Source organism: Adiantum capillus-veneris, chromosome 12 (assembly GCF_014529385.1).
Source record: "Adiantum capillus-veneris isolate H3 chromosome 12, ASM1452938v2, whole genome shotgun sequence".
NCBI classification, from domain to species: Eukaryota; Viridiplantae; Streptophyta; class Polypodiopsida; order Polypodiales; family Pteridaceae; genus Adiantum; species Adiantum capillus-veneris.
The window spans coordinates 73,883,242-73,955,330 of NC_140942.1; the positions used below are offsets into that span (position 1 = coordinate 73,883,242).

The 72,089-nt window shown below is 40.6% G+C and overlaps 1 protein-coding gene, 1 long non-coding RNA gene and 1 pseudogene across 2 annotated transcripts; 1 reads left to right on the forward strand and 2 right to left on the reverse strand.

The window, feature by feature from the left end:
• Positions 1-12,899: 12,899 nt before the first annotated feature.
• On the reverse strand, positions 12,900-14,111 carry LOC147445953 (uncharacterized). Its single transcript, XR_015189924.1, has 2 exons — positions 13,288-14,111; positions 12,900-13,180 (listed from the first exon to the last, which is right to left on the reverse strand). It is a non-coding gene; the product is annotated as an uncharacterized LOC147445953 (long non-coding RNA).
• A 3,263-nt stretch (positions 14,112-17,374) lies between these two features.
• Positions 17,375-18,313, forward strand: LOC147445954 (uncharacterized). The gene is made up of 2 exons (XM_086525282.1): positions 17,375-17,886; positions 17,977-18,313. The coding sequence occupies exons 1-2, from the start codon at positions 17,463-17,465 to the stop codon at positions 18,009-18,011; spliced, it is 459 nt and encodes a 152-aa protein (XP_086381408.1). The 5' UTR covers positions 17,375-17,462; the 3' UTR covers positions 18,012-18,313.
• A 3,667-nt stretch (positions 18,314-21,980) lies between these two features.
• LOC147445955 (cold shock protein 2 pseudogene) lies at positions 21,981-23,368 on the reverse strand (annotated as a pseudogene).
• Between the last annotated feature and the right edge of the window lie 48,721 nt (positions 23,369-72,089).

Below are 72,089 nucleotides of genomic sequence, written 5' to 3' on the forward strand. Positions count from 1 at the left end.
TTCTTCTTCGCGGAGAGGAATCCTCCATGGCAGGAGCATAGAGCGGTGAGTGACACACCATTGCCCTCTTTTGAGCTTACTAGTTAAGCTAGTTGTGTGCTTGGAGCCGTCTATGGCTCGCACACAGTGTTAGGCAAGGCCCTTGCTTCGACAGTACGGCAAGGAGCGCACACCAATGAATGGCAGGCTATTGTAATAATAGCTTGATTTTTTCTTTATTTTTATGTCAAAAAATTTTCATTTTCAAAAACAATTTGTAGTTGTTTCAAAAATTTAATAATAATATACGTTGTGATTTGCTCGAATCTCTCTTTTGTTAGCATTGAATACATGACAATTGTGGCATAACTCACACTCAATGTAGTTTTTCACACTTTTTTGATATAAGAGATTTCATTTTATTTCTGCTCGTTCCCATCCACTTGCATTCAACTTACTATTCTACTCACATTTCATTGCCTGCTCTTTGTGCTCAGTCACTCTACTAAACACTCTCCCTCTTTCTTCAATGATGTGCATCTTAACACCATCAAAGAAGTACTAATGGAGAACAGAAGAACTTGACAACCACCACAAGTATTAATTTTGTGGAAATATTCAACAACTTTGATTTGGGCAATGGTCGTTGGCTCTCCACCACCATTATCATTGGAAGTTGGGTCCTCTTGTAGACAAGAAAGAGAAAGCATACGGGAAATGAGTTTGTGAACGGTTAGAAATGCAAGGTGAAAGACTTTTGCTTGTCACAAACGGGGGAAATGGTCAAAGAGGTCATTGAAACGCATATATACACTCAGAGTTGTGTCTAAGAGAAGCGCCGATAAGGTTTCTAGCTCACCGACCAAATCGTGCATTTTCTGAACTCCACTAAATATTTCTATGTTCACTGTTTAAATTGTGTTTAACTTGTTTGTTGCAAATATCCATCACTCGGAGAAAGAAGACTCTCAACCGGTGCATTGAATTCTAGATATTTATGATGCATTCCATGCATTGATGGGCGAGCTACTCTATAACACTAATGGGCGCTAGAAGAGCGCTAGCTAAACAGGGAATTTTTTTAATTCACTCTTTCTATGCTTGGCTTTGGCACTCTACAATATCTCTTGCTTTCTCCAAACGAGAGTCTAGAGTGGCTAGTCTCTACCCCTCAGAGCTTTGAGTGTTTCATACTAAAGCTTCATCAAGAAATACAAAAGTGCTTAAGACCAAATATAGCAATTAGGGTGGTACATGTTTCAATCTCCATGCCCATGCATGTGTTCATCGACTTCTTCGTTGAGCTTAGGAAACTGCAACTATGCTAATCTACAAATCAAAAAAATGCCTCAACTTTTTGGATGAGTCTTGGGATGTCCATGATTCTAAAATCTATTAGGTATAAATGCATGATAGCTTCTCATAACTTCATAGATTCCTTCCACTGCATAAGATGGCATTGAGTGAATGGTAATCTAGTAGTTGTTGTTTAGGATTTGCATGATGATATGAATAATCCTTTGAGGAGCGGCTTGAGGTGTGGTGTGGACCTGACCTGTTGACCACTCTTAGTAGTTAAGGCAATGTGACACTTCAACATGTGCACGAGGACTTGGCGAATGAGGTTGACCTCAACCTGCCTCATAGCCATCTAGGCTAGAGGGGAGGCAACGGAATACTATGATGGGTTCATACCATTTTTTAATGTCATTCTTGATGACCATTGGGACACAACGAAGGAGGCAAAAAGTAGTCAGTCTTCAACCATTGGTGACAAGTTGGTGCAACCACCAACTTGTCAAAGGGAGATTTGCCAACAAATTGCTCCTCATCATCCCCATCCGTGATCATCACTATGTAATGCTTAATGACATCATGGAATTTTTTTACTTGAAAGAGGATTATTGCCTTGCTATAGTTGCTCAAAATCTACAAGAGGGTTGCAGTATAACTGACCTTGTCAATGACAAGTACTCTATCATGGATGCTCATGTAATAGCAGGTGAGTTTGTTGACCTAGTAGAGGCACTAGCAATGGTTTACAAGGATGTAGTCGCATGTGCCACGATGCTCCCAATGGAGTCAAAGTTCAAGGAAATACAAAAAATACTTGGAATCACTGGGTTAAGGAGAAATACTCCGTAGATGACGTTTGCACCATCGTCATCCTTAGCAACCAAGAGCACACTTGACTTATGGAATGTTGCATTAGTCAAAGAAGATGAAAATATGAAGGTATACTTCTATGTAAATAGTTTTTTCCTTCATGTTTTTAGTGCATAGATGAAGAGTTTCATGTGTATGTACCAACACTTGAATTTAATTTGTCATAGCTCATAGTCTATGATGAGAAGTTCATTCCTTATCCCTGGGGATGAGACAAGGGAGATTTGGGAAACAATTCTCCCTTGGATAGTACTTAGAGAATTTGAGTGTCCCAAATTTCCTTTGCTTTCAAGCTTCTCCAAGGACAAGGCTGAATTTACTCTTTTTCTATTGAAGACACTCTCAAGATATATAGGAGGTGCGACTATCAGATGGAACGCAGCCAAGTTCATGCTCCTAGAGAAGCAATTAGTTGTTTCAATGTTTGGTGGTGGTCTTAGCATCTATGGCCTGTGCAAGTACACTTTTTAACACATGATGTGTATGGTCAACCTTGTGGAATCACATACCCATGCCATTTGGCACAATATAGAAAACATGTTTTGCTCAAACAAAAGCATCCAGTCCTTCAACTTATAAAAGAGGCCCCAGAGTCTAAGGTAAATGAGGAGAGCAAATTGCCTGACCTCAACGTGCTCACGACAAATATTGATGGCAAAACACGTTGTTGAAAAAGACCAAAGTACAAGGAGGAGGGCCCTTTGGATAAGGACAAGAGGCCATACTAGTATTTTTTATTGTTTCTCGATGACTAAAAACAGTCAAAATATATTTGTTTATGCATCAAATTCAAATTGATTTTGTACCAAAATCTTGCAAAGTATTTCTATTTTGTTGCAACCATCATTCACATTATGGAAGGTTGAAATTATATAAAGTCTTCTAGATACATTAAGGTTTGTGTATGGAGTTATGGCACAACTTGCAACGGTGTTTTCCAAACCCTTCCCTTGTGTTGTTTCTGTACGCACCAATCTGCGTGTCATCTTGCCATAGAGGATAACTCCCATATTTCCCTCCATCGGTTTTTAGCTAATCGCAATGCATGGCCAATTTGATTGTCTTTGACTTGTTCCTTGCAATGTGACCCGTGCATAAGTTTTTGATATGTCCATTGATGTAGCTCCTCTAAGCTATTGGATTTGTCTACACCACCTCCATTCCGAGTGTGGTTGAAGTAACTAGTACAAACTTGGTATGCCCTGTGTAGCCAAAAGATACCCAAGCTTCCATATTCCCTTGCAAATCAAGGCATGTGATTATAGATAATGTGTTGTGCACAAAACAAGCACAAACATTATAAGGATACATACTTGCAATTCAAAAGATTATCATATCACCAAGGAAGTTATATCCTTGAAAGGTGGAGTGTAGTTTATGACGGGATGCTTGGGATACATTATGCCATCCAACCAAAGGTCCACATTTTTCATGCGATATGATTTGAAGTTCTCCTTCAAAGCTTCTGAAATGGTGTTTTGTTTGTTTTTCTTGCAAAGGGGCTCCTACTCTCGTGAGAGCTCTATGTGCATATGATATACATGTCTCTGATTCCTCATAGAAGTTCTTAATGGAGAAGCTATAAGAGTGGATTGAGACATGACTAATTGAAACTGTCTGCAGAAGAAGGTGAGAAAAATGGAGGAAAGATATTTTAATATTCACGTGTGAGAGCGTGCAAGGGGGAATGGGGGGGAGAATGAGTTGAGAAAGTAGAGTTCAGTTTTCAAAAATGCAAAAGATTGAGACATTTGGCATTGAATTCTTAACGGCCGTAGACAGTTAGCATAACTAGATTAGGAGTTTTTCAATAAACGTACCTTGTAATGAAAAACTTATTTGAATTTTTAAAAACATGTATGAAAAAAAAATGAATTTCCCATTATCTCTCTCTACGCTGACAGGGCATTTCTTACAATGCCCAAATTTGAGTCCAAAATTCTAATGTCCACAGGAAAGGCACCATTTGAGATTATCAACGGTGTCAAGAAGGTTCCACCTATTCTAAGTACCAAAGATAAGATTTTTGAAACAGATCATTATACACAGGATCTAGACACTGTTTTTGCCAAATAGGTCAAAAAATACTTTGGGAAAGCTCATAGTGCTCAGCTTGCTCAGAATTTTGATTCAGCCTTATTTTGCCATGTGTTTCCATTACAAATATACTGCGCGGGCAATTTCATCCTTTTGTGCAAAATTTTTGTCAGTGCTACTTTCTACAAAGCAGGTTCCTTGCAATCTTCTACAGGCTGTGCTATATAGCACATGTTGGTCTCGCTTCATTTCTCCTCTTTTTGGGCAGTTTTCAGATCAAGTGCAGGCACTCGCCATGGCTGACAACAACATAGATGTGTTCAAGATGTTTAATATTGTGGATATCCTGGATGGGAAGATTACCCAATGTGGGCTTAGATGATGCAACATGTTCTTGTGTCAAAGGACATTTGGAATGTTGTGCAGGACATTGATGTACATCTTGATTCTGTGGATACATGCAATGTTGAGGATGTTGCAGGTTTTGGTGGCAACATTGCTGTTGCGAGAGATGTTTTTCCTATAGTTGAGCAAGCTCGTTGGGAGATTATAATATTGATTGCATTATCTGTGAAGCACACTATTACTCCTCACATTCGATCGGCTAAATGTGCAAAACAAGCTTGAGATCTTCTTGTTATTCTTTATGCAAGTCGCAAACAATGAGGCTAAAATTGCATTGCTGCATAAAGAGCTAGAATCAAAGATTATGCATGAGGAAGATGACATGGACACTTTCCTTTCTGGTATCAAGTATATTAATGAGCAACTCGTTTTTGCAAGCGAAGTTATTTTAGACAATTCCCTTGTGCAGACTATTCTTGATGCTTTTTCGAATTCTTACCAGACTTTTGCTAGTACTTGGAGACTTATGACCCAAGGAAATTTTGATGTTGTCAAGTTTGATGCATTATGCACATTGCTATTGCAAGAGTCTCTTTCCAGAAAAAACAGGGCTAAACAACGTGCAGTTGAACAAGCTTTTATTGTTACTCAAAGAGGTGGTAACTACAATGTAGCTACTACTCATGGTTCTTCAACAAGTGGAAAATCATATGTTGCTAATGCTTCTGCTAGCAACACCTTGTCTGGGAATTTTGGTAAAAAGGGGAAAAAAAGATGCATTGTCATTCTATTGCAAAGCTAATGATCACTTGATCAAGCAGCGTCCTAGATTGAAGGCAAAAGAGGCCAAGAAGAAAGAGGCAGATTCTACTTCAAGTGCAGCTATTGTAGAATCTTCTATGAAAGGAGATTGTGATGTTGATGTAGATGCAAAGTACACATTTAGTGAAGACTGCACTTATGATCCTTTTCTCCATAATGCATGTATGTCACTTGTTGCAGATTCACATGTGTGGTACTTTGATAGTGGTGCTACAAAGCACATTACCTCGCATTGTGACTTATTTACCTCTCTCAAAGTTTTCCCTCATGGGAATAGAGTGACTTGTGCCAACAATGCCTATTATATGGTCAAGGCAGTTGGAAAAACTGTACTGGCTGCTGCAAATGGTAGTTCTTTCACACTTGTTAATGCAATTTACACTAGTCTTGTAATTGGACACTTAGGTGTCCTGAGATACTAAGTGTCCAACCAAGTTTTGGCAATTTATTTTTCAATCTAGAAAGAAGTTTTTTAACACCTTGCTTCTACTATAGGATGGTTATGAGAAAAAGAAAACACTAGATTTTCTCCACGTCAGAATACAATCCCTATGGAGAGAATTATGGTAAGTTCTAGGTCAGAATACAATCCCTATGGAGAGAATTATGGTAAGTTCTAGGTCATAAATTTCAGTAGAATTTCAAGCAAGTTTTGCCAAAAAAAATCATAAAATTATTATACCTTTTTATAGAAATTGCATTTTTTGTGTTTATAAAAGCCAAGTGTTAGTACTTAGTGTTACAAAACAATGGAATTCCCTTCAAAGGCTAGTTTTCAAGTCACCCGCAAGTTATAGGCATAATTTCATACTTGATCACGTGCTAAGTAAGAGCATAATTTTGGTATTCCAAAGGTCCCCTCATCAAATTGGGGCTATTCTAGTGTAGTTTCACAACTACAAATGACTTTATATATTGAAACCAAGAATCGACGTATTTTTCCAGCTCCCTAACTCATTTAAATCTCGTTGCTTCATTTTTTCTTGACCTTATAAAGTTGATTTCTTCAAAGCGTCGCAGTCTTACGAGGGTCAACTTGAGGAGTATAGTTCTTGATCATGGTAGATTCTAAAATGCAAGGTTATATTTTTTCAAGGGGTTTTCTTAGATACATTGTCTAATGCAAGTAGCATTTAATTTAAATTTGTAAAAAAAGGACACTTAAGTTTCCTGTTTTGGTACCAAATTAGTGATAATGTACCTGGGATCAAAAAGAACCTTTTGTCTATATCTGCACTTGCTAGACTTGGTCTTGCTGTGAAATTTGTGGATGACAGGTGTACAGTTCATGATCTTAATTTTGGTGATAAAATTATTGCATCTGGCATTTTATATAGTGGGTTGTATAAGGTCACTTTGTATGCCAAGTGTGGGCAAAATTTTTCTAATACAGTTGAAGATTCAAAGGTTGTTTCAAATGCAAAACTTTGGCATGCACGTTTTGGGAATCTGAAGCCAGTTTACCACGTTTGTAGAATTTGATATGGTTGCTTCTTTGCCGCCTCTTGAAGCACCTATGAAGCATGTTTGTGAATGGTGTATTTTGGGTAAGATGCAGTGTTCAAAGTTTCCAAAGGATGGTTTAGTTAGGGCTACATACAGGTTACAGCCTTGTACATAGTGATATTTGTGGGCCTATGCAAACTCCATCCTTAGGCAATTATCTGTACTTTGTGACTTTCATTGATGATTACTCCATGCATGCATGGGTGTAACCGCTTAAACCTAAGTCCGAAGTGTTTATGTGCTTCAAACAATTTTTGGCTATCGCTGAAAATGTCTCTAAGCGTACTATGGGCACCCTCTCTTTACATCAAGGGGGGGGGGGGGGGGGGGGGGGGGGGGGGGGTATATTTCTCATGAGTTTAATGCATTTCTCGCTAGTCGTGGGATAAAACACCTATGTATATTGCCATGTACACCTTAGCAAAATGGTGTTGCTGAAAGCAAAAAAAGGTCGCTTACAGAGATGGCACGATGTATGGTCAACAGTCAAGCTTTTCCACATTTTCTTTGGTTTGAGGCCATCATGTGTGCCACTTATGCACTTAACAGGTGTCCTACAAAAGCTTTGTAGTACATGACTCCATATGAAGCATGGCAAGATAGAAAGCCATCTATTGATCACATGCATATTTTTGGTTGTTTGGTTTATGCTTTGGTGCCACAAACATGACACAAAAAATTGGATGATAAAGCTGTCAAATACATTTTTGTTGGTTATAGTACTGAAATCAAAGGTTATAGGTTATACATCCACAAACAAAGCATATCTTGGTTTCACATGATGTTGTGTTTGTCGAAGATTATGTATAGCCTTTTCTATCAGGTACTAGAGACAGTAATGTAAGCCCATAGGACATTTATGACAGTTTGTTGCCTCTTTTCAATGGTGGAAATTCAAATGTATATTCAAATGAGGCAAATGTATAGCCTATGGGGGTTTTTTAAAATGCTACGGATCAGCCTATTTAGGATGCAGATATACATGATGTACTTGATGTGGAAAGGGATGAGAATGAGAAAGCTAAAGGTATGCCAAAATGGATGGTGTATACTTTGCGTGAAATAAATTGGATGCACCTTTGTCTAGTCATACTCGTTCAGGTTCTCTCCATGCATCTTATGCATCAAATTGTTATGATTTGGTTGTTTTAACTTATGTGATATAGAGAAACCTCTATCTTTTGATGAAGCATAGAATTCAAAAAATTGGATGGCTGCCATGCAATCAGAATATGATGCACTTATAGAAAATGACACATGGACTTTATGTGATTTTCCTCCTGGCAAAAAGGTCATTGGTACAAAATGGGTTTACGAAACGCAAGCCAGATGGTGGGATTGATCACTATAAGGCTAAAGTTGTTGCAAAAGGCTATGCATAGCAGAAAGGCATAGATTATGAAGAGATTTTTGCTCCCAACTTCCCACTTGTCGCGTGACTGATGTGCGTGTTCTATGTGTATTGGTAGTATATCAATCAGATATTGTTACTGCTTTCTTGAATGGTGATATATTTGAGGAAGTTTATGTAACGCAGCCTTGCGGTTCTTTCATTAAAGGGCAGAAAGATAAAGTATGCAAATGTAAGAAAGCTTTATATGGGTTGAAGCAATCTCCTCGTGCTTGTTATGAGAAAGCTGACACTCATTTGGTTAAATGAGGCTTTTGCCAAATGAGACACATATTTCTAAATTTAAGGTTGATTTGAATGCTACTTTCAAGATGAAAGATTTGGGGTTCTTGCATCATTAGTTGGGCATACAATTTAAGCAGTGTGATGGTGGTATTGCCTTCTTGTGTCAAACAAGTTATACATAGACATTCCTATGTAAGTTTGGACTTGAGGACTACAAACCTATTGCTACTCCTATGGAAAGGGGTTTGAAATTGAGTCTTCATGATGCTAGTAATCGTGTTGATGTCAATCTTTACCAACTGTTGTTGGAAGCCTTATTTATGTATGCAATACAAGGCCAGATATTTAGTTTGCACTCTCACAGGTCAACAAATTTATGCATAGCCCAGGTTCTAAGAATTGGCAGGCTATCAAGAGGATTCTTTGCTACTTGACTGGTACTTTGCATCTTAGCTTGTTTTGTCCCAAGGGGTATCATTGCTGCTAGATTTACATGCTTTTTGAACTCAAATTGAGTTGGTTGTTATGACACGTGAGTGTCCACAAGTGGTTTTTGTTTCAGGATCGGGAATTCAAGCATATCATGGTTGAGCAAGAAGCAACCTATTGTGGCCACTTCCAGTTGTGAGGCTAAGTACATGGCAGTCTTCACAGCTACAATTGAGTGTGTGTGGCTCAAATACCTTATGTTTGATTTGGGTGTTGAACAGGACATTGCCAACATCATCTACACTGACAAGCAGAGCACATTGACAATTGCGAGGAACCCACATTTTCATGCTCGCACTAAGAACATTGAGGTGCATTATCACTATGTCAGGGAGAGACTCTCATCAGGAAAGATCAGCTTGGCTTATGTGCCAACACAGGACAACCTTGCAGATCTTTTCACAAAGGCATTGTCTCGTGAGAATTTTGAAGTTTTCCACAAATCTTTGAGATTACTCCCCTTTGTGGATTGGTCATGTCCTCATGACATGGCACTTCCCTATACTCTATGTGCCAGCTCTCATTCACTTCATCACTCCCAAGGGAGGATTTTTTATCAATACATATGTGGTAGTGATGTGTGTGAACACACTTAGAACCACCGAGGCATTTTTCCATCACTAGGAGGTTTTTTTCCCCCGTGCATTGTGTATATACGCCCAGCATTCTAGAGCTAACATATCTTTTCGTTGTACACTAAGAAATACTACTCTCTATCGTGTGCCTTGCGCTTCTTTGCTGTCTCCAAGCTGTGTGTGTTTCCCTGCAACCCTATTTCCAACAAAGCCTACAGAAACGGAAGGGTAACAAAAATGGAGAGCTTACCTCTACTAAATAGTTGAGGAGATCTGCCAAGTAGGGATTTCCATTGGCTCCCTTTTTTTTTCTATCTCTTCAAATGCTTTAGGATGACTGGTCAAGGATTGTAAGCACAAGAAGTCAATTAAGGGAATAGGCATATCAAATTTTGATTTTGATTTATGTCTTCAATAGTTTGAATATGATGCTAATGTTTTCATTTCCCACGATGATGGGGAGTTTTTATCATTTTTGGCAATATCTCACTTTACTTTGTTTGGCAAGTGGCTCACAAATTATCTACCATAGCAAAATTGGCTTCAAAAGAACTACTTATAGGATACCCAACTATTGTTGCTAATATAGGTTTTCAAGAGATTGAAGATTGGAAAATTTGTTGGGGGTACTAATGGGCTTCAGTGTGTCTATGGCTCAATGGTGAAATTGGGTTCTAGACAAATTCAGGGAAAGGTCTTTCATTGGCAAACTCTATAGCCTCCCCTATAAGCTTGGGTCGTTGTCCTTAATCATTACACTATGTCTTCATTGGTTTATTTTCTTGCATGTTGAAGACCTTCTAAGTATCACATTCATTAAATTTACTCTCTAGCCAAGAGGTTTCTATGAGTGGAGATGAAGGTTTGAATAAGATATCTAAAGTTGCATACAAATATTGTACTCTAACTAAAGAGCAAGGAGATCTTGGGCTATTGAATGTGGAATTGCTAGCTAATAAATTATCAGCCAAGTTAATTGTCAAAATCATGGGTACTAATGATCATCAAGAAAAATGTTAACACTAGGTTGGTAACCTAACAGGACATAAAACTGTCCTTTGCAAGGTCTAAGAAAAACTTAACAACTCCTAGAAGAGGTGTTTATTCACAAAACCCTTCATTGAGAGTATTCACAAGACCCATGTGCTTTAGGAAAAATTATAAGAATGTTGAAATGTGTAATCCAATGGAAGAACTAAGCCCTCAAAGTAAGTGCTTTTTTACAAACAGCAAAAAACGGGAAGTCCATTAGTGCGTAGCTTAGTGCTCCTAAAAAAAAATTGTTCTAGTCATTCCAACAATTTTACAGGAATCTATAATAGTATAGATTTCAATTGGAAGAGTACCTATGACCTCAAAAAATCTATTAGAAGTCTCACATTTTACTTGAAATTAGCATGTTTTTAGACAGTTTGAGGTGTAAGTGCATTTACGGTTACACATGGCTAATTGATCATTCAATTTAGTATACGAAGCACTTTATGAGCACTATGACTCTTGCTAGGTATCACTGACACAAAAAAGTCACTTCTTTTCATCCTCCATTGATAATGACAAGGAGATTATGAATGAGAAATTCTTCCCAGCTATAGAACACTGTAATACTAGTAAGTTATATTGTAGAGGAACAAATTTGCAAGCTTGAATCAAGGTCCTCCATGATAATTTTCCATGTGCACCATGAATAGGTATGACCAAAAAACATTATGCACATTAGAAATTAGAAACCATTTTATAACAATGTATTTTTTTCTAAAAATATAAAGCTTATTAGAGCCATTCTAGAAGGACAAAAGATAACATGTCAAAGCACTAACTTTACAACAAGAACAAATTCTTTCAACCTAATATGCATACCACATTGGTCATCATCACCACATTTGAAAAGACTTGCATATACTATTGTTCAATGAATATAAGTTACAATGACCATAGCCTCCCACAATGATAGATAGACCTAATGAGAAAAACCATACAACCATGTGAAAGAGATCCATATGTACATTGGCCAAAAGGATAGCCATAAATATAAGCATTTGGACGTCTTTAAAATCACAAGTGCTATTCTAGCATAGTTATAACCATAACAAGGCAATAATGCCATCATAATCATATCATGGCACATGTTGCTATTCCATGTTTCAAGAGAAACATATTCTAAAACCCATTAGTGATACCATAAGATTCATGAGACAGGAGCTACCACATGTTCACAAGACCATAAGCCATCCACAACATCATGTCAAAAATACTTGGCAAGATGTAAAATGCTTGGCGCGATTAAAAACACCAAGAAGACCGAGAAGGATCACAAAATTTTGGTAAGATAGAGAAGACTAAGCAAACAGACTTGGTACCTAATAAAACCACTTTAGTGCGCACATAAATCATAAGACCACAAACCCTAGAAAGCATTTGGCAAAGGGCTCATGCACACCCTTCCGTACATAAACCACATCAAGTCCCTCCAGTGGAGTATTATCAACAAGCAGCACAAACCCTAACAAAGTTGGGCATGAACATTAACTTCATCAACTCGCTCCACCTAACCATCATACACAAGATCACAAACCTTGGAGTACATAAACCACAAATACTTGCTCCAAATGAACATTACACACTCATGAACTTTGCGACGATGAGAGGAGGACAAGAAAAGAAAGAGCAAGCCATCTACAATGGGAGAGCAAGCATCTATTGTCGCCATATGTTTCCTTACCAAAACATAATCTTCCAAAAAATTTTCCTACAGTTGTTACCATAAACAAGTGTAAAAACACTCCGAGTGAACCCTGGCAAGAGAGAACTGGACAACAAACCAACAAGATAAATCATGAGACCCTGGCGAGATAAATCATAAAACCTTGGCAAGAACTCATAAAACCCCTGGCGAGAAAGGAAAATCATAATTTCAAGAGGGAAACACTGGATCAGATGTAGGCTATTTTAGAACCGCTATTATAAGTGACAAAACGCAGACACAACCCATAACCTGGAGACAAAAACCCTGGCGAGATTGAACCCTGGCGAGATTTCAAACCCTGGCCTGGCGAGACAACAAACCTTGGCCAGCCAAAACCCTGGCAAGATTGCAAATTGTAACAAGACAAAACCCTGGCGAGACACTACCATGAAGTATAAAACCATAACCATCAAAAAACAAGAATGGACCTCACAACTTGTGCAATTGCCATAATCATAATTGGGCCCTTGCCATAACCATAAGCAACAAATAAAACCATAAACATAACCTAGCAAAAACCATAAACATAACTTGGCACAAGAACATCTCTATCCATAATTGCCACAAACACATATGCCATAAAAAGACCAAGATATAAAGATTTCCATATCCATAATTGAGCACTTGCCATAACCATAAAGTGGCCCATGACCAAAACAACCACTTAAACTTGTCCTTGCCACAAGGCACATCACCAAAACCATAACAAAAGGCACATTGTCTTCACCCAATCCCCAATCCCTGGAAACAACACAATCGACTAGGTGGCAACCATATAGAAGTTCTTGACATAACCAAAGGCATCTGTCATAACCGAAACCATAGACAACCATAATGCCGCAACAAAAGATCGTGCCAAAATATCACATGAAACCATATTACCTGCCATAAGACCACAACCAAAGAAACAGACCATAAGCTCAAAATAAGGGCAGCCCATGTCAGACCAACAGCAAAGGGAAAAACCAACAGCAAATGTAAAAACCTACCATCATCAAAGGGAAAAACCAGTAGCCAGAAGGACCAGCAAAAGGGACCGACCATCAGCAAAGAAAAACCAGAAAAACCAGCAGCCATCTGTCACCAACAAAAAACCAGTAAACCAGCAAAAAGAACCAGCCATCGGGTAGACTCCATCAGCCAAACCCTGCATGTCCTGCAAAAACAGAAGTTAGAGAGTATGAGAAACTAGGCCTAAGCCATGCAAGTATGACAACAGTCACTAGACCATGAAGAATGCTAAAAGACTTACATAAGATGGATTCTCGTCGTCTAGTGACTCTCGAGCGACCATCAAAGAGAAAATCAACAACTACCCTTGCATGGTAGTCCTTGAAGCAAGGATCAGCACACATTACCTTCTTACACTTACCACATCCCCAAATAGTGCGGGACGGTTTCGAGCCCTGCACTTCTTTGTGCTCAGACAAAAGCTTCTTCCGTTTTGCTGAGCATACCACACAATACCTACTTGTTGTATCATGCAAACGAATGGGAAAATGGCCATTGTATGCATCCTCTATCACCGGTCGCTTACACACATACGGCCTAAAAGCATTATTTACCAGCTACTCATGCATATGTAGCATAAACTCAAACCTGAATACATCCCTCTTGCCATAGAGGTCTTTCCAAATGATCCAACAATTTGTGAAGACGGAATCCATGAGACCCCAAAAACCTGCATGCCACCACTTAAAACCATGCATTGTACTTTGCAAGCTATAACCACTCCCAAGAACCATACTATCAAATGTGTCACAGCCAGCCTTACATGCATTGTATTGCACCGCAACATCAGGACATACAACCTCCCTCCTCTTTCCATCACTCATCAAGCGCTTTACCTCACCTTTATGCATTCCATAACAATTAGAAGCAAACAAAATTTCTTTCTTGTCCATCCATGTGCAAGCAAGGACTCACTAAGCTAGAGATGGCCTTCCACGCGAGAGATGGTGTTGTCTCTGTGATCATGCAGCCAGGTAGAGAGCGAGAGAGCAGGCGAGTCTCTTTTGCTTGTGGGTTGCAGGATGCTTTGCATGGAGTGCAGAGTAGTGAGCTCGTTGTGCACACAGTTGGGGCATGACTTGAGCAGTCACACAGAGAGGTGACAGAGTCAGACATGCATGCTTTGCTACTGACTGAGCAAAGCAGAGAGTCAGTTGTGCGAGATACTTCTATGCAGGATAGACAGGTAGAGCGGTCTTGCTCTAGTGAGTCACGACAGGAGGACGTTGTGCAAGAGTCTATGCATACGGAGTTAGAGCATGAGAGCTCTAGCGAGTCACAACAGATTGAGTGGTCATGTTTGCAGTGGATGATTGCAGAGGAGGCTGAGACGTCAGCGATTATACAATCATTCCTTTCTATGCTCGACAGTGAGCATGGGGATATAGTTGTGCAGGATATGTCTTCCAGCAGACACCTAGAGCAGCTGGTTTGCTCTGAGGTTTCACGACAGGTTGATGCGTCTTTTGTGGACAGTCAGGAGATGCATGTGGCTGACACGCCTTGTCAGTCAGAGATGCCTATTGCGAGGGATATATATGTTGATGCATGCTTCGTAGAGCTAGCAGGGCCCGCTATCATTGCATCGGCATTCGGTGGTCTCATGTATGAGATGTTGATCCTGAGACCGGATATCGCAGCTGCAGTGGGAGCATTTGCAGTTGGGGTTGTCAGTCGTTTGTTGACTGATGATGGCATAGTGCACGAGGGAGATATGCAGGTATTGTGTACATACTTGCAGTACGTGTGCAGTACGTCTGGTGGTGTATGGACTTACACGGGAGCAGGACAACCGGATGCACACGATCACAGCCAGCCAGTGGGCATCGGTTGAGAGCGGTTTTCTCTCACCTTTTGTAGTCTTTAGACTAGGTTCCCTTGCTTAAAGGCACAGTCACCTTTAAGTGGGAGGTTGTTGGAGTATAGGCGTCTGTGCCTTGCCCGGCCGCCCAGAGTCTGGGCGCCCACTGACTTGTATACCTTATACATAGCATAAGTGTATAGGGGGCTGCTCACTCTTTGGAGTCTCCCCACCCACATCGTGTGTGTGTCTCCTTCTCTCTCTCTCTCTCACTCTCCTTATGTGGTGCTCCCCGATCGCCTTCAGCTTCGCTTGATGTTAAGGATCTCTTTGGACATCCATCTATACCAGGTTTTTGCACACCTTCCTCAGAGATTCCATTTGTTTTGGATGAGAGGAAATAAGATCATGCTCTCTACATCAGAGGACATAAGACTTTCAAAGCTGGCATTGGACACCAGAGGATGTATTTAGGGATGGGTTTTCCCAACTCCACAAGAAATTTCTAATACTTATATTATCTCCCCACCTTGTGTTGATCTTGTTGTGAGCAAGATAGAGTTGTTTAAGGAGAAGGCGAGAGGTATCCATACTAGAGGATTACAAGATCAACTATTGGAGATGGCTAGTGTGTTCTGTGGAATGTTTTAAGATCTCACGTTTTGTGGTAGGTCTAGATCCAGAGAAAAAAATCATTGTTTGAGGGTTCCCTTTGCAACTCAGTTGAACCCCTCAAACATAAGGCTAAAAGGATAGCACTTACCGTTAACTCCAAGTTTGGTACTCTAGTTGATGAAGCCTTGACCACTTTCAAGGATATTATGTCCTCATTGTTGTTGGCGGGTTTAAAGGGAGACATTCTCCACCATCTAATCCCCCAAGAGATTGAGGATGATTGAATGTCTCTCTTTGCAGTAATTGTATGATGTCTCACTGAAGGTCTTGCATTATAAAGGCTCTGCATCCCCGTAGCAGTCTCTCAGCAGTTTTGCATTCAAAACATTGTCTGAAGCTCTTTTGTTACTCTTTGTGTAGTATTTGGCAACTTCCCCTGGCTAGAAAAAGACCACCACTAGTCTTACCATACATTAGTTTTTGGTCTCTGGGCAGCAACTTCATGATACTCTTCGGCAGCTTTTATGGTGAATTGGCACTACACTTGGCTGCCACCCACGTTGAGGAAGGGCAAAATCTTCCGCATTATTGCAGTCCAAGAACGATTCTCAATCAACCAAAGCTCAGTTCTGCAACTTGGAAAGAAAATGCATCCCATATTCATATGGGGTTTGAAGCTCTATTGGCCACATGCTCTTCACAATTTGTCTATAGTATCATGTTTGAGTTTACTACATTTCTTAGCCCTTCCCAATAAGGTTGTATCTTGTCTTTGACATACCTTGTTTGCCTATGGTTAGGCACTCCCTTGTATGGAGATTTTGGCCCTACTCGTCCCAAAGGGTTGCCATCTTTTGTAACTGTCCTTCTTCTTTTTTGTAAGAGAGAGAGAGAGACCTACAACTTGAAATTACAACTCACACATCCAACTCCATGAGGTGGAGCATCCCAACTAGATAAGGTAGGCCAACCCATCATATAGGCTTGGGGAACATCACCACCAAGGGCTACATATCACACGAGCTGTTAAGGGGGTTTGAACCCAAGACCTTGGACACAAGAGCGAGGCTCTTGCGCTATCAACTAAGCTAGCCCTCGTTGTTGACACTATACTTCTTTTCAAGTAATTCTACTTTATGAAAAAATAAAAGTACTAAAAACTATAAAGTAATCAAATGTATGTCTGTCTGTTCGGATCGTGCACGAAATAGAATCTCTGTAGATTTTACCGATTACCCATTTCTTTTTAGAATCGAGCAAACATATTCCCTTACTTACTCACATTAACACTTGTTTAAGAAAACAAAAAAAAATCCATTCACCAATTAGGTCTCCCCAATCTCAGAAAAATAAAAATTCTTTCAAAACATATGCATAGAAAACTTTGCACGCCATTCTTTAATAGCAAAGAGGTCGTGCATTGTTAATATTTGCTCAGCAATTTTGTATGTCTACAGACACTCACATACACTCGCGCGGGGTCTCGTCTGGGAATGTAGTCCTAGAGTATCCCCTCCAAGCACAATAGAAATGATGTACTCGATGTGCAAGAAGGTGAGAAATGCAGAAGAGCTGATATTTCACACAGACCCAATGAAAAAAGCGTGCATAGGGAGGAGGCGCTTATATATAAGAGAGGAGAACTGCAGAATTTGCAGAGAGAGAGAGAGAGAGAGAGAGAGAGAGAGAGAGAGAGAGAGAGCCCGTGTGTGTGTGTGTGGTAATATTGAGGAGGGAATGATGATGAAGCTGCAGACAATGCGTGTGATGTGGGTGGTGCTTGTAGTGGCAGCTATTCCCGCGGGGATGAGAGCACAAGGGCAAGAAAATGCAGACCCACCTGAGGCTACAATTGACTGCAGCAGTGCAATGGAGGAGCTGAGCGTGTGCAATGCATCTATCGGCGCATCATCACCAGCACCCGAGTGCTGCGACACCTTGCGAGGCTTGGGACCGCAATGCATGTGCTCTGTGTTCCTAGGCCCTCCCATTCCTGGCCTTTCTCGTGACCAAGCTTTCCTTCTTCCTCGCACTTGTAATCTTCCTCGGATTCGATGCACAGCCCCTCCCTCTCCGTCCTCGCAGCGTCCGCTGGTAAAATCTCGCATTGTCTTTCTTGGTGGTGATGAAGAGAGTGTCGATGGGGATGAGGTGCTTAATGGTAATCTCTCTCTCTCTCTCTCTCTCTCTCTCTCTCTCTCTCCACACAGATCAGAAGCAACAATTTGACTCAGCTAACTCTATTTTGCAGGAGAGTGGCCAGAGGAGAAGGAAGGGGGCTACTGACCAAGCAAACAAAGCCCAATTCTCCATTAGCAAAGCTACAGACCTAGAATTACTATGAATAACATGGATTGGAGCTGCCTCACAGTTTTAACACTGTCAAAATCATATTAGGTAGATGGTAACTCAAATACAGCCTCTCATCCCATATTTTGTTAGTCAATAACCTGAAGCCCACCCACAATACAAGTTTTCTTCCTTAACAAAGTACCCCAAGTCAACCTATGTATACTTGGTTCTTTTTCAACAGCTTAAGGAGTAGGCCAAGTCTCTTTTTGACAAAAATTATGCGTCACCATGCGGTCCGTACTGTGTCACCTCTCTCTCTCTCTCTCTCTCTCTCTCCTTTGGCACCCATCTGCCCTTCTTATAAAGGCATTTTTTTCCATCATATGAAGTCCAAAATATCAAGAGTCTGTCTTAGAAGGGCTGATCACAAAATTTCCCTTTTGCAGGGAAAGACAATAAAATATGGTACCTGCTAGGGTAGAGGTGCCAATAACGGACTGGGGTCCAAAACAAGGCCATCTTTAAATTAAATGGAAAATATTACCTAAATAGATGGGAATTATGACTAGGATGGCATTGGGAATGACAAGCACTTGATATGATCTATCTTTCCATATCAATTTCATTGAAAACTGTCAATCCTATCATTTAATCCATATCTTTCAAATTAAACGTCCCTCTATTGGCCCCCATGTTTTAAGTGGCCTTATATTGGCCCCTTTACCCAAACGAAAGGGGTGTTTGTGAAGATGCCCATTCGACTTAGCATGCTATAGCATTGTTCATGGGAAAGTAGTATGCGAAATAGGAGTCTCTTCTAGTCTTCATGTATTTCCAAAACGCTAGTGGGGACAATGAATGTTTTGACTTACACTGATGCTTGTCAATAGAAAATCCACTTGTATTGTTCACCAAACATGTTGCCTTCTTATATTCTTCACCAAACATGTCACTAAGTTACAACAAGGTGAAGGTTCATATTGGCATTTTAAGACATAAATTTGAAAGGGAAGTCATGAAACCCTTCAATGAAGAGATCCTTTTGCCAACTGAAAATGCTGATTCAAAATAGAAAGTTGAACAAAAAGTCATGAGGCTCTTAAAAGAAGAAATCTATTTGCAAATTGAAAATGTTATTTTGAAATAAAAAATTGAAAACGAGTCATTTAAAAAAAAAAAATTGGGGACACATTTTAGTACTAGCAATTGATATTCAGAACATATGTACACCTTTCTCCCTTCTCCTCTATCATCTATGGCATGTTTTAACATACCGTCAAGGTCCGGGGTCGAGGGGCAGTGCCTCCTGGCCGTCCATCGCCTGGTGGACTTTCTTTTGCAGAATGCAACGCTCCAACCGTGGAATTTTGCCAAGTCAGCATGCAGAAAAGCTGCAGGTGACAATCACTCAGCATGCACCAACTCAACAGTCGAAATCGTGCCTGCTCCTGACACCTCAACATCCAAATCAAGTCCATGCAACTGTCACAGCAGCCAATCGTTGTCAGACATCCTCTCAACAACAGGAATATTGCCTCCTGTTGACACCTCAACATGCATAATGGGTAATGATTGTCCATGCAACCCATCATTGGCTCTGTAATCTAACTTCTATGCAGTAATCTGAACAGTGACTAAGTGCACCTGCAAGCTTCAAGCTATGTCAACGCTGGTCACTAATGTGCTGCCTACTCCCTCAAAAAATGTTGCCCCCCCTCCCTCGGACCCTTGATGGTCGGAAATGGACACTTAGTGTCCATTCACTCATAATACCTGCTCCCCCATGGCTCCCAGCCTCCACCGGTCGCCAAGTGATCGCAGGTATTATGAGGAATGAACACTAAGTCTCCATTCCCTACCCCGTCAAGGTCGTTGGTCAAGGGGAGGTGATATGAGCCGTCAATCACCTGTCATTTATTGTGAGGAATCCCACCCCACAACCTCTCGATGCTTGCCCAATTAGTAGACAGAGAATCACATCTGGCTGCCAATCATTGTTGCCCAAATCAGCAGGCGAAAATTGATCAAGCATCTACCAACTCAACACACAAAACGCCAGATTTTGTGCTAATCATTGTTGTCCATGTCAACATGCAAAACTTGCTCCAGCAACCGATAACTAACCGACAACTCAACGCTTGGAATATTTGGCAGACTGTGCAATCTCTACAGTAACAAAACCATTGTATTGTGGAGCCTCTGTACCTAGCCCCCCTCCCAACGGCCTTGACGATCAAGAATGGAATGGTCGTGCAAAGACCAATCCTTGTAATATGTGTGACCACATGGCGGCCGGCGGAGGCCGGCTCACTATATGACCATTCCCTACCACAAAAAAATTATAGTGATAGTTTGTCATTAAAAGGGCAAATTGCCCTTCCATAGGTACTTCCCTGCGATTGTCTTTTGAAATAATGGAGTGCCCTGCAAATCCTCTCTCTCTCTCTCTCTTTTTGCAAAGAGACATGTCTGATATATCTGCGGTCTCTTGGAATTGTTCCTACGATGTTAAAATCTCTAGTCTCTTCTCTTCCTTCTTCTTTTCTCATGCACATTGAATTTTTATGAAGGATTAGTCAATGTGCTTCAAGACTAATATTCAATCATTGGAGGCTCACTCGCACTCACGACCGTAGCCCACCCTACATATAGTCTTGGAGTCTTTATCTTAATCGCAAACAATGAAGTGAAGCAAATCCAGGCAAAGCCCATCTTCAATTTTGAAGAGAAGTTTTCAAGAGAAGGGCCGGTTAGGAGCTCAGCCATCAATTCATCATGGACAGTACTCGCTAGATGCGGTAGCCTCCCAACTGACAACTTTACACATGAAAGCACCAGTGCTCGGAAAAATTTCCAGAACCTTTACAGACCTACATTTGAGAACTAGTAGAGAGGTAAATTGACAAATGTTGAATGTTTTTAACATTAATTCCTTTAAAACTTTGAAAGATTTAAAATTTAGAAGTAAATTTCAGACTTTGTAGGGTGGGATTACACTTAAACTAGGCTTTTTTTCGAGCACTAAAATGCAGACAAACATCAGCCCACCATATCAACCCCACAACGCAAATCGGTGAAAAGACTCTCCCTTTTAACTACCTCTCTTGCTGTGGAGTTTAGACTCTCTTGCTCCTGTGGTGCTTAGAGGTCCCTTGAAGTGCCTTAGTAAGAGTCTCTCCTCCCTCGCGATTCTTTTTACAGCGGTATGAGTTCGTCACACATTGTAATGCCTCTGGGAATAATGCCTCGGCTGCCACCTTTACTTTTTCGCCATTAAGGCATAACTTGGTGCAATTGCCCTGAAATTAAACTATTTACCTCCCAAGGCTTTGGGAGTATCTACTACATAAATGCTCAGTTATAATTTGTGCCAGATGTGGATTATTAAGTGGTGTCTACTACATAAATGCTCTATAAGTCATAGAGCTAAAATATACATAATTCTAAGTGTTTTTCCCTACCATTCCTGCTCCAAAGACATGGTCACATTGCTCAATTGAGTACCTTCCCGTTCCCATTACTGACTCACATCCATGTAACTATAATGGGCCCACCTTAACCACTGAATAGACGCCGCCGCCCTCACTTCCGTAAGGAAACAGGTAGACAAAGAGCCAATCTTCTCCATAACAAGATATCCATAGAGCACAACATTAAGAAACTCTACTAGAGCATTAGCAACAAGCCCCAGAAACCTAACATTCAATAACTACTCCTCTTTCATAACACTGGAAAATTATTCTGCAACAAGCTCCTGAAACTCTTCACAGGGCACTTCACAGGACGCCTCAAATGGGAATGACAACCACAAGGTAACCATAAATAACAAATAGTATAGGCACTGATACGGAACATGGCATACAAAGCAACAACATCAGCGAGCAAAAACGCGCTGCACAGAAAATTTTATGTCATCAACAAAAACGTTCAGCATCAGTAAGCAAAACCACACTTGACACAAGCTTGTTCCTAAAAGTTGAATTGCTAGCATTCTTACAGCCAATGTTCAAAGATACAAGTAGAGCTACAACAGAGCAATGCAACCTCAGTACAGAGCTCCACACCAACCATCCTCTACAGAAGAGCTCCGGAGGATACAAAAATAGTGAGCATGGGGACGTCTTCTGAGAGCTGCAAACTTGAACCTTCTGGAAGTAAGAAGGAAAGCAACTCATACATGGATGCATGCGACAAAAATTACGAGCACTTCTGTTGAGTGGGGTTGCACTAGACACGAATGGAACAACAATTGCAGGCAAAGCAATTGGAGCACCTGCCAGCGCATACATGAATGGAAAACCGAGGATACATGAATGCAGCGCTGAATAAGAAGGGTACTAGCAATGGAGAGCCTCTGCGTTCGAAAAAGAGAACTGCCTTTGCGAAACCGCGAGCATGTGTTTCAAACCCTCACGTGGGGCTAAATCAAGCCCTCACATGGAACTGTTTCAAACCCTCACCCAGGGATTGCACAAGCAATGTAAGAAGAGCACCAAAAAAGGGGGTAGACAGAATCGTAAGAAGAGAATACCAGACATGAACTGAGGTGAGAGAGTGCTAGTTTCCTGCATTGCAATCACGTGCAATGTGACCTGGCTGCCCACAACTGTAGCAATTGCCTCCACCACGGCCACCACCGCCGCCTCCTCTTCTGCTTCCACCCTCAGGGCAGTCACGTGCAATATGCCCAGACTCACCACAGTTGTAGCAAGCACTCCCACCACCGCCACCGCCACCACCTGCATAGTACCCGCCATATCCACCCCCTCCCCTTCCCCCTCTTCCTCTTCCCCTGCCTCTGCCGCCCCCTCCATAACCATCTCCCCTGCTTGCCCCCTGCACGGGGCTCCCTTCAGGCCCGGTTACATTCAATGCTTTGGTTCGCCCATCGTCTCCCTGCTCAACAGAAAACTCCACAGACTCACCGTCAGCAAGAGAGCGGAAACCCTCAGAAACAATTGAGGTCTGATGAACGAACAGATCCTCGCTGCCATCGTCAGGAGTAATGAAGCCGAAGCCCTTGGTATTGTTAAACCACTTGACTTTGCCTGTCTTCTTCGGGGGGTCAGCTGCCATGGTGGGCGACAGGGGCAGAAAAAACGCAACGAAGACGAGAACGAAGAACGCAGGCAAATGGGCAATGGCGAGCTCAACAATGGCAAAGTGAGGGTTTTGAAGGAGAGAGAGCTGCTGCAGATTAGGGTTTTCGACTTTGCCCCACACAAAGCCGCCAAGGCACCCGTCAGCGTGATCTAACGGCTTTTCTTTCTTCAAGTCGTGATCGGACGGTCAGTCTTCGGCTAAATATATGGGACCCCCTTGATGATTGCATGTGATTCTCATGGATGATGGCCCATTGATGGGGCATGGCTTGAGCTTGGATTATATGGGATGTCTTCTTCATTATGATTATATGCTTCTATCATTGTTGTGAACTTGTGCGGTATTCATGCTCACAATTCCTCGCATTTTTGTGTCTATGATTGATGCCCACATTAGCATGCATGCGTCACTATGTGTGTGTGCGTGTGCGTGTGTGTGGAAGGGCCGAGGGGGGGGGGGGGGGGGGGGGGGGTTTGCAATCCTTTCCGTCCTTCCTTTGTTGCTAGCCTTGCACACATCGGCCATATTTACCTTCCTTGCTCGGTTGGCCCTGCTTGCTTATTTTTGCAAGACCTTCCTAGGGAAGGGCAACCTCTCAAAGTGCCCTACAGAGATTAATCGTGCCAATGCTTGGAATTTGGACTTTTGGAGTTATAACTTGTACCTAGAGTGTGTCCTATGGATTTTGAGAATCACTAATAACTATGGAATCCCATTTGGAAGGGTCAATTTTTGTTTGTGCATACACTACCATGCACCTTAAAAATAAAAAAGTTAAGGTATGCTTCGTATATTGTAATATAGGGAAATTTTAACGCATTGGTAATTTGGACAGCAAAGCGGAACTCGAAACTTGAAAGTTGAATCACTAGCAAGGAATAGCGGGCTCGCTCGTTGACTAACTGTAGCCTGCGACTAAAGCTCTATATCAAACTGAGATGAGGAGGGCTACGGCTTGCCATGTAATCAAGGCTACTGGGCTAGAATGAGAGATGCATTACTCAAAGCTGAGTAATGCCTCGAGAGTAAAGATTCATCACTCTTGTTGCTTCCCACTTTGATTTGGTATGAAGAATCTTTCGCAGCTTTTCTCAAATATCGATTGATTCTTTCCAAGGCGCTCTTGTCGTCCAACTCAAGACTCGCGATTAACTGCAACCTTCAGTTTCTAGAATCGCCAGCGTCCTTCGAGTCCCACAAGTTACAAGCTCCTCTCTGTGCGCTTCTATCGCACGTGTCAAAGCTAGGGACTTGCCGTACACTGTGTGCGAGCGACAAATGGCTGCAAGCACACAAGCAGACTAATCTATCAAGCTCAAGAGAACAAGGGTGTACCACTCACCGCCCTACGCTCGCCTTCGTGGAGGATTCCTCGCCACGAAGAAGAGGGAGCTATCGTCGTGCCGCGCTCAACCGCCGTCATGCCGTCGTAATGCTCGATCACTCTCTCTCTCTCTCTCTCTCTCTCTCTCTCTCTCTCTCTCTCTCTCTCTCTCTCTCTCTCATACACACACACACAAGGAGATGAAGAAGAACATGGAGATGGAGCAATAGCACTCTTTAATTGCACAAGTGAGAGAATGAGTGATTTTTAGGTTTAGGTGACTTTTATATGAGCTCGCCCACACACTTGGGCGCCCATGCTTAGCCAACTAACCCTTGAATGTTCCATTTAGAATGCGCCTCTCATCGGAAATCACTCTTACCCTTTTCCTATTGGACCAATAAGCCCGACCCATGACTACTAGAAGTGGACGCCGGTGGTTAACATGCCCCCCTTCCTGATGTAGATTCCGCCCTCGGAATATAACAGTGTAGCATCGGGATTCACAATAGGAGTACCTGTATAGCAAAAGAAAAACAACAATGTGAAAGCTCAAAGGTAGCATGTGCAAGCATGCAATAAGTGAAATGCATACATAATATTCTAGGAAATGAGAAAAAAATTCATGAATTGTAACATTGCCAACTAGAACGAGGGTAGTACCGGAATAAAATGCAATTGAGTTAATGTCTATTAGGTTGACTGTAAGAGAAGTACACAAGAGCTAGGGCCAAAGTAAGTACTAGATTGACCAATGTTAATTAAAAAATGTCGACTAAAGAGTAGTTAACCCTAGGAATGCTCGTCGGGGTCTAAACACTAATGATCTTGTCACTTATAGCATCTAAGTGTGATCAACATAAAATACAAGGAAGTTTGTGCTATTTTCTTTCTCCTTTCTCTTTTTTTTTTTGTTGTCATAGTTGCTACAAGTAGCTGGGGGACTTGAGGTCTCAAATACCAGGAGCTGGGAGACCGAGGTCTGAAATACCAGCTTGAGCATAAACTAGCCGGGAGACTCGAGGTCTCAAATACCAGCTTAACACATAGACTTCCACAACAAAAGTCACACTTAGGTGGAATAAGCTAGAGAGAACTATATCCTCATAGCCTAAAACATTACTGAAGTTACTACAATTAATAGACTATTCAGGAATTAAAGTCAGCAATTAAGTGGCTTAGTTTAGCATAAGGTCCTAATACCTACTTAAAGCCAACTGATAGACCAAACTCAAAGAGAAGAACAAGGTACTAGAAGTTTGAAAAAATTATAGCATCTAAATTGGCAATGTCACAACTTCATAAATTTTATGCATTGTTAGAAACTCAAATGACAAGATGTAAACATGTAACTGTGGAAAACATAGATAAAAGGAAGTAGTACACCTGATATAATGGAGAACATCCATTGTAACATGTAAACATCCATTGTCGTTGTCCTTCGAAGGCATCCTTATGTAGTCACAAATTGCACAATAGTCACCACCAAACATCCACCTTCTAGAGGCACATCAGTGGGAAAAAAGAACTTTGGTAATCACTAAACTCTAAAACAGAAACACTCCTATCGTACTAATCCTACCAACCCTCCATCACTCGAGTGATGAGGATCAAAGTAAGTGGAGGTTGGAGAGCTCGATCGGTAGCTCTAAGGATAAACCGCCATCCTCATCATCAAGGTGGGTGTAATCCTCTTCGGTAAGTTCGTGTGTCTCGTCTATCCAATCACCATTATCGTCCTCGTCCTCTTCTAGTATTAGGAATGTCACAAGGCATGCATACTCAGCCTGGGAAAAAGGGTAAACTTGGGCAATTGGGCAAACTTCCTCGATAGAATAGGGATCCATCATAGTCAAGAGGCGGACCAGCCACTCTAACTCTTCAACATTTCTCTCACAAGCGAGTGTTTTAACCGAATCCCATTCGGAGGAAATATGAGGATAACATAAATACATTACTTGGGACAAGTTAAAAGAAAATTTGTAAGATTCAGCCATATCTGAGAACACAAATAGAGGATGGTTAGGCGTTTGATGACATAGGTTTCTGTTTCAATGTACCTGATGTGATATGTGTAGGTCTGGGTCAATGATTTTGACTAGTATTGTGCGCACTTGTTTGCTAATTGCTCTTGCTCTTTACTATTTTTTTATTTTTATTTTTAGTTTTGTTTTAAACTAGGGTGGTTAGTTACTATATATATATACAATTCCTAAAATCGGAAAGCTCAAGGGTCAGGGAAACAAGGGTAAGAGGGAAATAATTCAATAGGCTCCCATGAATGAAGACTCCCCCCTTCCTTGGGTAGATCATACTTTAAAAGGATGTCATCACCTTTTGGAACCAGTTATTCCAATTGGTAATAGGTGAGCATTTTAGCCAATAGTTCTCTATTACCTTGGGTGCCTCATCGAGTTGCAAGGGTGGTAAGGTACTCTCCCATGAACAAACTTGAAGTAGTGCATCAAGTAATAATTGAACAATGAGAGGTGTCAAATCTTTTGTAGCTTCATGGAGGCTGCCTATGGTAGGTGGAGGTTGTGTAGAAGCTTTTACCTCTATGGATGCATCACATGAGAAGCTATAATCTTCATGGAAATCCCCCTTTCCTGAGCTAAGCCGAATAGATTGGTTTTGCCTTGGAACCCAAACTAGCTCTGGAATAGGTGTGTCACATTCTGTGATCTTTCCCTTCCCACGGTCTTCCATCGGCTTTGGAATCACAAGGTTTGACTCACATGGTTTCATAGTGGATAGGGAAGGACACGATTTACGTTTAGGTACCCAAATTCGATCATTTCCATCATAGTAGCCTTGGGCTTCTAAGAGGTGTTTGGTAATCCAACATGATTTGGTTTTCACCTTCTTAACCTGAGTGGATGCCTTCCTTTGAGGTTTCCTTTGTGAATTAACTTGAACCATAGGGGGGTCCGATAACGATACCTTGGGGACCCATTGATATGTACCCTTGGTCATATCATGTGGAGCCTTTGATGTAGCACTATCTATCGTAGCCATGGAAGTTAAAGCTTTAGAGGGTTGTGCTACTAGCAAGGATGTTGTGACTTTTTGGAGTGGCAATATTTTGTTGTTTTTTGAGTTATGAAGAGGTGAGATTTCAGGTGTTATTCCTTGAGCCGTGAGGCCATGAGTTGGTTTTTGCGTCGTGATACTCCTGGTCTCTCAATCGATATTACATTTCACTGCAGACATCCATTTGCGCCCCAGGTTTATATTACCCTCCATAGTACCAACAGGCATGACCAAAAAGCTTTGAACCACAGTTTCATTGTCATAAATAACAGGAGTGTGTAGGATTCCAAAAACAATGTTCTTCTTCTTATTGACACCCTTGACTTGGATGGTGCTTGTGGATAGGGATGGTTTTCCTAGCTGACACCAAACTCCATAGGATAACAAATTATGTTGAGCTCCTGTATCCAATGATGTGTTATATAGTACTCTCCCATAGAGGCTATTTAGTTCAATTGGATATCGTAGAGGTGGCTGAGATTCCAATGAATCATCATCAGTGTCTTCAAAAAACGCTTTCGTGATTCCCAGATTTGCCTCTCGTTGGCGTCTAAGACGTTGTTGTCTTTCTCGAGCCTCAACTCTTGCTTAGATCTTTTTAAGCTCTTCCCCTATATAATTAAGCCATTCTGCGGTAGATTTCTTTTCATTTATTCTAGCACGCACATTTGCTCGATATCGTTGCCTCTTATATCATTTACTCTTCTTGTCTAATTTTTTATTACGGCCGATATCTAGTGAAGAGTCACTAGCTGAATCCCTACTTGTGTCTTCTGCTCGCTTGGATAGATTGTCATCTAGGGTACCACTGGGTCCTGAACGGTTTGTCCCCATATTTTCACTAAGATTTAACTCAGATTCTTCGTCCTCATAGTCAATTTCAATTGATGATTCTGACCCCAAATTGTGTGGGCTATAGTCTTGTGAGACGCCGGTTCCAATGCCAGTCAAACCTTCATCTTGTAGGTCATCAAAAGTTGTATGCTTTGCTTCTAGCATATTTAAGGATATGAGTGGTGGCATTTCATCCCCCTCAGGTGTTATCCAGGTCGTCCCCTTGTTTCCCCAAGTGTCTATGGTTACTACTAAATGGACCCAATCCACATTGTCCGACTCAGTCAACCCAAGTAGTACATTCATATAAGGAGAATCTTGCCCAGCATCAGTGTCTACTTTACATGTGTAGCAATACTGCAATGGGGCCAAGTGAACAGTGGTGTCACATCTATGATCAATTATAAATATGTTTCCTAGAGGATGTGCTCGACTAGTTACTTGAATGACAGAATCTTGGAACTGCAAGTAGACATGGTTTTTAGACCAGTCATGCACCATTTTTGCTTCCCTCATGAAAGGACCTCCTAAGGTCATCTCAGATGTCATAGTGTGCTTGGAGAAATCCATAACAATAAAGGTATTTCTTATTTTATGTCCAAAGACCTTGATCTTGAGACTTCTAGCATCCTAGTAGGTTTAACAATAGACACATTGGTCATCTTTACTACTATAGTTGTGGTCCCAAGGTAAGGTCTTCCCATAGTTTCCGAGCAATTTTTAGTCACAATGCTAACCCCAGCTCCACCATCAAGGATTCCCTTCATAGTTAATCCCTTGGTAGTGATTGGTATGGTTGCATTGGATTCATCGTCCTCAAAGTATTGTCCCAACTTGTTAACAGGTATTTCTACAACAGGGTTCTCATCTAGGTTGGGTTGTGGATCTAAGTGTTCCTCCTATATTGGCATCTCCCTAGCTCCATCCATTTATGCAAATTGTGGTAGCCCGACCTTCAGTTATCCATTGAGGAAAGCTCGAAGAGCTAAGAATAGCTCAGGGTCTCCATATAGTTTGGACATGAAGGTGGTTCTAACTTCTAAAGCCATGAAATCCATCAATTTGGCAATATTTAACTATACCTTTTGGGCTTCAGTCCCTTGACGTGGGGAAGATGGGATCTCCATTTCTTCGATAGGGTCAGGTAGTCCCTCTGTAAATATTATTTCCAACAAGAAGTGAGTACGCCCACTTTCCCATGACTTTAAGTCATTTTCTTCTTGGATGACACTAGGTATGGCTAGGGGTCTATGGACTTTGTGAGGTTGTTGTTGCGTAGGGAACACTGTGTCTGTAATCTAGATCTCCATGGGTGCTGATTCTAGATCCCTTTGGGTATCTTCTACCAAACTCCTTAATTGCTTGACTCGTTCAATCTCCTCTATAGGGTTTGGATAATTTCCTATCTTCTTCTTGGATCCTGGCCATTGTGACTCATGACGATCTTCCTTGTTGGTTTCTTCCCTAGTGGTTGTTTTGGTCTCTATGGTTTCACCTGAATCAGAATTTTCTTCAGCATCGTTCATATATACGGGTTCGTCACTAGTCCCTATGTTGGTCTTTGAACTGGGGTCTGACTTCGCTATTTTTTGCGATCTCTTCTTTCGTGATTTATTATTCTGCTGAGATTGGGCAATTGATGCCGTGTCTCTTTCATCAAGAATTTTTTTTTTTTTTGGAGCAATGATCGTGTGAGTACGTTTACTGGTACCACATGTGTACTTTGTGATGGCTCCTTGGTAACCTCAATCAAGTTCTTCAACACATTTGGATTCTTTGGACATTGGGCAATCAAATGATCTATGCCACATCAATTACACATGAGTATCGGCATTGTAGATGTGCTTGCTTGATTGGTTTGCATTAGTGTGGCGCTCTTTTTGTAGCCTAATAGGACACTCGGCCACACGATGTGGACCTCCACACTCATAGTATTGAAGAGGTGGTCTCTTGGCAGTGTAATTGATATTTTGGCCTCTTGCAGCAAGAGCAGCTACTTGATAGACAGGTTTGACTTGTCCCAGTAGTCCTCCATGTAGTATTGTGGACTTTCTTCAAGTGCATCAATCCCATAGGCAATATTAGGGTCTATATCTTCCTCACAGCCTTCCAAACAAGTAATAGATGACTCACAACCGTCTTGATTCACATAAGTGATTTGGTGGTTGCGGTCCTAGCACTAAAGGTGGTAAGGGTGTTGTTTGAACAACATTTTGGGCCCTAGCTAGGGACCATGTGTTGTGACGTTTGTTCAAGAGGTGGGTTCGGCATCAATATAGGCACTCGAGGTGTGTGTGTCCATGGTAAGGTTGGGCTATTGGCCATCACGCGCTTAAATACTATGCAATCCTTACTTGATGACCATACCTCCCACACGCATTGCAATTCCCATTGAATTTTACTCTAAAAGTAGGGCATTCACTAATACTATGTGGACCATAGCATATTGAGCACCATTGTTGCTCCCTTCTTGTATACATATGATTTTTTTGCGGAGCACGACTGTCTCAAAGACTCTCTTGAATGGCCTTGGTGAGGTCTGCTAAAGTCATCTCATATATCTTTGGCTCCTTAGCAATAGGCTTTAGGGTCATTGGTTGATGCCCTGATGCTTGCGAGCTAGTAGATTTAGGCTCAACAGACACTCTTCTCCTTGAATCATTAAATTATCCTCCAATTGGATCACAATGGTGGTGACTGCTTCCCAAGTGGTGATATCTCTAATGACTAGGCCATTGTAGATATCTTCATGTCATAATCCGCTAATGAATCTATCAAGCAATTGATTATTATTGAAGTGCTCATTTGGATTACAAAATTCAAATGCTTCAAGCGACTAATAAAGTCTCTCACCGACTCTCCTTCCTCTCGTTGGGCTTTCTTGAGCTGAGATGCTACACCCCAAAGCACTCCCTCGTATGTATTCTTTCAAGAACGGTCTCCTAAGAGTAGGGTATATCGTTTTTTCTTCCACCCTTAGGGTTCTATACCAATCCCCAACCTTCCCACTTTAGGTTAGGCTTAAAGCATTACTCTTATGTAGGTCATTGTGTTCTCCTAAAGAATTGCATATTTGTTCAAACACTTCGATATGCTTTCTCACATCCCCGTCTCCACTAAATTTTGTGTGAGCTTGGCTATTATGTACTGCCTTACTTCTAGGCTCTCTATCAGGCGTGTTACACATATTCTCAGCAATAGATCGACCGATAGCTTGAGCAAATATTGCCAAGTCACCTAAGTGAGCAGGCACTGTGGGTGAAGGCACTCCAGAGACTACACGTGGGATGTGAGTTGGCCTTGGCCTTGGCATACGCGCGGCCCTTGGGTCGCATACCTCATATGGTGGTGTATCACATGGTGTCCAAAGTTCATAGGTGTGGCCCTAGGCATAGCCGGTGTCGGGTTCGACATGTTATTGCTAAATGGTATGGCCCCACTTGAATAAGAGCTCGGATAATGCCATTGTGGAGTGTGAGCCCTTGGCATAATTGGGGGTGTGGGAGCTACGTGGGCATGAGGTGCGACAGGTACATAGGCTTGATGCACACCTGTAGGTATTGTTGGGGGCACTGTGCTACTAGGTAGCGGTTCAATGCTAACAAACAAGGTCCAAGGTGTACTTTTTGTACTCATCACTGGAGTAGGTATCGTAGCCATGGTGTCTCCGAGAGATAGATGAGCTAGATTTGGAAAGTAAAACTACTACTTGTGGGTTCAGACTGTACCGAAACTCCAGGCGACACAATATATGAAGGGTCCATTGGACTCACTAGGAGTTTCCATCTGTGATAGTGTCGGTTGTCTGGCCTTGCCCGTATCCAAGAATCTCATAAGGCCCATTGAAGGAATTTTAATCCCTCGATTTTGCCTCTCCGATTGGATGATGCTATGGATGACATTGCAGACCATATGTTGCCGCTCCTCTAGACTTGTGGTGCTTGAAGTAGATTGTACAACTTCTAACCAACCTATATGATATGTGTAACCCGTGTACAGGTCAGTCAGGGTTTCAGTTTGTAGGTCATATTCTCATTTTTTTCCTAGAATTTACCCTTCTAGGCTCGGCGTACTAGAGGTTTCCCTTGAGGTGGAAGCATTGTTGTTCCCCACAGTTTGATCCACATTGCCTACTAACTCAAGAGCACCCAATTTCTTGATTTCTATGCGTGTTATTGAGGTTTTAGACCAAGGTGGTTTGAGGGTCCACCACCTATCAAAGCTAGATCTATTGAAAGAATTTATCTCTATTGTTTGAAGATCAATTTGTGAATGGAGTGTAGTTACTTTGTTTAATACCATGGATGGTTTGGGGCAGAGGTTCACAACTTGTCCAACCTACTTACCATTGTGTTACGGTCGGAGGTTTTAGCCCAAAGTTGTTTGAAGGTCCACCATCTGGCCAAGCTAGCTCTATTGAAAGGAGATTGAAAGAAGCTATCTCTATTGTTTGAAGGTCAATGTGTGAATGAAGTGTAGCTACTATGTTTACTACCATGTATGGTTTGGGGTAGAGGTCCACCACTTGTCCAACCTACTAACCATTGTCTTATGGAGGTTTTAGCCCAAGGTGGTTTGAAGGTCCACCACCTGTCCAACCTAGCTCTATTGAATAGTCCTATCTCTACTATGATAAAATGGTTGGTTTCAAGTAGAGGTCCAACACTTGTCCAACCTACTATCCATTGTGTTATGGAGGTCTTAGCCCAAGGTGGTTTGAAGGTCCACCACCTGTCCAAGCTGAGTAGTCCTATTGCTATTGTTTGAAGGTCAATGTGTGAATGGAGTGTAGCTACTATGTTTACTACCATGGATGGTTTGGGGTAGAGGTCCATCACTTGTCAAATCTACTAGCCATTGTGTTATGGAGGTTTTAGCCCAAGGTGGAGGCCGACCACTTGTCCAAGCTATCTTTATTGAATAGTCCTATCTCTACTCCGATAGCATGGATGGTTTGGGGTAGAGGTCCAACACTTGTCCAACTTACTATCCATCGTGTAGTCGAGGTTTTAGCCCAAGGTGTTTTGAAAGAATTTATCTCTATTGTTTGAAGGTCAAAGTGTGAATGGAGTGTAGCTACTATGTTTACTACCATGGATGGTTTGGGTAGAGGTCCATCACTTGTCCAACCTACTAACCACTGCTCGACGACTCTCAAAATGGGCAAATCCAAACCACATGAAATGGAAAGAGATCAATAAAGAAGTGACAAAGGACATGATCAAGACAATATGGCCATGTGAGGACGCAGAGATCAAGAAAGGAAGGTTGAAGGTTTTGAAGTGCAACCGTGTTGCGATCAAAGAAAATCCTGAGAGGATTTATTTGGAGGTTTATGGCCATCCCTTGCACAATGCAGATTGTGCGCCATGTTTTTCAAAAATGTTATATGTTCACTTTGTGCAACAGCGACCAATAGACTTCTCGTCAAAGGAGACAACTGTTTCCACTCATGATTTAAGGGAAAGTTGTGTCACTTTCACCCGAGATGAGCCGGCATTGATAGTGGAAGGCGCCGACCTATAGTTAAAAAGAGAGAAGGATATTTAAACGACACAGTTGACAGAGAAAGATGTAGAAATAACACAGCTTTCTATAGCCACCCAGACACCCCAACCCTCACAAGTCCGGATGGGAAAAAGCATTCACCCTTAAGTAAGGACATCCAAAATCTGACACAGTGAGTGAATCCAACACCTGTACAAGGGACATACATCAGCCACCTTGTCATTCATCCGGATTTGGTCCCTGGTCTACTTCAGATGCATCCTCATCTTCCCAATGTCTAGTTTTCTACAAGAATTTTGATGGATGGAGTGGATATTATACATTGACATGTGGTCATTATTATCATTTAGTTTGTCTTATTCGTTTAATGCAAAATAGTAGTCGATGCATAATCTGTTCACAAGATATTCCACAAGGAGTATATATTATGTTTGGCATGGCAAACTAATATAAATTCAAGCAAGCACACCCAGATACCCCTAGTACAATTAGAAATCTGTTTGATGAGCAAGATGCCGTTTTAGGGCAACACAATTGAGATCGACAAACTATGTACTATGGTGAATATGAAGCATTGTAATTACTCAAAACACATTTGAATACAAGGTCTTTTGCAGTGGTTTTTGACATTTACTCGTTCTACTCTCAAGCTATATTGAATCTGTTGAGTTGTTATCTGGTTCTAAGTCTGAGTGTTGTGGTTCTCCTTGTAATTCAACCTCCACATCTATTATCAAATTCTCTTCTATTTCATCTACAGTGCATTGAGATACACCAACATTGAACTCTTATTCATCTTCGTTTTGACAATCATACAACCGGGTTGGCATTTCCTCCTCGTAGCCAGCACTTTTGATGTGATTCGATATCTTTTCATTACAAAACATATACATTAATTTTTCTGCTATGTCTGCTAATAGTCTATTGCAAATAGTGCTGTGAACATACTTGTGCATACTCCAGTTTCTCTCTGAACTTGAGTATGTTGCACATTGTGCGAGTACTTATATTGCAAGGGGACGTAAGGTAGAGTAATGCTCTCCACCATTCATCATCCACCACTTCCATGCAGGTTGCTCTTTTGCCATTACCTGTACAAAATCATTCACAAAAGAACCTTGTTTTAATCTAAGTGTACTCATTTCTTTGATGCAATCAATTCGGTCCTGAATGTTGGAGTAGAAGGTGTTGACCACGTGATAGAAATCGCTTACCACCTCTGTATTGGACATCAGATCTAAATTCCAATACTTTGGATCGAGCATGTAAGCAACACTATGGAGTGGACTATGAGCACTCTTCCACCTTGCGTGAAAATGCTTAGCCAAAAATTTTCGATGTTTGCCAGAGAATGGTACTCACCACTCCTTCTCTACTACAGACTCTTTCAGCTCTTCAGGATTTTCAAGACTCTGTTGGACTGACCACGATGTCATCCACACTTTGTCCAAGTTCGGCGCCCTTTGATCAAGATTGCGGATCGCAAAGATAATGGGCATCAATACATGGTATGCATCCATTACACTCCTTCACCAAGCAACCTTGTTTACTTTGCCATGTAGACATGTAGTTTTATCTTTCACTTTTTCTTTCTGCTCAAACTGCAATTCATCAAAGGCCGCACAATTGAATGTGTCAATCACAACGCATTATGTTTACTATATATAATTATTCCCGTCGGGCTTTTTTATTTTCCTGGCGAACCCTTCGGGAAAATGAAAAAGCCATACGGGCCCTGCAGGAAAATGGAAAACCCGGAGGGCTACCCGTCTCTATAGGTTTTTGCAGGTCATAATCAAAGTCACGTTAACAATTAACGTGATCACGTGATTTTTTTGTGTAAATACTAAAGTTATTGATGTAATCACCTGATCGTGATTACATTAATGAAATCCCTATGGAAGGTTTCAGACAGAGGTCCACCACTTCTCCAACCTACTATCCATTGTGTTATGGAGTATTTAACCCAAGGTGGTTTATTGAAGGTCCACCACATGTCCAAGCTAGATATATTGAAAGAAGCTATCTCTATTATTTCAAGGTTAGTGAAAGAATGGAGTGGAGCTACTATGTTTACTACCATGGATGGTTTGGAGCAAAGGTCCACCACTTTTCCAACCTACTAAACATTCTGTTATGGAGGTTTTAGCCCAAGGTGGTTTGAATGTCCCCCACCTATCTATTGAAAGAATCTATCTCTATTGCTTCAAGGTCAATGTGTGAATGGAACGGAGCTACTATGTCTACTACCATGGATGGTTTGGGGTAGAGGTACACCACTTGCCCAACATAATAATCATTGTGTTATGGAGGGTTTGGCCCATGGTGGTTTGAAGGTTCACCACCTGTCCAAGCTAGTTCTATTGAATAGTCCTATCTCTATTGTTTGAAGGTCAAAGTTTGAATGGAGTGTCGCTACTATGTTTGCTACCATGGATGGTTTGGGGAAGAGGTCCACCACTTGTCCAACCTACTATCCATTCTTGTCGAAGCTAGATCTATTGGAAAGTCCTACCTCTATTGTTTGAATGTCTGTGTGAATGGAGCGTAGCTACTATGTTTACTACCATGGATGGTTTGGGGTAGAGGTCCACCACTTTTCCAACCTACTAACCATTGTGTTATGGAGGTTTTAGCCCAAGGTGGTTTGAAGGTCCACCACATGTCCAAGCTAGTTCTATTGAATAGTCCTATCTCTATTGTTTGAGGATCAATGTGTGAATGGAGTGTAGCTACTATGTTTACTACCAGGGATGGTATGGGCAGAGGTCCACCACTTGTCCAACCTACTAACCATTGTGTTAGGGAGGTTCTAGCCCAAGGTGGTTTTAAGGTCCACTACTTGTCCAAGCTAGCTTTATTGAAAGAAGCTATCTCTATTGTTTCAAGGTCAATAGTTGAATGGGGTGGAGCTACTATGTTTACTACCATGGATGGTCTGGGGCAGTGACTACTTGGACACTAGGAAGCAGGGTCATGCACTAGTTCACCTTGGACATTGAGCTTTAAAACTAGGTTCACCACTTGTCCAAGATATGCCACTTAAATAGGGAGGGGGTTCTTGAGCCAATATGCACCACTTCTCAAATGTTGCTTCCATTGAAATAATTAAGGATTACTTGGACATTGAGATGCAAGTTCTATAGTCATTTACTGATGACATTAGAACTAGGTCCAACACTTGTCTAAGCTATGTTGTAATATAGTAAGTGGGTCCCCATTTATCCACTTTGATTGGGCTCCTCAAATTGAAAGTCGTCGGACTATTAACATTCATAACCTTCATGTCTTTTATAGTGGAGATTATAAAATTTTGCTCAAAAGAGAAGTACCTATGAGTATGAACTTGACAACATATGCTTTTCACTTGCAGGATGGACTTCGAATCTGGGGAGAAAGTACATTTGATTCTTGATAATGAAATTGTTGGTATTGGTTGTGTGTGTAGAGCAAATCCAAATTCCACATGTGGTGATACAAAGACAGGGAAAGGAAATGTATCTATACTAGTGGATGAATGTTTTAAGGATGTGGTGCTCCCTTTTCCTACAATGGATACTACATCTCTCCAAAGCTCATTATGGAGTGCCGTTCGATGGCCTAAGCTTCTTTTGTAGTCTTCCATGATATATGACCGCAATTGACACAAATGAAAGCTATAATGGTGATAAACAAGGGGATCAACCTCATCCTCTACTTACAGATGCAATACCTATAACAAGCCCAGAGTTTGAAACATTGGTACGAGAATCTTGGAGAAATCAAAGGGCACTTTTAAAGGATGACACAATGATGCAAATTGTACATGAAGGGACCATCTTATATGTAATTCCAAATGATCATGTTAACTTCCATGTACTTGGTGATGATTTTGTGGATGTGGGTATTGAAAGGGAGAATGAAATTAGTGAAAACATGCCTGATGTGGCTAGCATCACTTTGGTAAAGTGGCCCATCAAGCAGACAACCATGTTGGATGGGATCCCAGGGGGATCCCATTACAACGCTTTGTTCCTATTAATGGGATGCATGCTATATGTGCAGACTCTGATGTATCCAATGATGATAATGCTAGAAAATATGGTGATGGGAATATCGTTGCTACATTGTTAAGGAAACGACGCTACACTTTTATCAACAAATCTTGGAAAACAAGAGCAGCAGCAGCTTCTGCTTTTTATCTTGCAAACTGAGTCAATTCAAAGGGTTTCATGTATTGATTGTTGTGGACAAAAATCCTGTCAATTGCAGATCGGGATATGATGACAAGGTTACGGCAAGAATTTTGGGGAGAGTCTCAAAAAGCACGTACTAATTATGTTTATGATGTCCTATCTATATGCTATCAGAAAGACGAAAAGATGCGATACCAATTCAAGATAAATGGCTCTATTGTTTGTTGTAGAGCATGGTATGAGCTACATGGAATACCAAAGACATCATTTTACCGCTACAAGGAAAAATTTGAAAATGGTGTGCGCCATTATGTGCATGGTAACACATGCACATTGAGACGAGGACTTCAACATACTAATTTAGCAAGAGCATTGCTAAATGAGTTTGTGTGATAACAACTCTGAGAAGATGCCACACAAAAGTAGACCACTACTAGATGGCTCAATTGACACTCAATTAGTGATTCCATCAATGTACAAACAGGTTGACATTTTAAGCAAAATCAACACGACACTTGACCAAATGGTTATGAGAAGAAGTTATTTCAGTGTGGAACAAAGAGTATCCACATGTCACTTTAACAAAGACAAGTGAGTTCTCTAAGTGCAATGTTTGCAGTTCAATTAAGGCAAGGCTAGACGCTAAACCTTCTCTTGATGAGAGATCTCTCTCTCTCTCTTGAGAGAGAGAGAGAGAGAGAGAGAGAGAGAGAGAGAGAGAGAGAGAGAGAGAGAGAGAGATAGATAGATAGATAGTTCTATTATCGTCCTGGGAGGTCAAATATGACCTATGGGACCAAATGAACATGTCACGTGGTGTGAGTGGAGTTCATAAGTGACTCTCGATGCTCAAAAATGGCTGAAATGAGCATCGCAATAGAGAGTCCACATCGTGGTTGGGAGAGGAAGGTATGTAGGGAGAGCTCATGGCTGAATATATGGGGAAAAGAGGACCTAATGTGGTCAAAAGCTGAGCACTCAAGTAGTGTGTGGTACTCACTCTCTCGCACTTGACGAGGGCATAAGGTGCAAAGTCGATGACACTCCTCGCCAGTGCCCCAACGTCCTGTCTCGCAGCGTAGAGAATGGGAGCTAAGACGAATGGAGGCAATGGTGCGGATCGCACTCAACGGGATGGGTTCAAGGATGTAGGAATGGGTTCGGTTACCTCGTTCCGAGAAGAAGAGAGATTTGTAGTTTGGGGCAACGTGTGTGGTGTAATGGCTGAAGCGAGAACCTCCGGATTTCTCCCAAGCCATGATACATTGGCGTTGTAAGAAGGCCTCATTAACTTGGGAGTCGATCGACGCATCCTTGACCAAGTGACATGCATCCCATCTTCCAAACCATTTCTTGATATCAAGCATCCACCCCGAACTTAGTATTTTGCTCTTGCATGTCTTTTGAACCTTTTGACTTGCTTCATATGCGATTCTAGCAAGTCGATGCAAAGGGCTACGTTGTGTCTTACGCATGTACTCCACAACCCTTTCCATGCCCAAGACCTCAATGGGAAGCGATCCGAACTCAAGAAGTAAGAGCATGTAGGGTGTTTGTGTCTTGACTTGGAGAAAGTTGGTGAGAAAACGTTTTTGGACATTCTCAAACTCTTTCCAAGTAGACTTCCCGATGCTTCCACCCCACACCTCCACTCCATAAAGAAGCACCGGTGTCACCAATGTGTCAAAGAGGTACTTTTTGAGAGCCCAACACTTGATCTCTCCTGCATTGCACATGTTCTCAAATGCATAATAAGCCCTCTTTCCAGCTTCCAAGCGACGCATTGCACAATCCTTCCATTTATGATTGGATGGAACCTCAAGGCCAAGGTACTTGAAGTGATCTACCACTTCAAGTTTCTCATTGCTGTATACAATGCATGTATTTTCGTCATTGAGGGTCTTTACAAGCATAACCTTGGTTTTGGATCCATTCACGATCAGCCCACTATGTAGGCAAAAGCGTTCCAAGACACTCATAAGCTTTTGTGCATCTTCTAACGTATGTGGCAAGAGCACTACATCATCGGCATAAAGCAAAAGCATGATCACCGCATTTCCGATCTTAACCTCTTCTATGCCTTCTTGCTACATAAAATCAAGAACCATGCATTCCAATTCATCAATGAGTAGCCCAAAGAGGGTTGGGAAAAGTGGGCATCCTTGTTTGACACCAATAGTACTTGCAAAAAATTCTGAAATTCCATCTCCCATACGTAATCGACATATCACTTTTTGGTAGATGCGAAATACTGCATGCATAAATTCTCTCGGCACTTGAAGGCTTTGCATACGTCTCCAAAGATTTCCTCGCGGTACCATGTCAAAAGCTTTCTTGAAATCCACAAAGCAACAATACAACTTTTTTCCTTTCAATCGAGACGCTTCCATAAGAACTCGAAGAGTGACAAGGTGATCAATAGTACTATGATGCTTTCGAAAACCTGCTTGGCCAAGCGCACGTTTGCCATTCTTTTCAGCCCATTCACTTATCTTCATCTCCATGATACATCCAAATAACTTTGCCATCAAAGAACCAACCATTATAGTGCGATAGTTGTTCACATTGTTTACATCTCCTCCTTTGTGCAAAGGTTTGATCCAATTTACACTCCAATCATGAGGCATGCCATACTGAAGTGCAAGGTTAAACATATCGCATATCCAATATCGTGTTTTCTTGCTTGTCCATTTAATCATTTCAGCCTTGACACCTTGAAGGTCACCTGCCTTGCGAGTAGCAAGTTTCTCAAGCGCGCGGCATACATCTTCAATGGTAAAGAAGGGAGACATAAATGGAAGGAAGCTACAACCCTCCATCTTATCAACATTGGGTTGCTCATAGAGGTTCTTACAATGCATATACATATCCTCAAGAGTCAAGTCACCAAAGCTCTCAACGCGCTTGCCTTTTAGATTTTGCCAAAACTTGCCACATGCATGTGCTTTCTCTTGTGCTAAAAGAAGTTGTTTTTCGACTTCCCACCTTCTCCTCTTCTTTTGAACAAGTGCTTTGTATGTGTGTGAACATTCCAAGTAAACTTCCTTGTCTTTGATTGCATCCAATCTTAGCAAGTGTTTTCGGGCTTGACTACATTCCATGTCAAACCATTTCTTCTTGGTGCCACCCTTCTTAGACCTTTTGCAAGACATGTGTTTCACCGAAAAGCATTCCTTCGCACAAGAGAAAATTACTTCTTTGAAAACTTTCCACTTGCATTCTAATGTTGGGCTCTCTTGATGCTCTATCACGCTTAACATTTGGTCCACCATATCAGCATATATAAGTGCTCGTTTGAAGTCTAGACGTAGGTACGAATGATTCACATCATGATTGGAGGCTACATGCTCGGGCCGTTTATCACACTTGAGGTCAATACATAACATCCTATGATCCGATTCCGGATTCCATTCACCAAGTGTAAAGCTTTGTATGCAATCTAAAGTGGCTTCTGAGAACAACATATAATCAATCACGCTAGCACCATTGTGCTTTCTACATGTAAAGTCATTGGTGCCTTGCCATAGAGATACACCATTTGCAATGAGCATTCCGGTACTATTGCACATATGTAGAAGTGAGTTTCCATAGTGATCCACTTCTTTTGCATCATTAGAACTTCGATTATACATGTATGAGTCATCCACTCTTCTTGAGACATGCGGCATGTCGACTTGTTGTGTGTCGTGTTGTAACATATTTGTGCGAGCATTCATGTCTCCAAAAACAATGACTTCACCTTGATCCTTGTAATGAGCAATGTCTTCCTCTAGTTCATCAAAGGGCTGATCTCTATCCATATTCAAGCGAGCATAAAAGTTGGAGTCATAGTGAGGAATGTAGCAACTGGCCACAAACATGACTTGACCATTTGGTGGGCTGATTTTCAGCCATAAGTAGCGTTTATACTTATCTTCTTTGACAATGGAAACATCTTTCAAACCCTTTTTGGTCATACATGCTATGCCTCCTTGGCCTCTTTGTTGCTTTGCATTTTTGGCTCACATCAAAGAATGCACATCGTATTTGTCAAATCCAAGAATTCATTGCGCATCATGCTCCCATGTTTCGACAAGAAGTATCACATCGGAGTCATTGGTAAGCTCATCAATGCCAATTCCCGCATTCCATGGATACCCGTTACAATTCCAAAAGCTTATTCGCAAGCGTGAGTTGGTCTCATAGATCATGTGTCCCTATTTGTTGGGTGGACTTGCATCCTCCCCAAGTGGCTTTTCTTCTTGAGATGATACCTTAACCTTCTTGCTTCTTTCCTCGTATGCTTTGCGACGTACATTTTGTTGCATAAGAGTGCGATCCTCATATACATTACAACCCGTTCCTTTGAGGTAGATCCAACCATTGTCAAGGATGATCTTTCTCTTTACCTCATCAGCCATGGTACATACAATAGGTCTTTCTCCCGAGCGAGGGACTCCTTGTTTTCCAACTCGATGTGCACCATAAGCCATGATTCCTGACATGCCAAACTGTGTAGCAAAAAACTCTTCAATAGCAACCGCAAGAGATTGGGGTGTTTCCATGCTTTCCTCCTTGATTCCACGAATGACGATGTTCTTTGAGCGTTTTTGTCGTTCTTGCAATTCTTGAGTGTCCACATTCTCTACATTCTTTGCTTGGACAACGGCTTGCGTGATAGGAGATGTAGAAACCACATTATCCTTACATATATCAGCCCATGATTTGGATGCATTTCTCATCTCACATACATCATGTCGTATTGTATCTATCGTTTCCTCTTTCAATACATGATCACTCTCAACTTTGCTCAAGCGCTCTTTCACTACATTCATGTCAACAAGAGAGCGTTTACATTCTTGAACTTCATTCTCAAGATGCATCAAGCGTGTTGTTTGCATTTCAAGAACCTTCTTGAGGTGCTCATTCTCCACAACGAGAACTCTTAAAGTACCATTCTCCATTGCAAGTGCGCGCAACTCTTCACCTTGCTTGTTGACGGTTTCCTGTAACGAAATCAAGTAAGCCATGATCATTGCTTCCGTTGTTGTAGACGATGTGGTTGGATTAGTATCCAAATTCCTTGGAGATTTTGCATCATTCTCCATGGCGAGTGTGGTTTTTCCACCCTTGCGAGTTTTGTCTGACATTGCTTCAAGTCGGCAACAAAAACGCAAAGTTTTGACAGTTTTTTCAGTTCTGAGATGCTGTTACAGCAAAGCCTTCCATTACACAAAAAAATTCTGTCTTTACATCAATACGTAGAGGGCTTCGTGCTCTTCGATTGAGGCTATAGATCACCTAAATCGGAGTTCGGATGAACAAGTTATGGTCAAAAGAGTGAACTGTTGTCTACTAGGTCAAAAAACGGGAGAGAGAGAGAGAGAGAGAGAGAGAGAGAGAGAGAGAGAGAGAGAGAGAGAGAGAGAGAGAGAGAGAGAGAAGTTCACATGGCACGACAAAAGAGTTGCAGGAGCTTATATTATGCATGGCACACATATTCAAAAACTTAACCACAAAAGTATGTATGCATAATTCATGATAAGATGGATCAAAAGAAGATTGAAATTCCTACATTACGCATTTTTCCTAAGGGTGTGGACTCCGGATACAATTTTCAAGTGAATTTGCAAGTGGCATTGATAGGTATGATCACTCATGGACATGGAGAAGGTCATTACGGTCACTTTACCTTGAATGGTTTGTGGCCAACTGATCCAAATCTTACAATTGGCTCAATTGCTAATTGTTTATATAACCTAGAGAGGATAGATAAGCATCCTCTTGGTGATCTAGCAATCAACAGACTACCAAGGAGCTCTATCTCACTACTAAATGATTTGAACTCAAGGGATGCTTTGGACTACCACAACTTGAGTGACGGAAAAGAGCCCATTGTGCAGACATCAAAAACTACAGAAGAGGAATTGGGGTCATCATTTTGTGCAGACATCAAAAACTACAGAAGAGGAATTGGGGTCATCATTTTGCAAGTTACCGGAGAACATGTTACTACAATTGGATAATTGTGCAGGGGAGAACAAAAATCGATACTTATCTACCTATTTGTCCATGCTTGTTGCAAGGGGCATTTTCAAAACCATTCAACTAGGATTTTTGATGGTTGGGCATACACGAGGACATAGATGCAATGTTCAGTAAGTTTTTAGAGAAGTTGAGAGTTACACAAACTTATACTTTGCCTCATTTGATGGATACAGTAAGGAATAGCTCATCTTCATCTCCAACTCCATTTATGCTCACAAAGGTCCCTGATTTCAAGCAATATTGTGATGGCTATCTTTGTGATGGACAAGACATACTTGTTGGCTATTCCAAACCTCTTTAATTTAGGCCTTTTATGCAAGATGAGACACCCATGATGCAATATAAGGCACACGTAGGTGTATCAAATTGGAGTGGAAGTATTCGCCTTTGGAAAACTGACATAGAAGGAAATCCAATGTTACCACATGGAGATCCACCTTTGGTACCAATGGCACAGTATGTCAAGGCCCATGAAGAAGTGATTCAGGGTTGAAGAACTATATTAAGTTTTGGCAAAATTTAGGAAATGGTTCAAGTGTGCCACAATATTATAAGCCCGTGATAGATTATAGGACTAAGGTAATTTACAAGCTTGGAAGAGCAATCATATCAGAGGGAGTCTTGTACGAACAATTTTGGCCAAATCTCGTCACGAACAATGCACCACAATGAGCTTACAACAAGGAGCCGAAAGATTCCTAGGTCTTGAAGAGCTAAATGATCATTTATGTGGTCCTCAATGAGATAGACCAAGGGAAGAGTTTGACCCTCTATCTGATGTGCACCAAGATGACTTTGTTATGCTACTTCCAAGTGACATGGATATCTGTCGAGTTTGGCTTGCAATGGCTTTATCAAACATTGACAACGAGTCTACATCATGAAACTACAAAAAAGTTCTGATTCAATATTGGGCACCTTGTGCAAGAAAGAGTGGGATGACAGATACTCAAGCTTATACTAATTGTTGGAAGGGTTTTTGGGCTGTCAACTATAAGGACCCGCAAGTGTGGGAATCTATAGATGCAATTGTTTGGTCTTGGAGACCCAACAAAGAAGGTCCATTTTCAAGGATTAAGATTCCAGAAAGGCATGCTCTAAAAGCTAAAACTAGACTTGCTCGTGCACATCATCAACCACACTTGGATCAAAGTTTGGACATGGAATCCAATTTGGAGTAGATTATATGGAGCTTCTATTGTTACTATAATGGTTGTAAACAAGACCTTTGATAGTAGTGATCTTTCTTTCTTTTATTTCATTACTAATATTTATCCAAATTCATGCTTTGTGCATCCTCAAATTTTGGTGTTTATTAACACCACAATTCTTTAAGATTTCACTCTACCCCATCAACAAGTATATCAACATTTTTCCCACTTTAAATGGAAAATTCCTAAATTACATGAATTTAGTCAATTTGGAGATTCCCATAATGAGGGATTTTTACCATAATACCTAATATTGTCTTTGTATATTATTGTATTAAAATGCCTTTAGATATATAATAACCTTGTGGAGTGATATTAACCACTCCTTAACTCATGCAATCTCCACTAAACCTCTGCATGTATGAAGAGGTGTTCCCACAGTCTAGACACTAGACAAAAGGGCTTGAATCCCCAACAAATCCTGCAAGATGCACGGGAAAAAAGAGAAGTGAAAGGTTTCTACTAAGCTATACAATATCAAATTTCAGCCACAAGTGGACCAACAATGCCTAGAAGAAGACCTCGCAAGAGAGCAACATAAGATTGCAAAAAAAAGTGACTCATATGATGCTATGAATCACACGATTTCTTAGCTCTTAGTCATGCAAGATGTGCTTGCTTTGGCCTCCACTTCTCAAGCACCAATAGCCATACTAGATGAGATCAAGTCTTTAAAGGCGGAGCTTGCACAAGAGAAGTATGATAGACAAGTGATGAAAGCTGGCCATATGGCCATGCAAAATCAAAAGGACCAAGAAAGCAAAGATTTGAGAGAAGTTAGAATTTGAAGAAACTACGGAGTTGACAAATGCCTGGAAAGAGCTAAGGAAATGGACTGCAAACATTATAGACCCCTCTCACAAATTCTTATTGCTATACAAGCTCAAAGTACTGGAATCTTCAGCTTTACTCATGATCAAGTCAGATGAAGTGGTCAAAAACTTTGGCCGTGAAATGATTTCACTACCACTAATGAAGCAAGAAGCATTGCTGTGGAAAAAGAGGATCTTGCTAGTTCTCGAGCCAAATCAAAGAGGTGATTATGAAGGTGTGGTTTTCATAACTGATTAGGTGCTAGAAAATCAACCACGTTGGAAAAAGGGGTGGTTTCAAAGGAGGCCAAAAGATGAAACCACATATAGAAGTGCCCCTTAGCATCTCAGGATCGACCCAGTATATTTTCCAATTCCTCGATCGAAATCATGGGATATCTACTACACATGAAGAATCCGTTGACCCTAAGTGCTTAATTACCTTGTGCTCTCTAAGCCAATGAATAACTACAAGCTAACAAAATCATACATGGTGCACACCATGCAGGCAGTCATCACTGAAATGTGAGACATTCCAGATCTGCAAGATAATCATCACCTGCATACAAGACTTTGATGAAATTGAAGCTTTAGAGCATTTGTGGCAAGTCTTCTTAGAGGGCATCCAAGGACTTGCATGTAATTTGGAAACAAAAGTCCCTAACAAAAATATCATTATGGGAATGTATGCATGGCTCATGTTTTTTCCCTCACGGTACATGTAAACCTTCAAAGAGGCATTCATGATAGGATTCTTTGAAATGGACTGCACCATATTCAACCCTCTTACAAAGGACCTACAAGCGTGTCATATTGCCTATCAAAGCACGGTCCTCAACAACCCTTTCAAAGACCTAGCTATTCAAGAAGACGTGGTGGCTTGAGCAAACAAGTTCAGAACAATCTCAAAGATGCTTGAGAAACGACAATTTGACTATTGAAGTCATACACAAAGCGTGCATGAGGACGTGCAATGAATAATAAGGGGGGAATGTTAGCAAAGGCTTATCCAACAGGTGACCTCTTAGTTAGATACACCATCACAAAGCCATGATTTTCTGTAATCACACTATTTTTCAAAAAGCCTTGTACAACAGAGGATTTGTAATTATTGAGCCACATAATTATAAGCTCTAAGTTGTAATCTCTTTGTCTTGAGCTAGAAGCCTTGTAATTCTGGCCAATGGCCAAAATGAGCCCTAGGTATAAAGCTCAAATCTTTAAGTTTGAACACAGACCTTTGTATCTTATCTAAATTTTTGAAGAGCTTTGAGCGTACGACTAAGAGCGACTACTCTAAAGCACATTGTAATCCATTTTTCTCAAGATTTGGTAATCAAATTTTGATTTTGAAAAGTGCATTGTGTTCCTTGTAATACCTACTAGAGAGTTTTGATACTTTAGAGCCAATTTTTGAATCACCAATGTCTTGAAGATTTGGACATATGGATAATCTCAAATTGTTTTTTTAAGGACAACGCCTTCCACAAGGTAGTACTTGCAAAGCTCTTCCGAGCCATGATCTCAAAAATTTGGCTAAGATTTGTCCATGTGGTCAAATGTTAAGCTTGTTTTGAAAGTGGGAATTGGAAAAATCCCAAATTCACTAATAGGGTGTTTCAATGTCTCTTGTTCTTTAAGCTAAGTGTAATCACTCTCAAATTGGTTGTGGTTTGCAATTGCTTGTTTGTGAGCTAAATCTACTGTTTTGATTGCAAAAAAAAAAAGATTGTTTTTTTATGTTTCAATCAGAGGAGAGTGTTCTTAGACCATAGGGAGACCTTTCTAGATAGTTATGTTGCAATTTTTAGGACCTTGATCATGATTTTGGTACCTTGTCATATTGTGAACAAACTTTGTAGGATAGTGTTCCTAGGCCTATTATACCTCCTCCTAATGTTTCATTACATTACAAGTCTGTTTGGGCGACAAAATGGCATGATCACTGAGATAGGTGGAGCATGACATATGCTGATTTTCCTAAGTAGAGAATGATAGATTTGCTAGTGTTGATGATAGCTTAGTTCCATGGGTTCACTTCTTGCATTTGACACTCTCAAAGAGTCTTTGTTCCCCATCCAAGTCACTTCCCTCAGTATTGACATTATGTTAGTGCCAAAAAGCTATGGTATAGAGATTTGATCGAGGTGCCCCGCTAACAAATGTGCATGGGGTGTAAACATAGTGTCTATACAAGGTCATGGAATGTGGCCCTATTATGCCAATAGAAGAGGTGCATGGGGTAACAATATGGTGTGCAAGATGCGGGTACTGAACAAATTGATCAATGGATTTTGCTATCAAGGCCACATCTATACTACTTTTCTCGAACACAACCATTTGTAGATGGTACATTCTTTCTTTGATGGTTGGTTTGTTGAGTACCATTGGCTTGAATTCCACTGTTGGTGTTTTCTTATGTACTCACTTGTAATTTGGTTGTGGAGATGATTGAGCTTGTTGTTGAGTTGGTGCTTTGGCCTCCATTTCCAAGTACTCTTTATAGGCTGGGGTTGGGTGGCTTGTTTGCACTTTGGAAGCCATTTATACTTGGGGTGACTTGCTTTAGGTTTTTGCAGTTGTTTGGGTTTCCATGTCCAAGTATAACTAAGTCAAAGTTGTTGAGATTTTGTTAGTTTTGCTATTTTGTTTTTCTAATAATTGGTGGGGTCTTGGCTTTGGTAACTAGATTTTCTTTGGCTAGCTTGCCATGATGGATTTCTTCACCCATACATGCCTTGTACCTTGTTTTCTGAAGTGTCGTGCAAGATTAGGCTACGTCACTAGCCATGGGTTTGTATTAATGGAATGTACTTTCCAAACATGATCACTTTGAGCCAAAGGAGTGACATAAGAGGTTTGATTAAGTTTGAAGTTTAACGTGTCCTCCTGCCAATCCAGAATTGTTTTGTAAGTTTGCACCTAGGGTACACCTAGGATGATTGCTTCGTTAAGAATTGTGTCCGCCATTACATGGAATTGGTGTGGGCATTGATGATTGTCAATGTTGATTGATAACTTGTCTCCATTTAAATTGACCATCTCACCTTTGTTTGTAGCTTTGAGCTTGATTTGATTTGTCATTAATGGCACATTTGACATCTTCATGACATTAGCTCAAGCTCTAGTGTCTACAAGTACTTGGTCAATCGATCCATCTAAAAATTGTATACGGATACATATATCCATACCTCCAAGCCAATTTGGTTCTATATGAACTACTTCAATTTGAGGAGGTTGTGTTTTTGCTGGTTTCTGGATTTGGACATTTTTTTGTTGTTCCTTGCACTTTAAAATCTAGAACTTTGCCTCCTCCTGAGCTCGTACTTAATCAGCTTGAGCTTGCTTCTTCATTTTAGTGGTAGATGATATTTATTCAGCCTACAACCACTAATCCAATGAGCTCACACTTAATTAGCTTGAGATTGCTTCTTCCTTTTAGTGGTAGATGATATTTCTTCAACCTACAACCGCTAATCCAGTTTGACAACTCTTCCCCCTCTAATCTTGCAAGTTTTATGGCTCCACTCGATAATATTTTGTTAATAAAAAATGGTCCATTTTCTTGGATGTTTAGATTTTTGGAGTGTTGTTTTAAGATATAGACTAATATGTAGTCACCCTTTGATCACATGTTTCATGCACCATTTTTGCATGAATATGCCTACAACATCTCGTAAGAGCATTTCATCTAGTTTTTCTAGCTTGATTAACTATTTCTAATAGCTCGTGGCTTGCCCACTCTAAGTTCTTGCCTATGAAAAGTGTAGGAATCAAGAATTCCATGGGCAATATGGCATTAAGCCGAAACACCATGCTAAAAGATGTTGTTCCAATTTCCATTTTATAAGAAACTCGATATGCCCAAAGATCTGAGTGTAACTTTTTGGTGCCAGTCTGCTCTTCACTCATTCACTATCTTTGTGAGCACTCTGCATAAAATCTTGTTTGTGCCCTTTGCTTGTCTGTTAGCTTGAGGGTGATATGGTGCTGATTTGCAATGATTTATTATGAACTCATCCAGAAAGAATTCAATCACTTTGTTTAGGAAGTGAGTTCCTTTGTCATTCATTATTTCTATCGGTAGCCCATATCTTGTAAAGATGGTTTTATATCAAAATTGTGCTATTGTTTTTTCTTTGTTAGATGTGCCTTGAGCCCTTACTTTTGTGATGAATTTTGCCTCTTCCATGAGCTATGGTGGCATAAATGAAACATCACATCTATCGGAATTGCAGCAGGAATTGAAGGTTGCCTTGCCTCTGTACTGAACTGCAGTAGAAACCGAAGGTCACCTTGCCCAACCTTTCCTTTCTTAGTACATAGCTTAGCTTTCTTATTCTACCATGAACGTCACCTCTTTCATGAATGCAACTCACTTCTTCTCCCATGCACAACCTTAGTTGTTGCTGATGCCTACATCATAAGTATCTTTGTAACCTTCTAGTTGTTTGTGAGCCTCTTCTTTGCAAGGATCCTTGCACTATCTCTTTTGTGAGCCTATCTATATCTTGTGCAGATCGTGCTCCTACCCACAAATGGTATGTGTGGTGTGCACAACCAACACCTCCCTTGTAGCTGTCATTCAAACTCCCCACATCTTGCAAAGGTATTAGCACTTACCGCTCTCTTTACTCAAGATGCCACACTCTATTTTGCTACTCTCTTGCTACACTTGCTCAACAAAGAGCCTAGAAAAGGTTAGCCAAGCACAAAGCTAGCCCACTTCCTAGTCATATATCATGGTTAACTACAGGTGCAGGAAAGCATGATGTGATTAGGAGCTAAGCTGCTCTAGATTTTTTATAAACACCTTGTCACAAGATTTCTCATATCACTTCAAGATCTCTCTCTCTCTCTCTCTCTCTCTCTCTCTCTCTCTCTCTCTCTCTCTCTCTCTCTCTCTCTCTCTCTCTCTCTCTCTCTCTCTCCCCCCCCTCTCTCTCTCTCTCTCTTTCTCTTTTTCATAACTTTCCTAACTTCAGGATGTGGATGTATGGCATAGTGGTATATTTTTAAGTGTCTTTGAGACCTCCCCGTGCGCCATTTGGACAATTGGTGATGATTCAGCCATACTTCTCTCTCTCTCTCTCTCTCTCTCTCTCTCTCTCTCTCTCTCTCTCTCTCTCTCTCTCTCTCTCTCTCTCTCTCTCTCTCTCTCTCTCTCTCTCTCTCTCTCTCTTAAATTCAAGATGTAGATATATGGCACGATGGCGCATTTCTACATTTCCTTAAGACCTCCCCACGCACCACGCGGACAGTTGTCAATAATGCAACTATATTTCTCTCTCTCACACTCACTTTCTCTCTCTCTATTTGAGTTTCTCTCTCTCTCTCTCTCTCTCTCTCTCCCTCTCTCTCTCTCTACACATCCATTGAGAAGACACCCCATGCTTATAAATGCTTAAATCTAGTTTCTTCTGAAAAAATACACTATGATATGGGAACATGGCCCTAAATTTGAAGCTATAACTAACTGTTAGTCAAGCTAGTTCTTCTAGTTAGGCTAACTTGAATATTTGAATAAGTTAGTGAGCTAACTACCAACTATTTGGCTGAGACTACCTGGGTGAGACCTAACTAGCTCATAGCCTAACTACATCACAAAGAAACCTAACTAGGTTAGGCTAAGGTTAACCCTAAACATGGATTGAAATAGGCCTTACTGTATTTTGACTTGCAGAGTTGGGATGCAATAAACCCAAGGGCCTATACCCTGGGCCAACTTAAAGATAGAATCCTTTTTGCATGGGTGGTGACCTAGGCTGTTAAAGATAGGCCGACGGTGCAGTTGTAACAACTTTATTATAATTGAAGTCAATGGCAAACTCCTCAAAATTTGTGAGGCATTCCACCTTAATTTGTTGCAAAGTGTGCAGGCTTGATCTACAACACCTTTGATGAAACGTAAGATACTCTAAGCAAGAGGATCAATACATTAAGGTGAGCTCATTACTTTGAGCTCACTTATTTTACATTTCAATATTCCCTAGATAGCGCCTGCTTAATTTGTGAGCGTAGCAAGGGATTTCTTTGTATTAAAGTTTTGCTAAGTAAGAGATCAAGTAAGAGTAAACACCTCCTTCTTCTCTAAGTGAGAGGGGAAGTAAGATCTCCCAACATTGTAGTTGGAAGTTTCAAACCACGCTGTCATGGTGTTGAAAAAGCAATTGGACCATCTTAGGTGCCAAAACATTCAAATTATTCTTAACTTCTTCACTAAGGTATGGAGTAGTGACTAATCTCAGGAAATAGGCATGCATGGTCTATGCATGGTAACTAGTAAAACAATGGTACCATGCTAGGTGCATGGTTTATCTAGGATGAATGTAGCTATCAAAGAAATTTGGTAAGATTAACCTGTCTCAAAAATACTAATAGATTCATCCTTGATAGATTCTTCCACTTTTTACAACATTCTCCTCTTTTAGTAGAATTTAAGGTGACATGGATGGCAACTAGAGCCACCCCAGTTACCTATAATTCTATTTCAAAACTAATGCATTGATTGTTTTCTTACTGGGATGTAGGTGAGGGTGCTCTATCTATGGCTTTCCTAATGGAATTATTTGTTGTCACTTTCTTCTTTTCTCTAGCAAGACCCCATAGTAACTAAGATGTGGTATGCGAATTTGACAAATGTATCTTTTAGAATGAATGACTAAATAGGATGTGGCTGTATGGAATGATGGCATATCTTTAATTTTTTGAAGGACTCCCCCACGTGCCATGCGGATAATCTGCAATCATGCAACTTTGCTTCTCTCTCTCTCTCTCTCTCTCTCTCTCTCTATATATATATATATATATATATATATATCTTCACAATGAAGATTTTCATAACCACTACCCTGTCCATTTTTCTCTCCTTCTATCTCTCTCTCTTCTACATAAATTCCATAAACTTGTTGTATGTGGATGTATGCCGTGCTGGCGTGTTTTTGAGCAAAAGTTATGGATGACAAAGCTTCAATATAACACACCATTGGAGACTAAATGGGAAGCTTTCTAGAAAGTTATTTGTTCTTGTGCCGAAGAATGTTTGACCATAAAGCATCTCCATGGTATCAACAAAGATAGATCACACAAAATGTTGTTTGATAAAGAATGTTAAGATGCTTGAAAGTCCTTAATAAAGCTTGATGCAACTATGGACAAAGACAACTATCAAAGTCATTTGCATACATACAAGGCATTGATTCAAAAGAAGACGAGAAGATGGGACGTAAAGCAACAACTTTTTCAAGTTCAAGAAAAGGCACATGCATATGGAAGATTTTTGAAGAAACCTGAGGGGCAAGCAGGTTGAGATTTTTTGTAACTTGAGTCTTGTGGATATGTACACACATTGTAGGCAATTATATGAGCAAGCAAATGCTCAAAAAATATCATTTCATGGTTCACTCCCATGTATGGCCTCTTTTTTTACTATTGAGGATGTATGTAGTGGGCTTGAAAAGTTGGCCACTCGCAAAGCAGAGGATCTCCAAGGTATCAAGCCGGAGATGATCAAATGGATGGGAGATTTTACCCATGAGTGGATGTGTGATATTTTTCAACCTTGCACTTCAACATGGTATGCCTTATGATTGGAGTACTAATTGGGTTGAGCCTTTATATAAAGAAGGGAATGTAAAGAATGTAAACAACTACTAGACTATAATGATTGGGTCTCTTATGGAAAAGTTGTTTGGCTGCATAATGGAGATGAAATTGAGTGATTGGGCTGAAGATAATGACAAGCATGCAAAAGGACAAGTGGGTTTTGTTGATGCCATAGCACCATTGATCATCTTATCACTTATTGTGTTCTCTTGGAGGAAAGTCGGTTGAAAGGCAAGCGATTGTATTGTTGTTTTGTGGAGTTTAAGAAAGCCTCTGATATGATTCCACATAACAATTTGTGGAAAAGGATGGAAGAACCCCAAGTGCCAAGTGAGTTTATGCTTGCGGTTTCTCGAATCTATGAGAAGGTGATGTCTCAATTGCGCATGGGAAGAGAAATGTTTAGAAATTTTTGTAAGCACTATTGGGGTTAAACAAGGATGTCCATTGTCACCAACTCTCTTTGGTCTATGCATTGATCAATTGGAACAAATGGTACTTGACTTTATGAAAGAAGAGGGCATTGAAGAGGTTACTATTTGCAATGTGGTAATCATGCTTTTGCTGTATGCGGATGCAGTGCTTCTAGCACCCACTTTAGAAGATGCACAAAATCTTATGGTTGTCCTTGAGAACTTTTGCTTGCATAGTGGGTTGATTGTCAATGAATCCAAAACAAAGGTTATGCTTGTGAAAACCAACCATAAGGAGAAGCCATGCATTGTGTACAACAATGAGACACTTGAAGTTGTTGAGATCTTTAAGTACCTTGGCCTTGATGTTCCGTCCAATCACAAGTGGTATGAATGTGCTATGAATCATTTGGAAGTGGGAAAGAGAGCATATTATGCATTTGAGAACAGGTGTAATGCAACAAACATCAAGTGTTAGGTTCTCAAGAAGTATCTTTTTGATGCATTGGTGACACTGGTTCTTCTTTATGGAGTTGAAGTGTGGGGTGAGAGCATCTCAAAGTCTACTTGGAAAGAGTTTGAGAATGTCCAAAAGAGTTTTATTACAAACTTTCTCCAAGTTAAGGCACAGACAACATATATGCTCCTACTTCTTGACTCGGGATCTCTTCCAATTAGGTTATGAGCATGGAAAGGGTTGTGGGGTACTTGATAAAGATGCGTCAAAACCCCTCACATTGACTTCCTACAATTGTATGGAAAGCAAGCAAAAAAGTTAAAAGGATGCATAAAAGCAAGGTCTTGAGCATGGGATGGATGCAAGACATAAAGAAGTGGCTTGAGAGATGGGATGCATTACACTTGCTACATGATGCTTCAATGGACTCCCAAGTGAATGAAGTTTTTCTACAATGCCAATGTATTATGGCTTGGGAGAAATCTGGTGGGTCACGCTTCATACATTACACCACTCATATTGACCCCAACTACAATACAATGTTCTTCACTGAAAGAGGAAACCATACTCACACTTACATGCTTGAGCCTATCCCCTTGTCGGCAATATGCACTATCATAGCCATTCGGCTTAGCTCCCACATTAGGAAGAGGATGGGGTCTAGGAGGGCCTCTTTATTTGCCATGAGATTATGGAGGTGATTAACATTTTGACAAATAGATGCATGCCATGTGTGCAAGAATGGTGGGTGTGTAAGAGAGGTGTAAGAGTGGTCAAAGGATAAACTTTTCCCTCCAAAAAAGGGGATGGACAAATTTATGATTTTTGGGCTTCCATAACTCCTACATATGATCTTTGATTTGAGTAGAGGTTGTAGATCTGTAATCTACACGCCGAGCTCTTTCTATAGATATGTTACATGATATGGTTTTGCCCATTAGATTTTAAAAATTTTTGGGGAAAAATTTCAAATTCAAATTCAATTTTTTTTGTCCTTTGATTGCTTTCTTAATACTAGAGGTTTGACTCCCTCAAACTGCCAAATAAAGAGTCCCTCCGAGACTCTATTCTCTTCCTGATGGTTTCCTTCGATTCGACACAGGGCGTTGGCGAAATGAAGAAGAGTCAAATCGACTATGCACATTATGCTCACTGCAAGTTTGAGAGTCTGAGTACCACACACTACTACAGTGCTCAGCTTTTGATCACATCCGAACTTGCTTCTCTCACATTTTCAGCCATGACTTAGACCTACACACTTTCCTCTCCCAGCCACAGTGTGGTCTCTCCATTGTGACTCTCATCACCACAATTTTGGAGCATCGAGAGTCACTCATCAGCCATACACATACTACATCACATGTAGCTTTGGTCCCATACGTCATCTTTGATCTTCGAGGACAATAATAAAGTCTCTCTCTCTCTCTCTCACACACACACTTTCCCTTTTCTCTAGCAAGACCCCAAAGAAACTAAAATCTAGCCTACACAATAGACATATATATCTTTTAGTGTGAATGACTAAATAGACATGTCTACTTGAAATAAATGTTGTGGTCTATGGTTCTTGAACTTTTGATGAAGTGTCATGTGCTATTTTTACCTATGTATATAAGTAACTCTCTCTCCTACGTACATGGGTGGACAATGACACATAGTGTACTTGAACACCAGCACCTAGGCTACAATACTTATTCCTTAGATATTTAGATAATCTAGATATCCTTGGATGAAGGGTTGCCACACAACCATTATGACTCTATTTAGATTGGTTTAAGGATTGCTTTCCTTCCAGATTTACTTACCTTGTTTAGTAGCTTGCTTCAGATGGCCTTGATATCTACTGCACTTCACCTTTCAACCCAAACCCTCTCACCTGCCACCCTTCTTGTGATAAAAATGATCTCTAAACCCAAGTCAATACTCCTCTTATGGTAGCTCAAAATTTCTAGTGAATTCCTCACATGACTCTATCACACACTTACTTCCCTTCAATGACTTGATCCAAGTGGTGGCCAACCTTGATGCAAATGAGAAGGAAGGTCTCAAATACCCACAAAGCAAGATTGACAACCTAGTATCCATAGAATAGGGGCACAAAGATGATTTGCTGCAGTTTTCTTCCTTAGGTGCAGATCTTTTCAACTACTTCAAGAAGCTACGAGAGCTTACAACAGCTTTCCCCCCCTCTCAAACCCAAATATTGGAGAAAACCTCCAAAGGCTTGTTCTTTCGCACTCCAGCAGCTATGGAAGCAGTCAAAGGGTTTCAAGCAAGACTTTTCTCTACCAGTAAAGAGTCTTTGATGGACCTAGTCCCTACGGTCTCTAAGATCTTCTTCTTTCTGCCATCCAAATAGATTGAAATAGAAGGTAGGGCACATCGACACCAATTGCGGGAACTCAAAATAAAACCTTTCTGGCCCCTATATACATATATACTTGGATCTACCTTACTAGACTCCTAACTTTTACTAGTGAAGATTGCAAGCTAGACATTATCAAAGGAGAGCAATACTTGGACAAAGGAGAATTGATCAAGGCTCCTCCTAGTATGAATATTATGAACTCTAAAAGATGTGCATTAATGGCATGAATTTATGCTCGTACAAAAGGTACCGTAACCTTTGACAAACAAAACAGTGATTTCTACTCCAAAGAAATTTGGAACATTCACTACAAGAGTTTCCGTGCACTTGTGACGGCTGTAGCGACGAGAAAACATGAGGATATTATTCCCCTCGGTGGCGCTAAAAGCGTCACAAATACAACGTCGCTATATTTGTCGCTACAAGCGTCTCTATACGTGTTTCTATATGCGTCGTTATATAGCAACACATACAGTGACGCTTATAGCAACACATATAGCCGTGCTTATAGCGATGCATACACTTTTCAATTTAGCGACACTCATAGAGACGCTGTAGAACCTAAAACAGAGACGCTTAAAGTGACACCCGTGAATAAATAAATTTTTGGGTGGTAGGGCAATGAATGTCCTGCCACCCATCAACCATATTGAACATAAGGTTTTTAGAGTAAAGATACAAAACTGACAAAAGTATTTCATCGAAAGTGAATTGACAAAAGTAATACAATGACAAAATGATTGTTAAGCTTTGACCAAAATGTAACAGTTACAACACAATTGCCATTATTGAGAAAATACATCGTTGACCAATAGTTCCAAAAATGACACATGTCATCTCATTTTACATGCTATGACAAAAGAAAACTAGTGCTATGTGGCTATGGCTAGATTGAAGTCGTCTAATCCGACGTCTCATCATGTCCAAGCAGCGTATCTGTCAAATTCTGTAGAAAAAAACAATAAGACTTTCTGTAAGTGTGAACATATAATTAAAAAACAATATATTTTTTATCTTATCATTAAAATATAACAAATGTAGGAGAGTAAAGTTAAATAATAACCAAGCTGGAGCAAGAACTAGGAATGTCCATAAGAGAGTTTAAGCCGTTTTGCTAAGTCAAGATTGGTTAAGTTATGTGATTGAGTTTTAATGAATCAGATAAGTAATGATTGGATAGATTGACTAGACTGGATAAGTCTAAGTTTGAAAAATACCCTATGGATTTGAGTTATTATAAACATTGATGTACCGTCAAGGGAATCCTCAAATCACTTCTATGTTGAAAAACCCTAGAACGATGCTATTTACACGGAAATTCAAGAAAAGAAATTGTTGCTCAAACAAATGCAACCACCTTATTTTAAAGGAGAGGGTGATGATATTGAAAAAGATACTGAAGTATGGATTGAAGCTATGGATGATTACTTCTTTGCTGCAAGGACCACACCTACAAATCAAGTGATGCTAGGGATGTTTTGTCTCTCAGGAGAAGAAAAATTATGGTGGAAACAACATTGTCATGACATGGGAGTATTAGAGAACTCTTTGAATTGCTAGGAAATTAAACAAGCGGTAAAGGAAAGATACTTACCCCCTGTCCATGAAGCGATAAAGATGAATAAATTCTTTAGATTGAAATGATACAGCTTATCCTTGGAAGAGTACTGCTCAAAATTTGTAAAGATTAGACGTTACGCACGCCAATGACCATAGAGTCGTAGGTAGCTCGCTTTTATTAAAAGGTTTAAGAGAACCAATTAGCTCGTGATTGGAAGTCCTGAAACCTATCACTGTATAAGATGCTTTACTACGTGCCCGGGGCGGTCACTTATCAAAAGCTTCCTATATCACGTGCGTTCAAGAGGTTATTAATAATACCTCAATATACATACTATATTTACAATACGTGCCTATTTAAAAAAACCCCACCCCCCTCTGTATGTATACATTTTGATACATTTTGATCTTTTAATAATCCTCTCCGGTTAACTCACATGATAGTATACACATTCTAAAAAGTGACCGGATTACAAGAAGAATTGAACAAAGTCAGAGCTTCAGAGATAGACAACCACAAAGAACTTATGCTGCTAATGTGCAAGATCCTCCATGCTTGAATGTTAGATGCTTTGAATGTGGAGAGTTGGGACATTATCGGAACACTTGTCCATGTTTCACTAATGGAGCAGCAGTAGCAACTGAAGTAGATTAAGTATAATGATGGTCGAGATAGTAATTAGACTAGGAGTATCCTTAATTTTTTTCGAGAGGAGGACATCTCAAATTCTTAAGTTGGGGAGATTGTAATGTACCCAAATTTTTTCCAATAAAACTATTTCATTTACCTTGCAAATTTTTAAGGTTCACATTCTGTTAAGCCATAAAACGTTTCAACGGAACGATCGGATTGGAAATTGGACTCTAAAACTATTAATTATGGCCTTTATTCACTTGAAAACAATACGTTGATATGAGAAAACTTAAGCGTCAAGTCTATTTCTAAAGATAAGAGTTGAACCTCAAGAAAGAAGGAGTATTTTTAGAAAAGGAGAGGTATTTTTAGAAGAGAAGAGTAGAAATAGTATATTTAAAAAAGAAGGAGTATTTTTATAAAAGAAAGGATAGTAAGTCAAGATTATCACTTCTTTTCTTGGAAGCCAAGCCTTTTCTAAAATAAGAAAATCAAAATCGTGTATAGGGATTCGTGTCTATATTTTTTTAATAAAGAGCCATGAACGTGTGCGAACTTCTCTCTCTTCTTTTCGCTATTCTTAACTTGTGCTTTTGGCTCTTAAGAGCCTATATAAAGGCCCCTCCTCCATCACTTTTAACACACACTAACACACACACACACACACACACACACACACACACACACACATAGAAGTTCTCATATACGGAATCTCTCTTGCCATAACATTCGAGTTACCCTGTCTCCCTCGACCTCTTATCCTCAACCCATCTCCATCTCCAACTCCCTCTCTACCATTGTCGTGTTTCTCTTTAGATTTTAAAGTTCTCTTTCTCTCTTTTCATTTTATCTACCTCGATACGATGGCCCCAAAACAGATGACTCAAATCTCAAAGGACGCAACACCTCCAAAAAAGATGCAAAGGAAAGCATCATCTACTCCAATCATAACTCAAACGGAGATATCAACTCCGAAAGAAGTTGAAACCGCCCAACCTCAATTACGAGAGGTAATGAACATGTCGCTAATCCGATAAGACAAAGTTATAATTCTACATTGCTATTCATGTTGACTTAGGAAGCTAAGCATAGGGATTTCCTTAAACCGTCCAAGACAAGTGATTCTATCACAAGAAACAAGCATATGTTTTCATACATTAGTGAAAGAATTGTTTGATAAATTAAAATTCTTTGTTAAATTGTTATTCTTTGATTGTAAGGACATGGGTCCTATGGGCAAGGCCACCGGCACGGCCGGACAATGTGTACGCTAGGGGGAGGCTATAAGATAGCATGGTTGGGTGGAGACTAGCACACGCATTACCACCGCCCTTTCACTGGTATCTGAGCTATTTTTGGAAGGAGGTTAAAAGCGGCTTGCATGTGCATGCAATGCCTTGCTTCTCTCCCATGTTCTGCAGACAGCGACGGCTCCACTGTGCAGCAAAAAGAAGATAGATACAGTTTTCTGTGCGAGAAACGCATGGACAGACAACGACAACCGACCGCGGCTGCCCCATCTACGCCCTCCATAGTGCACAACCAAGGCAAACTCGGCCGACAAATTGACGGCACCGAAGCTCTAAAGGCTTCCGTTGGCTGCATGCGTAAGAAGGCCTGCTTAACCCTTGCATGAAGGAAGGGTTGAACCCACCCCATGAGGGTAAGAGGCCAACACTTTACCATCAAACTATTGGCCCTTGTTGTGTATAACAAGGAAAGATAGTCTACTTGTGTTGAAAGGAAAACTAGAAGGAAAGGGAAAGCTTCAAACTTCAAGAAAGTAGCTTCACCCTTCCTTTTCACTTCTTGGAGGTTTTCCTCCAAAATTCTTTTTCCTCAAGGAGGTAGCTTCAAAGTGAAGAAAAACCTTCAAAAAAATGACGAGTTTTTGTGAAGAATCATCAAAGGTGTTCTTACAACGAACGACAAGTGAGCGCTCAAATTCCCACAAGGCGAGGCTCGCATGCAACGCAAATCACGGAGCATACAAAACACAAAGGCTTCAATTTCTCAAGGTACAAGTTGTCGTTTTTTTTCTCTCTTTGCATTAGTGTGTGTTTACCATGGCCATTGAGGATATCCCACCTACACACACGTTTGATTTTGAGCACCTAGATCAAAATCAGGGCACCACAAGTGCTGCTAACACTAATATGCATGATGATGATGATCTATGAGATCATGAGCTTGTAGATATGGCTTCTTTCAAGACTTTGGAACATTGCCGAAGCGTACTTGAAAGAAACCTCTCTGCACTCAATGCAAATGTTACTAATCTTACGGAGTTACTTGTGAAATTTATGAATTCACAGACGGCTCAAGGAGCCACAAGTGGCACGATTCAAGGGAACCAAGCTCTCACGACTCAAGCAGTTCAAGAGACAAGTGCTGCAGAAGATGCACAAGGTATCAATACATTACTTAAGAATATCACCATTCCTCCATTTCACCAGGAAGAGCGTGATCGCAACAAGGATGCGGTCAATACGTTCTTACACAAATGGAGTGATATTCATAGATTGAGACACATCCCGGATATAAAGACGGCTGTGGAAACAATTATATATCTTAAAGGCAAGGCCTATAAGTGGTGGATGACATTTCCAATAGATGCTCGTCCTCTATCTTAGGCTGCGTTTCAAGCTTCTTTCTCCAAAGAGTTTTTGGACTGTAATGAAGAAGATAAGAATTGGTTAGCATGGGACGCACAGTACCTTTCGAAGTATCAGAAAATCATATTAAACCTAGAAGGTCTAGATGAATTCCAAAAGATATGGGGTTTTAATAGGGGTCTTGACAAAAACTATCGTCTTCATGTCAAGACCCAACATCCAAAAACTTTGGAAGAAGCCATCAATCATGCGCAAAGATATGATGATGACCAAGAGAGGAAAGAAAATGTTCCCTACTCTAAGAATAATTTTGCTAAGAGCAATGTAGCTAAGAGCCAATGGGGAGGTAGATCTCCCACACGTTCCAATAGGAATAAGAGACAATCTACCTCTCCACACCCACAAGAGGCTAAGAAGCCTAAGCAATCACGAGATACTCTGCGTGGGTCTTTTAGCACTGCCGATTTTGAGCATGCAAAGAAACACAATTTGTGTTTTAGATGTCTTTCAGACCAACATAACAAGAAAGATTGTCCTCTTTTGCAAGGCAAAGAAAAGGCCATGCACACGGTGCAACGCCTCACATTAGATTCATCTCCTAAATATTATGTTGTAGAGGTTCTTCATATGGAAGAAAAGCACAAGTGTTGTGTGCCTGCTTCAAAGTGGCAGCCCACCTTTGCCCCCCATGATTTGATTCGCATGCATGGTACTATTAACGGACAACGTGTTCGTATTTTAGTGGATGATGGTGCAACTCATAACTTCTTGAACTATAAGCTAGTCAAGAAATTGAAGCTTACACAGACTCCCTGCTCTCACAAGTATGTGGTGGAGCAGATGTCTGGGAACGATAAAGAAGTATGGGACACGGTAGTTCAAGGGGTTGAGCTTATTGTTCAAGATCATACGATGATCCTTGACTTCCAAGTTATGAACATGGACCGTGCTGATGTAGTTTTAGGATGGGAGTGTCTGCATGGTTTAGGAAACACATTGCACACTAGTTATGAACACAATTCCTTATCCTTTATGGCCAATGGTAAGCATGTGCTTTTTCTTGGTGAGAAAAATATACCATCTGCACCTCTTATATGTACAGCTGAGCTTTCTATTTTGCAGAAAGCAAATTTAAAAGATGAAGTCTTTTTGTGTTACTACTTGTTTCCAAGTCTTGTGAATTCTCAAGAGCAAAGTGCGGTGAATTCTAGTAATGGTATACAAAGTGCAATGAATTCTAGTAATGGTATGCAAAGTGCAATGAATTGGTATGCAAAGTGCAATGAATTCTACTGATAAACAAAGTGTTAAAAAATATAACGAGCAAAGTGCTCTCAATTTTAATTCTATAGAGCAACGTGCAACTGTTGTAAAACGAACATTATAGGAATTACAAGATTCTCCATCCCAGCATAACTCTAATTTACTTTCTCCTGTGCAAGGAAAAAGCTGACTCACTTACTCACGGAGTATAGTGATGTGTTCTCAAGTGATTTACCACCGGGTTTACCCCCTACACGTGATGTGCAGCATGGCATAGATGTCTTGCCAGGCACTAAACCGGTGAGTAAACCACCTTATCGTATGACTGCTAAAGAAGCCAAGGAGGTTGAGAGTTAGTTGGCTGACTACCTCGCTCGCGGTTTCATTGGACCTAGCACTTCGCCTTGGACATCACCAATTCTATTGGTAAAAAAGAAAGATGATACTATGCGCATGTGCGTAGATTATGGCGGATTAAATGTGATAACCATCAAAGACAAGTATCCTCTGCCTCGAGTGGATGAGTTGTTTGATCAACTCCACGGGGCAAGATATTAAAGAAAGATAGATCTTCATTCAGAATACCACCAGGTACGTATCTTACTGCAAGATATCTCCAAAACAGCCTTTAGAACACGGTTTGGGCATTTTGAATTTTTGGTTATGCCTTTTGGTCTAACCAATGCTCCAACTACATTTATGACACTCATGGATAGTGTCTTACGTCCCTATCTTGGAAAATTTGTTGTGGTTGTCCTTGATGACATTCTCATTTACAATAAGACTGAAGATGAATACATAGAACACTTACGATTAGTGTTGGGACAGCTACGAGCTCACATGTTGTATGCTAAGCAAAGAAAGTGCAATTTCTTTAAAACAGAGATACATTCTCTCGGTCATGTGATCTATTATTCTGGCATCAAGATGGACACTGACAAGGTCGCTGCCATTCTTCGATGGCCACATCCTCACACGATTGAGGAGCTTCAAATATTTTTAGGCATGGCTGGATTTTATCGACAGTATATCCGTGACTATGCCAAAATCACTGTTCCTATGATGGATCAACTTAAAGCAAAATGTAAGACCTTTTTTTTGGGAAGAAGCCCAAAAGTGCAGTTTTGAACAGCTCAAGGTAGCTATAGCCACCTAGCAATCGTCGACCCACTTAAGCCATTTGTGGTAGAGATTGATGCTAGTGATAAATCCATTGGTGCGGTACTTCTCCAGGAGGGAAGACCTATAGCCTTTGAAAGTAAAAATTTAGATAGGGCTCAACATAATTATTCTGTCTATGAGAGAGAGATCTATGCCATAGTTCACGCTTTACGAAAGTGGCGACACTATTTATATGGTGCCGAGTTTGAAGTAGCTTTTGACCATGAGAGTATCAAATGGTTTACTACTCAAACAGACTCGAAGGGCCGTAAAGCTAGATGGGCAGAAATCCTTCAAGATTATGATTGTAAGCTACGATATCGCAAGGGGCGATATAATGTAGTAGCGGATGCACTAAGTCGGATGCCTCAGATTAATTCACTTGCTTTCATGGTGGATTTTTGGAGTCATTACGTGGCAAGTGTGCACAAGATCAATCATATCCTAAAGTGTGGAGTGCAGTTTTAAAAAGGGATCCCGCACACTCACATGTCTCTGAACAACTAGATCAATATATATGTCTCTGCACGTGCAGATAGAAACTCCAACACACAGAGCTCCACCCCTACTCAGGAAGAGCTTAAGCGATGGAAGAATTGGCTACTTACTCCACAAAGGTAGAGTATGTGTGCCAAAGGACTCACACACTAGGTGCCAAATCTTATTTGAGTGTCACGATAGTCCAAGTGCTGGTCATCCAGGTATCCATAAGACGTATGCCTTAGTTCGACGGCAATTTTATTGGCCAGGCTTACATCATGATGTTCAAGAGTACGTACTAAATTTCCAACAGTGCCAAGTTAATAAGGCAGAGCACCTCAAGGTAGGTGGACTTTTACATCCTTTAGAGATTCCACAAGGTAAGTGGGAGAGTATCTCTATGGATTTTGTAGTAGGACTACCTACTACAAATCGTGGCCATGATGCCATTTGGGTAATTGTAGACCGTCTCACAAAGATGGGTCGATTCATTCCCACTAAGACTACGGTTAAGACACCAGAATTAGCACGGCTATTTGTAGAGCATATATATAAACTCTACGGTCTTCCAGCTAGTATCATTAGTGATAGAGATCAAAAGTTCGATAATCACTTCTCGAGAGCTGATGACGGGAGCAAAGCGAACCCCGAACCCCGACGGCCTCTAAAACACCGGGGACCGAATGGCACGCCTCGAGCCTGTCATGATAAAGCAAACAGGGGCACCACCTAGCTTCAGCGGCTAGGACGCAAACAACACACCACTATAACAAAGTTTTCATCCAAGAGAGATGGATGCTTGGGAGTAATGATGAAGAGGAAAGGGAATGAGATCAAGTGAGAGAGAGAGAGAGAGAGAGAGAGAGAGAGAGAGAGAGAGAGAGAGAGAGAGAGTGAGGGAGGGGGTATAGCAGCTTAGTACTTAGGAACCACAAAAGGATGGCAAATCCGCACACCCTTCACACATACACAAGGTCACTCCAAACACAAGACTAGGTGGCGATTCCGCACACCTCACATGGGCAAAACATTGCAAGAAAACATACTCACAAAACCTCAAGCTTTATTTAGAGAATAAGGCGATGAAATGGGGAGCATAGGGTAGGGGAATGAGAAGGGAGAGAGTGGTAGAGCACATGGCGGATAGGTGGGAGTTGATGGCGAAGACTCGCACGAGGGTTATGTCCATCATCCTTCATTTAGTTTCCCTTCATCTTCCATAGCCAAGGGTGTAGAGTTCATGCTCAAGACAAGCATGGTGATTGCGGTGATGGTGATGGTGTGGGTGTGTGTGTGTGCACTAGGCACACACAGTGCATAGTGTGTTCTTTGGTGATGTTGTGTGTGTCTTTAGTGTGATGGTGACCCCTCTTTATATAGGGGAGGAGGGGGGAGAAATTATATAATTTAGAAATGAAGAAATCATTATCTACATAGGCCATGTGACTGTGGGCCCCACTTGTCTGGCTGTGTGTATATGTGCCAGAACAGCAGTCTCATGAGAGAGAGACTAAGAGAGAGAGATGGGTTGATGAAAAAAAGTGAGAGGTGACATGGAGACTAAAGTAATTACAAGAGGGGAGAGAGGGGAGTGTGTTCAGAGGTGAATCTGTGTGCAGATGTGTGTGAACACAAGAAAAATCAGGTAACCACCGGGTGGGGATGGGTCTGTGGGCACCTTTTTCAATGAAACTGAGTGTGTGTGAGTGTGGGGGAGGTTATTTAGCTACAAGACAAGAGACATGGCGCCCTTTAGAGAGAGAGGGGGGTATTTGGGTCATGGGATATGATAGGAGAGAGAAAGGGGGGGTAGGGTATACTATTTTGGAAGATAGGGTAAGTTGCATGTGAGTTAGGGTGCATTATTGGTGAGTTAGAATGCATTATTGGTGAGAGGTGGGGTAGCTTGAGGGGAGAGAGAAAGGAGAAAGGACAAGGGGAAGAGAGAGGGGGTTGACCTTTTGAGTGGAGGAGAGGAAAAGGGACACACGGCGGGGCAATAGTGAAGAAAAAGGAGGCAAGGTGGGGATGGGCTGCCCTGCAGGCATGAGGTGGCCTATTTTACCTTTCTCATATATTTACATAATCATACTTTATTTTTTTCTTACTTTTTCCAATGCCTTTTATCACTCCCTCCCTAAGAGGGGGTTTTCATGGGGTGGGGACGAGAGAAGAGGGGTATGGGAGCTTTGCTTGTGAAAAGCCCCCATCACTGTGTTTCAAAAGTTGGAAACTAAACTTAATCTAAGTACGGCTGATCATCCAGAAACGGATGGTATAACAGAAAGAGTAAATCAAGTGCTAGAGGATATGCTATGAGGGTATGTTAGCAAGAAGCAAACCAATTGGGAAGACTACGTACCTATATTGGAATTTTCTTATAATAGTTCAAAGCATGTGACTACAAGGTTTAGTCCATTTATGATTTTGTATGGATTTCAACCTAGATCACCTGTTACGGTGGGTTGGCTAAGGAGAAGATACAACAAGCGAAGGATTCTCTCCAAGACCATTTTGACATGCTTCGAGTTGCTCGACAGAATGTTAAGCAAGCTCAAGATCGATATAAGAAGTACGCAGATGAGCGTCGACGTCTTGCTACTTTCGAAGAAGGAGACAAGGTTTTCCTCAAAGTTCCAGAGCATTCAAAAAGTCCAAAGACAAGAAAAGTTGCTAAACTTTCACCACGTTATTGTGGACCGTTTACCATTCTCAAACGTATCGGTCAAATGGCCTATAAGTTAGCTCTTCGAGAGCACTCACGAGTTCATCGTGTTTTCATGTTAGCCGTTTACAAAAACAGCTAGGACAGAATGATAATGTCATTGACACAGGTGTGTTGCTTGACCTTATCGCACTGCCAAGCATTCCTCATGAGCCCAAAAAGATTTTGGATTCTCATGAGCTTTGCACCAGACATCATGTCAGACAACAGGTGTTGGTAAAATGGCTAGATAGACCTGAAGAAGGTTCTACATGGGAGAATGTCTCCGCACATAAGAAATGTTTTCCTACGTTCATTTTCGAGGACGAAAACGATTCTCCAAGGGGGGGGGGTAATGTAAGGACATGGATCCTATGGGCAAGGCCACTGGCATGGCCGGACAGCGTGTACACTAGGGAGAGGCTATAAGATAGCACGATTGGGTGGAGACTAGCACACGCATTACCACCGCCCTTTCATTGATAAATTGTTATTGTTTGATAAGTTGTTAGTGTTTGATATGAAGAGTTGGTTGATCATGTTGGAAGAATAATTTAAAAAGAAGAATTGTTGGAAGAATATCTTTTGTTCCTTGTGGGTAGTGAGATGCCTCGTGGTTAGCAGAGATTAAGCTGAGATTATTGGCTCTATTTTGTTCCTTGCGATTAGCAGGATGCCTCATGGATAGCGAGATGCCTAGCGGTTAGCAAGATGCCTCACGGTTAGCGAGATGGAAAGGTTGTGTAATTCGCGGTTAGCAAATAAATTCTTTGCAAAGGCTCTGTTGGTTAGACAGAGAAAGTCCATGGGTAACGGCAAACTCGTAAGAAAGTGGAAAGGTTCTTTTCGTTGAAATATAAGATTGTTTTCATTAGACCTTGTTTGAATTGTTTTGGTATTATTTGAAGGGCTGTATAAAAGAACTCGTGTCCGAACATTGTTTGTATATGTAAAACAGTGGTAGTGATTAAAAAACAAGAAGAGCGGGTGAGTGTGGTGTGGAAAGTGGGAGACTCGTATCCATTAGGGATACTAGTCTACAGATGGGTAGACCTGATTAGTCGGGTACTTTTCACAAGATTACTAGCTAGTTTAGACTATATCTCATATCATATTCATGGTTTATGAATGGCGGTCGTGCCTCTTAAATGTGAGAGAAAAAGGTGTTGTTTATAAATTGTAAATATGTCAATGGGAATTCATCTCTATGTTATAGAAAATAGCTTCCATTAGAATCCTTGATTTATCGACCTGGTCTTTGGCGACGTATGACCCTTAAAACCACGATCACGATGGATAGAGGAATTCCTCTCTTCTATTTCTCATATATCTGCTTCGTTGAAACGGAGTAGAGTGTCATCAACGAAACTTGAGAATAAAGGAAGTCCATCTATCAAGTCGCCCCAATCTTTCGAGGTTGGGGATCTCAAACTTAGACTACCTAGGTGACACCTAACTAACTCATAGCCTAATTAGATCACAAAGGAAACATAACTAAGCTAGGATAAGGTTTTGCCCTAAACATGGACTAAAATAGACCTTACTGTCTTTTTGACTTGTTGACTTGGGATGCAATAAACCCAAGGGCCTATACTCTAGGTCAACTTAAAGATAGAATCCATTTTGCAGGGGTGGTGACCTTGTTTGTTAAAGATAGGCCGATGGTGCAGGTATAACGACTTTATTATAATTGAAATTAATGACAAACTCCTCAAAATTTGTGAGGCCATCCACCTTCATTGCATTGTGCACATGATTAATCTACAACACCTTTGATGCAAAGTAAGATACTTTGAGCAAGAGGATCAGTACTTTAAGGTGAGCTCATTACTTTGAGCTCACTTAGTTTCCATTTCAGTGTTTCCTAAATAGCAAGTGCTTAATTTGTGAGCATAACAAGGTCTTTCTTTGTGTTAGAGCTTTGCTAAACCTCAACCCAAAAAATCCAATCAGAAATAACAACGTCACATGCAATATCTATCTAATCCATGAGATGGATGAGTATGTGGATTTGCATATTGAAAAAGGAAGTTGCTAGCTCATTCTCTACCAATACTCCCTTTTTTTTAATGGTATTGAACTTGTGTCAATCTCCTTAAATGTGATCCATAAAAAACATGGATATTGCATTAAATATTTACTAAAAGCACATATGTAGATATGCATGAGGTACAGTCATACCTTGCTAGCTTTTCTACAACAATAGATAACAACTCAAATACCAGTGGTTAGCCAATCATCACTAATAAGGAGAGAACATACTATATTTATCAATTTACAAGCAAATTAGTTATCATCTGGTTGGAGGAAAAACTTTTTGTGACAAAAAATATTGTATCTTAATGTAATTATTCCAATCATGTGTCTTTTAGTTTGAAAGACTCACCATAGTGAATACATTTTTCAAGGAGACACTATATCATTTTGTGAATATATCATATCATACCATTAATAGTGTCAATCTCTTTGGAGATAATCAACCATAATATAGGTTGATTTTGATCCAATGTGCGAGGCTGGATCAAAAGACCATTGGACCATAAAAGACCACTCCTATATCACATATTTACCTTGTTGTTGGGCCCTTTCCATGGCATCATGTAGCCATCTTGAACTCATGAATAATGGCAAGCTGTTAAGGTATTTGGGATAATGCATGGGTGGTTGTTTCCTCCTTCTAAAGGTATGTCATGCAGCATGTTTCTCTTGATTTCATCATCGTATAGGGCCAGACACCTCGCATTGCTAGATTGTGAAGCATGTAGAATTAGTTGACCTTTGCCTCTAACTCCATGCTCATTTTCTTTTTCATAGCAAGACCCACTCTCATAATCCTAGTTAAGTGCTCATTCTTAATTGTTCACCAAAGGATATGATTTACATAGTCAACCCTAGAGAGTTGTTTGACAATGTACACTAATGACTTTGAAACCTACCACGTTTCCCTTTGGGCATACCCTTTGACACACTTACCCCTTAGGCATCTTCATGAAGCACTTTAGAAAAAACATTCATCTACAATGCATGATGCTCTTTATTTCCACCTCATCAAGTATGTGCATAAGGAGATTAACTTGAATAATCATGGTGGTGGGAAAGTGAATTTCAAACATCCAAATCACTTCCACAACGTTTTGTTTCACAGAGAGTATGGAAGCAAGGTCAATCTTGTTTTGGAAAATCCATCAACGATAACTTATAAACCAATGTAGCAAATTTGTAAATTGTGGCACGACTAGTAGAGGACAAAGCACCCTCAATAGCCACAAAAAAATAAAGCACGAGAAAAATTCAGTATCTTATAGTTGTGAAGCATGTAATTTACTATGGTATTTACAACACATCAATTTGAAGCTTACCTAAGACATTTTATGCCAGTCCTATGACTTTAGACTAGTAAACTCTCCTTCCTTTGTGAACATCGTTCTAAGTGAAAACATTATGCTTGTGGACATTTGCACAATCCGTATGATCTCTTTCATCTTGAGTTTTTGTTTTTCTCACTTTGGGTAGCTTTATTGAACCATTGTTCATGATTTGCAGCCAATACTATTTCATTTAAAAAATAAATCTCAAGTCTACCCTATTAGTAAGTTTATCTTTGTTTCTAGTGAGATGGTTCCACAATAAGATTCTGACATTCTTGAATGTGTGCATCACAGATAGCATGTGATAAATTCTTAATCTTGTCTAATAGGGAAACTCACCATATTGAGAATCTTTTCATCCTTGGTGGGAGGCACCTTTCATACATCTCCTTTCGTTCTAACCATTCTTGAGTAGGCATCGCTACTAGCTTCCTTCTTAAGAAACCCTCTCACATCTCATGGACCTGTAAAAGATATCCTTGGTGACCTTCATAAATTTGCATCTTCAATGCTTTTGATCCAATGTGCGGTAAGCCTTGGCCAACAAATGATGTATGCATTGTAACCAGTATATTTAAGTCGTACATACACCACAAATAACTTTTTCTTCCTTCACACAACATCAACTAGCATATGAGGAAATCATAATTCATCACTTAAAGTTAATCGTGTTGTTTATGTGTACTTGAGAATTCTCCAAAGCCAAGATAGTGATGCATTATCCACGTTAGAATGCCTCTAACATAGGCATTGCTTTACCCTACATGTCGGCTCATTTTCACTACTTCTATGGACTCTGTCCAAAGTTGTTGTAAGTTTTTCAAGAAGGGGGACAAACATATACATCACTGAACACAATCAAGTATAGTGATAAATAACATTTCCTAGTTGCTAGCCAAAGTGGAATATTGTTATGGACAATGACAAGTGCCCTCACATTGTAAGATGTTGAGTAGTGCTCAAATGGATTTACATCATCCCCATAGCCAAGCCGATATGAAAGTTTCTTACATCCTACACAAACTCTAGTCACGTGTCATTGATGGGATTCCAAGCCACACTATCCACAAGGATTCTTAGCGCATCATTTAAAAATTGATTCTCCTTATGGCGTGATGCTAGAGAAGCCATTGACTTACATTGGAAGAATGACTTGTTGAAAAGTAAAAAATAATAATAATCAAGCATCTTTTGCGGTTCTTTTTTTCCTTGAATATATTTTTGATATGTATCTGCTTTACACTTAAGACATTTCTCCATATCTGTATACTCCCCTCTAAACAAAAAGCAATCACTAGGCAAGCATGAATGGAAATGTAATCTATCCCTAACTGTCATAGGACCTTTTTTGAATCATTCCTTAACACTTGAATCACATTATTAATTGACAATATGTGCTCCTTAAGCAGTCTACATG

Coding starts and splice junctions, on each gene's coding strand:
- LOC147445954 (XM_086525282.1), top strand. CDS start 17,463: ATGATGATGAAGCTGCAGACAATGCGTGTGATGTGGGTGGTGCTTGTA. Junction 17,887..17,976: donor TGGGGATGAGGTGCTTAATG/GTAATCTCTCTC, acceptor TCTATTTTGCAG/GAGAGTGGCCAGAGGAGAAG.